The sequence below is a fragment of the Canis aureus genome, chromosome X (assembly GCF_053574225.1).
Source record: "Canis aureus isolate CA01 chromosome X, VMU_Caureus_v.1.0, whole genome shotgun sequence".
Lineage (NCBI taxonomy): Eukaryota > Metazoa > Chordata > Mammalia > Carnivora > Canidae > Canis > Canis aureus.
In genome coordinates, this window is record NC_135649.1 from 48,313,098 (window position 1) to 48,385,186 (window position 72,089).

The following is a 72,089-nucleotide window of genomic DNA, read 5'->3' on the forward strand; positions in this document are numbered from 1 at the left end:
CCACTGAGTCACCCAGGCATCCCTATAAATATATTTCTTTTTTTTTTTAATTTTTTTTTAATTTTTATTTATTTATGATAGTCACAGAGAGAGAGAGAGAGGCAGAGACACAGGCAGAGGGAGAAGCAGGCTCCATGCACCGGGAGCCCGACGTGGGATTCGATCCCGGGTCTCCAGGATCGTGCCCCGGGCCAAAGGCAGGCGCCAAACCGCTGCGCCACCCAGGGATCCCTATAAATATATTTCTTAATGCTAGTAGTGGTAAATAAAAACTTTGAAAAACTCTGTGCTGTAGATAAGGATCTTTTCAAAGTACACTTGCTGCAGGTCAAGTTCAATTACTTTGCTAATAGCCTTTCGCTTTCTCTTTGGTTGATGCCAGTATGAGGACTATCCAATCAGAATTGAGCTGGCATTGTCTCATTTAAACTAATCCTTATGTTTTTAACCCAGTCAGGCTTTGGGTTACCCCAATGCCTCTTTTGAATATTGATTGTCTCAGTATTCCAGATCCCATCCTCTTTTTTTCTAAGGCAGTCTTAGGACTGGTTTATTGTGCCATAGAACTTCATAAAACACAAGATTAGGCCAGATCCAAAAGAACAGTAAGAGAAAAAGATGTAGCAGGGAGACCTGTGGTAACTTTGTCTACAAGTTTCAAAGAGTGATATCACAACACAGAAAACTTTTCCAAGACTATGTGCTTAGAGAACTACTTTGAGCACATTGGGTTTGTGACCATTAATAGCTGCTGAACAAATCTCTTCTTGGAAGGCCTGGACATCTGTGAAGCTGCTGTTTCCAGAGAACTCGCTCAAATCACCATTTCAGAGAGCACCTGGGCCTACATCAAGCTCCTAGTAAACTTAGAGGTAGGATAAGGATCTGTTTGCAATAGACATGGATGGAACTGGAGGGGTATTATGCTGGAGTGAAATAAGACAATCAGAGAAAGACAATTATCACTTGTTTTCACTCATATGCGGAATATAAGAAATAGTGCAAAGGATCATTGGATAAAGGAAGGAAAACATTCAGTTTTCCTTCAGTCTCTGAAGTCATCAGAGAGGGAGAAAAACCATGAGAGACTCTTAACTATAGGAAACAAACTGAGGGTAAAAGAAGGGGAGGTGAGTGGGAGGATGGGGTAATTTGGTGCTGGGAATTAAGGAGTGCACAGGATGTGCTGAGCCCTGGGTGTTTTATGCAACTGATAAATCATCAAATGCTACATCTGAAACTAATGATGTACTTACTATATGTTGGCTAATTGAATTTAAATAAATAAAAAGGACCTGTTTGCAGAAACAGAGGTATGTTCAGAGCCACAAAAAGTGAGATGGGCACTGAGGGGGGCATTTGACGGATGGACACTGGGTGTTATGCTATATGTTGGCAAATCGAACTCCAATAAAAAATATATACAAAGAAGTGAGATATAGTTAATTAATGTGCTCATTTTGAAACCCCCTCACTTGTACTTTTTGGGATTGCCTTGCTTGTGAATAACTCACTTGTTCCCTAGCTTGTCATTTTTTTTAGTTTTCATTTAAATTCAAGTTAACATACAGTGTAATGTTAGTTTCAGGTGTAGAATTCAGCGATTCAACACTACATACAACAACCAGTGTTCATCAGTACAAGTGCTCTTCTTAATATCAATCATCTATTTAACCCATTTCCCTGCCACATCCCCTCCAGCAACCCTCAATTTGTTCTCTATAGTTAAGAGTCTGGTTCCTGATTTGCCTCTCTTTTTCCCCCTACTTTCATCTGTTTTTGTTTTTGAAATTCTAGATATGAGTGAAATCATATGGTATTTGTCTTTCTCTGACTTATTTCACTTTACACAATACTCTCTAGCTCCATCTACATCATTGCAAATAGCAAGATTTTGTTCTTTTTTTATGGCTACGTAATGTTTATATATATCCTCACCAACATCTCTTGTTTCTTGTGTTGTAAATTTTAACCATTCTGACTGATCTGAGGTGATATCTCATTGTAGCTTTGATTTGTATTTTTTAATAATAAATTTATTTTTTATTGGTGTTCAATTTGCCAACATACAGAATAACACCCAGTGCTCATCCCGTCAAGTGCCCCCCTCAGTGCCTGCCACCCATTCACACCAACCCCCGCCCTCCTCCCCTTCCACCACCCCTAGTTCGTTTCCCAGAGTTAGGAGTCTTCATGTTCTGTCTCCCTTTCTGATATTTCCTACCCATTTCTTCTCCCTTCCCTTATATTCCCTTTCACTATTATTTATATTCCCCAAATGAATGAGACGATATAATGTTTGTCCTTCTCCGATTGACTTATTTCACTCAGCATAATACCCTCCAGTTCCATCCACGTCGAAGCAAATGGTGGGTGTTTGTCATTTCTAATAGCTGAGTAATATTCCATTGTATACATAAACCACATCTTCTTTATCCATTCATCTTTCGATGGACACCAAGGCTCCTTCCACAGTTTGGCTATTGTGGACATTGCTGCTATAAAAATCGGGGTGCAGGTGTCCCAGCGTTTCATTGCATCTGTATCTTTGGGGTTTTTTCTTGATGATCAGTGATGTTGAGCTTCTTTTCGTGTGTCAGCCATCTGGATGTCTTCTTTGGAAAAATGTCTATTCATGTCTTCTGCCCATTTTTTAACTGAATTATTCATTTTTGGGGTGTTGAGTTGAATAAGTTCTTTATATATTTTGCATACTAACCCTTTATCAGATATGTCATTTGCAAATATCTTCTCCCATTACATATGTTGCCTTAAATGCTTTGTAGATTATTTCCTTCACGGTGCAGAAGCTTGTCGTTTTTAACAGAAAACATTTCATTCCTTGAATAGTGCAAAACTTTTTGTATCAACAAGTGTTCAATTTGCTTAGTTTTTTCTTGTTTTTGTTGTTGTTTGTATATGCTTAGACTGTATGTATGCTTTACCACACTTTTTTCTAAATTATGAATCAACCAGAATTTGCCTCAATTGTGTAGAATTGAGAATTATTTTGTATGTATGCAGGCCTTTTTTTCTTTGTAGTAATGAAGATAATTTGCATTAAGTTCTAAAACTCACTTAACTTTGTTCTGATTGATTATTGAAATTTTCTCTATTGTACCAAAAATTCCTTTATTCTTACTTACTGTTACTTTTACTACACACAGATAGACACACATACTCTTAATGCTCCATGGAAAATTTTACATGAATTAGATTGAATTCATGTAAATTTATTGAATTAAATTCATGTAAATTTTACATGAATTAGATTAAAAATTCGGGTGAAATTTGATTTTTTTTTTCAATTCTGAGTTTTTCTCTCTCAAGAAACAGGCCCATTTGTTCGAACTTTAAAAAAAAAGATTTTATTTATTTGACAGAGAGAGAACACAAGTAAGCAGAGCAGCAGGCAGAGGGAGAGGAGAAGCAGGCTCTCTACTGAGCAGAGAGCCAGATGAGGGGCTTGATCCCAGGACTGTGGGATCATGAACTGAGCCAAAGGCAGACACTTAACCAACTAAGCCACCCAGGTGCCCTGTTCAAATCTGTTATATCCCTATTTAGCCTTTAATGATTACATGAATACAAACTTTGCTCCACAATTTTCACCTGAATTGTGTGTAAAGTTTAAATTGTTGAATTCTGTGAAGTAGTGGTTTATTGGCTGCAACTGTTATTTCTGCTTTTCTTTTTCCAGGGTTTTCTAGGCATGCAGCTAATACAGTTTAAGACTGTCATTTTGTGTTATTATTTCTGTGGTTCCCTTTCTTGCCTAGAAACATTGTCTAATATTCCAGGGTAATCACAATAGTATTGGGTAAAAGGGCTTGCTTTGTTCCTACTGTCAGGGACACTATGTGTAATCATTAATGCTGGTACTTCTCTTTTTTTTAGAACTGTCTGATTAATTGAGTTAGAGAATTTTTTAAAACTTTCAGTTGTCTAAAGGTATCTAATTAGCATAAAGTATTGAATACTAAATATATTTTTCACTTATGCTGAGATGAACACATTTTTCTTTTGATTAATGTTGAGTTTTCTTGGGGTGTCTGGGAGGTTCAGTGTGTTAAGTGGCTGACTCGATTTTGGCTCAGGTCATGATCTCAGAGTCCTGGGATTGAGATCCACATCAGGTTCTGTGCTCAGCATGGAGTCTGCTTGAGATTCCCTCTCTTCCTCTCCCTATACCCCTCCCCCTGCTCTCTCTCTCTCTTTGTCTAAAACAAACAAACAAACAAACAAATAAATAAATCAATAAATCTTTAAAAAATAAAAACATAATGAATGTTGAGTTTTCTTTAAATTCTGGGAAAGAATCACACTAAAGCCATTGCTAAGTACTTCAGCCATCAACAGAATCTACAAAGCATGTTAAAAATGAAAAGAAGTTTCCAAAATAAGTGCTGCAGTTAATAAGGATTTTTTTCTCTTTTGTTATTTATTGCCTGTGAATTGCCTAACAAACCAAAAACCAATTGTGTATACAGAATGCTTGTCATTTCTATTTCCTGTGCTTGTATCTTGACATTTGTAAGCATAAGTTTGACTTCTTAATGAACCAGATTTAATTTCAATTATGCCTATCTTCTAGAAGCTTACCTAGATGTACTTAATACTTGTTTGGGGACTAAAGTCAAACACAGATTTTTTTCCTCCAAGCTTTACATCATCGACTTCTGAAGGAGCATTACCTGTGAAACTGCAGCATTGTTATAAAATCTCCTGAGGATTACTGTATAGATACAAATTAAGAATGGCCAAAAGAATGGATGACCTTCATAGACAATCCTGTAAGTATCCCCAACTTACCCATGTAGGTGTGTCATTTGTGACATTCTTTAAAAAAATAAGTTCAATGTCATGGGGGTGCTTGGGTGGTTCAGTTGATTGAGCATCCAGCTCCTGGTTTTGGCTCAGGTCATGATCACATGGGTCGTGGGATCAAACCCCTCATTGGGCTCCATTGCTCAGCGGGGAGTCTGCTCAAGGATTCTCTCCCTCTACCCCTCCCCCACTCTAACATAAATAAATAAACCTTTAAAAAATTAAAATAAGCTCAGTGTCTTCAAGACTGAGTCTGAAATTTTCAGAGGAGGACGAGGCTATCACACTACTGAAATATAAGAAAGCCTGAGAAGGGATCCCTGGGTGGCGCAGGGGTTTGGCGCCTGCCTTTGGCCCAGGGCGCGGTCCTGGATATCCGGGATCGAATCCCACGTCGGGCTCCCGGTGCATGGAGCCTGCTTCTCCCTCTGCCTGTGTCTCTGCCTCTCTCTCTCTCTCACTGTGTGCCTATCATAAATAAATAAAAGTTTAAAAAAAAAAAAAGAAAGCCTGAGAATACAAAGAGCTTATGACTTCAGAACATTGAGCATGGGAGCATTAAGCAGCTTTGGCTTCATCTACAGCCATCTTCTGTGGACTACAAAAATAAGTTCTTCCCATAGTCCAGCCAGCTTTACTCAGGACAAAATTTGGGGACTTGAGTCCTTAAAATTCAATAGTAATCACGTGTCCTTTATATGTCACAGATGAAAGATTTGTTGAGGACAAGATAGTATATGTGCAGTCTTGAGTCTCTGCCCCCTTTCTCTATGATAGCCTTATGTTACATAATAAATGAACACCAAAGTATGAGAATCACATTTCTGGCTAGATCTCATTGATGCTGCCCTAAAATTGGACAGATATCTGGCCCTACCCCCTGACAGAGTTGTAGCCACTGCTTTCCTATATGGGTTTTAACATTCCACACCTGGCCATGCTACTTCCCCTTTCATACAAACACCCTCATTACCCTTCTGAACTCATCACTTCCTCAGACTTCAACATTCTGCCCTTAGTCATCTCTACTCACTCCCACTACCCACATGGCCAACTACACTGCTCATTCTCATTAATTTATAATTAATTTTTTTATTTTGATGGGGCATCTGAGTAGCTCAATTGGTTAAGTGTCTGCCTTCTGCTTAGGTTATGATCCCAGGGTCCTGGGATGGAGCCCCACATTGGGCTCCCTGCTCAGCGGGGAGCCTGCTTCTCCCTCTGCCTTCCTCTGCTCCTCTCACTGCCCCCACTCATGTACTCTCTCTCTTGCTCTGCTCTCTCACTCAAATAGATTAATAAAATCTTTAAAATACAAATAAAAATTTTTATTTTGAAATACCGTGTTCATAAGAAGTTACAAAAATAGTACAGAGAAGTTGTGCATATACCCTTCCGCCAGTTTCTCCCAATGATAACATCTAACTAAATTAGTACAATATCAAAACTGGGAAACTAACATCCGTAAAATCAACAGAATTTTTTTAGATTATCACCACCTTTACGTGCAATAATTTGTATTTGTGTAACCACCATTGCAATCAAGATACAGAACTATTCTTTGACAGCAAAGATCTCCCATGCTACATCTTTATACTCACACTCATTGCCCTATGCCCTTGGCTACCATTAGCTTGTTCTCTAACTCAATAACTTTTTCATTTCCAGAGTATTATACAAATTCAATCGTACAGTATGGAACTTTTTAAAAAATTTAGATAAAGGGACTCCTGGGTGACTCAGCAGTTGAGCTCTGCCTTTGGCTCAGGGCTTGATCCCAGTCCTGGGATCGAGTCCCACATTGGGCTCCCTGCCAGGAGCCTGATTCTCTCTCTATGTCTCTGCCTCTCTCTCGGTGTGTCTCTCATGAATACATAAATAAAATCTTTTTAAAAATTGAGGTAAAGTTTACATAACATAAAATTAACCACTTTAAGTAGCATTTAGTACATTCACAGTGTTGTACAATCACCACCTATATCTAGTTCCAAAATTATTTTCAATGTCAAAAGGAAACCACATAACCATTGAGCAGGCACTCCATATGGTAAGTACAGGGATTTCAGGGTTAATCAAGGAAGAGACAGAACCATGAGAGGCAATAAGACACAAGCTTTATTTGGGTGAGACTTGGATAGCATTTCATTAAAGAAAAGTCCCTCCCAGTAAGACACCTTTCAGAGACAGTTGCATGAGTCCACCACCCAGGAGGGGAATAGGGAAAAAACTCTCATGAGAAAGGAGGAAATCAGAGAGGAGGCTTACAAGTCTAGTTAATATCATTCTGCAACAAGATGGGAAGTTTGTGGGTCAGAAAACTCTGAAAACCTGCAGCAATTTGAAGTCTTTTTATTCCTACAGGGTTTATGTTACCTGTGGTTATGTGTTGGGTGCAGTTTTATGGAATATGTAAAGTTAATAGATCTAAATGACTGAAAATATGTTTTTGAATATATTTAAAATAATAAAAGGTATGCGAAATTGAATTTGGAACCAGTGGGGTTTGTAATAATGGTCCTAACCTGCTGTGAAGAAGTAAACAAGATGGGAGCCATTTTAGCCTAATATACAGAGGCCGTTTCCAGACCATTTATATAACACTCCTCATTCCCCTCCCACCAACCAAGGACAACCACCAGTCTCCTTCCTCTTTATATGGATTTATCTATTCTGGATGTTTTACATTAATGGAATCATACAATCTATTACCTTTGTGACTGGCTTCTTTCACTTAGTTTAATGTTTTTGAGATTTGTTCACGTTGTAGCATGCATCAGTATTGCACTCCTTTTTATGTTCAAATAATATTCCATTTTAAGGATATATTACATTTTGTGTATCCATTCATCAGTTGATGGACATTTGGGTTGCTTGCATTTTAAGGCTATTATAAATACTGCTGCTATGAGCATTCACATGCAAATATTTGTTTCAATAACTGTTTTCAATTTTGGGGGGTAATATACCTAGTTTTAGAATTTTGGGGTCAAATGGTAGTTATATCTTTAACTATTTGAGAAACCACCAAACTATTTGCTTCAGGGACTGCATCATTTTATATGCCAACCAGCAATTTGCAAGGATTCTAATTTCTCCACAATCTTGCCAATGTGTGTTATTTTCTGTATTTTTAAATTTTTAAAATTGTTTTAAAATTTTAAAGATTTATTTATTTATTATTTGAGAAGGGGGGAGGTAGAGAGAGAGGGAGAGAGAATCCCCAGCAGACTCCCTGCTAAGCACAAAGCCTGTCATGGGGCTCAATCCCAGGATCCCGGGATAACAACCCACGCTGAAATCAAGAGATGTATGCTTAACCAACTAAGACACCCAGGCACCGCGGATTTTTTTTTTACTACATTCTACTAGGTGAGAGGTGGTATCTCATTGTAGTTTTGATTTGCATATTCATAATGAATAAGATGTTGAGCAATTTTCATGTGCCTGTTGGCCAAATATGTATCTTCTTTGGACTACTGTCTATTCAGTTCCTTGCCCATTTTTTAATTGAGTTGTTTGTCATTTGTTATTGAGTTTTAACAGTTCTTTATATATTCTGACCCTTATCAGATATACAATTTTAAAATGTTTTCTTCCATTCTATATGATGTGTTTTCACTTTCTTGATAGTGAAGTTTGATGCATAAAATATTTTAATTTTGATGAAGTCCAGCTTTTTCTTATTGGTTTTGTGCCTTTGCTATTATTTCTAATTTGGTGTTCTATTTCTAATTATTTCAGATATGTACAAATGGCCAACAGGCACATGAAATGATGCTCAACATCTTTAGTCATTATGAATATGCAAATCCATTGCCAAATTCAGGGTCACAGGAGAGTTTACCACTATGTTTTTTTCCTAAATATTTGTAATTTTAGCTCTTAAATTTAGATCTTTGATCCATTTTGAGTTAATTTTTTATAAGGGATGAAGAGTCCAGCTTCACTGTTTTGCATGCAAATATCTAGCTATCCCAGCACAATTTGTCAAAGACGGTATTTTTCCCCATTGGATTGTCTTATTATCCTTGTAGAAAATCAAATGGCCATAGACGTAGGGATTAATTTCTAGATTCTAAGTTCTATTCCATTGTTTTCATACATCTATCCTTATGTCATTGCCATGCTCTTTTTTTAACCATACTCTTTTTATTATTGCAGATTTGTAGTAAGTTTTAAAACCAGGAAGTGTGTCTCCTAATTTTGTCTCTTTTTCAGATTATTTTGGTCATTCAAGTCCTTTTACAGTTCCTTATGACCGTTAGTATCACTTTTTCCATTTCTGCAAAAAATATAGTTGTGGTTTTTTTTTAATTTTTATTTTTTTTTATGATAGTCACAGAGAGAGAGAGAGAGGCAGAGACACAGGCAGAGGGAGAAGCAGGCTCCATGCACCGGGAGCCTGATGTGGGATTCGATCCCGGGTCTCCAGGATCGCGCCCTGGGCCAAAGGCAGGCGCTAAACCGCTGCGCCACCCAGGGATCCCTAGTTGTGGTTTTAATAAAAGTTACATTGAGTCATTTTGGTAGTATTGCCATTTTAACAATAATAAGTCTTTCAATCTATGAATACTGAATGTCTTCCCACTTGTTTAGGACTTCTTTAATTCATTTCAGCAATGTTTTGTAATTTTCAATGTACAAATATTGCAAATTCTTGGTTAAATTTATTCCTTTGTATTTTATTCTTTTCGATGCCATTGTAAATGGAATTATTCTCTTAATTTCCATTGCAGATTGCTCACTGCTAGTGTATAGAAATATAGTCAGGGATGCCTGGATGGCTCAGTGGTTAAGCTCTGCTTTCAGCTCAGGGTATGATCCTAGAGTTCAGGGATTGAGTCCCACATCAGGCTCCCTGAGGAGCACCTGCTTCTCCCTCTGCCTATGTCTCTGCCTCTCTCTCTGTGTCTCTCGTGAATAAATAAAGTATTTTTAAAAAGAAATATAGTCAAATGTGTGTGTTGATCCTGCATCCCGAAACTTTTCCAAATTCATTTATTATCCTAGCAGTTGTTTTGTATTTTGTAGTACCATTAGGATATTCTATATATAGGATTGTATCATCTGCAAATAAAGATAATTTTAGTTTTCTTTTCCAATTTTAATATCTTCTATTTTCTTATTGCCCTAAATGCTCTGGCTAGAACTTTTAATACAATTTTCGATAGCAGTGGTGAAACTCAGCATCCTCGTCTTGTTCCTGATCTTACAAGGAAAGCTTTTCATCTTCACCATTGAGGATAATGTAACTTTAGGTTTTCTATAAATGCCCTTTATCTTATTGAGAATATCCCTTCTACTCCTAGTTTTCCAAGTATGTAAGTAATGAAAGTGTCTTGGATTTGATCAAAATGTGTTTTCTGTATTAATTGAGATAATCAAGGGATGTTTTCCCCTTTATTCTATTAATGTGGTGTGTTATACTGATTTTCATATATTGACCCACCCCTGTAATTCTTCATGACAAATTTAATTTGATCATGATATGCAATTTTCTTAATATGCTGTTGGATTTGGTTTGCTAATATTGCTCAGGGCTTTTTCTAGTACTTTGTTCAGGATCTATTCATTAGGAATATTGGTCTATAATTTTCTTTCTTCAGATAACTTTATCTGGATATCATAGCAGGATAATACTGGCCTTATAGAATGAATTATAAGGTACTGTTAACTCTTCTATTTTTTGGAAGTGTTTGAAAAAGGGTTGGTGTTAATTCTTTAAATGTTTGGTATAATTCACCAGTGAAGCAATCCGGTCCTGGGATTTCCTTTTTGCGAAGTTTTTGATTATTGATTCTATTTACTTATTAAAAGTCAGTTCATATTTTCCATTTCTTCTTGAGTTAGTGTTCATAGTTTGTCTTTCTAGAAATCTGTCCATTTCATTAGTTGGTATACACTTCTTTATAGTATTCTATTATAATCCTTTTTATTTCTGTAAGATCTTGTAGTAACATCCTCAGTTTTCTTTTTTTTAATTTATTTTTATTGGTGTTCAATTTACCAACATACAGAATAACCCCCAGTGCCCGTCACCCATTCACTCCCACCCCCCGCCCTCCTCCCCTTCTACCACCCCTAGTTCGTTTCCCAGAGTTAGCAGTCTTTACGTTCTGTCTCCCTTTCTGATATTTCCCACACATTTCTTCTCCCTTCCCTTATATTCCCTTTCACTATTATTTATATTGCCCAAATGAATGAGAACATATAATGTTTGTCCTTCACCGACTGACTTACTTCACTCAGCATAATACCCTCCAGTTCCATCCACGTTGAAGCAAATGGTGGGTATTTGTCATTTCTAATAGCTGAGTAATATTCCATTGTATACATAAACCACATCTTCTTTATCCACTCATACTCTGGTTTCTCTTCAGATCGTATAAATCTTTCGCCCTTTACTTTTTTATTTCTTCTTTGATTTCTTTGTTGACCCATTCATTTTTAGTAGCATGTTATTTAACCTTCATGTATTTGTGGACTTTCCTGATTTTTTTCTTGTGGTTTATTTCTAGTTTCATAGCATTGTAGTCACAAAAGATGAATGGTATGACTTCATTCTTTTTTATTTTGTTGAGGTTTCTTTTGTAGCCTAATATATGAACTATCCTGGAAAATGTTCCATGTGCAGTTGAAAAGAATGTGTATTCTGCTGTTTCAGAATGGAATGTTCTGAATATATCAGTTAAATCCATCTCATACAGTATGCTATATAAAGCTACTGTTTTTTTGTTGATTTTCTGTTTGGATGATCTTTCCATTAACATAAGTGGGGTGTTAATGTCCCCTACTATTACTGAATTACTATTGACTAATTCCTTTATCTTTGTTTTTAATGGTTTTATGTATCAGGTGCTCCCATGTTTGGTGCATAAATATTTACAGTTGTTATATATTATTGTTGGATTTTACCTTTTATTATCGTATAGTGTCTTTTTACAGTCTTCATTTTATAATGTCTATTTTGGCTAATATAAGTATTGCTACTCTGGCTTTATTTTGACGTACATTTGCATGATAAATATTTCTCCATCCCCTCACTTTCAATCTCAGGTGTCTTTAGGTCTGAAATGCACCTCTTGTAGGCTGCATATAGGAGGGTCTTGTTTTTTTAAGATTTATTTATTTATTTGAGAGATAGTGAGTGGGGGATGGGCAGAGGGAGAGAATCTTCAATCAGACTCCTCGCTGAGTGCAGAGCTCAATGCAGGGCTTGATATCATGACCCATGAGATCATTACCTGAGCTGAAACCAAGAGTCAAATGCTTAACCAACTGAGCCACCCAAGCACCCCTTGGTCTTGCTTTTTAACCCACTCTGTCCCCCTATGTCTTTTGATTGGAGCAGTTAGTCTATTTACATCCAAAATAATTATTGATAGATATGTATTTCTTGTCACTTTGTTACTTGTTTTGTGTTTATTTTTATAGTTGTTCTATGATCCTTCTCTTTCACGGTTTGATGATTTTCTTAATGATATACTTGTGTTCTTTTTTCTTTATTCTTTGCATAACAATGTTTTTTGATTTGTGATTACCATTAAGTTTCTATATAGCATGTTCTGCATATAGTAGTCTATATTAAGTTGATGATTGCTTAATTCAAATCCATTATTTACTCCTGCCCCCTCTTACATTTTATTTGTATAGTTCCATATTTTAGAATCTTTTATTTTATGAATTTTTAACTTATTTTTCAGGAATACTCATTTTTATTGCTTTTGTGTTTCCTACTGTTCATACTCTCACTTATGGTCTTTCCTTTCCTTTCAAAAGCATCCCCTTTAATATTCCTCTGCTTCTTCTACCTTGCTATTTATTCCATCCAGTGTATTTTTTAATTTAATTTATTGTGCTCTTCATCTCTAATTGTTTCTTTTTAATCTTTTTGTTATGGATCTCACTATCATCTTCCACTTTTTTCTCAAGTCCAGTGAGTATCTTCATATTATTTTAAATTCTCTACCAGGTATGTTACATATTATGTCCAGTTTGCTTACGTCTTTGGCTGTGGTTTTGTCCTATTCTTTCATTTGTGACATAGTCTCCTGTTTCCTCAGTTTGCCTAACTCTCTGTGTCTGTTTTTCTGTGTTCAAAAAGTCAGGTATGTCTCTCACTTTTGAAAGAGTGGGTAAGACCTGCACTTTTAACTAGGTGGCTCTGGTCCTTCTCCACAGGAAATACATAGCCATCAGGAAGAACTGGGCCAGCGGAGGCCACTCCACAAAGCAAGCTCAGGTGGGCAGGTCGGCAGGTGGGTGCATGATGCTACAAGCTGTGTGCACTGATCCTCCCCCAGTAGAGAATGCACAGCTGCTGTGGAGACCAGGATGGTACAATGGAGCTATTTTACAGAAAATATTTCCTGAAGAAAAGATTTTGGTGAATGTATTGAAAGGAATTAAAAAACCTGGATCTGGGGGCACCTGGGTGGCTCAGTCAGTTAAGTGTCCAATTCTTGGTTTCAGCTAGGGTCATGATCTCAGGGTTGCGAGGTCAAGCGCCATGTCAGGCTCTGTGCTCAACAGGGAGTCTTCTTGCAATTTTCTCTCTCCCTTTCCCTCTGACCCTCCCTTGCTCATTCTCTCTCTCAAGTTAATAAAATCTTAAAAAAAAAATCTAAAAAAAAAAAAAAAAAAAAAAATCTTGGGATGCCTGGGTGGCTCAGTGGTTGAGTGTCTGCCTTTGGCTCAGGGCGTGATTCCGGAGTCTGGGATCAAGTCCTCCATTGGGCTTCTTGCAGGGAGCCTGCTTCACCCTCTGCCTATGTGTCTACCTCTGTGTGTGTGTGTCTCTCATGGATAAATAAATAAAATTTTAAAAACAAAAAACCTCTAGATCTGGTTTACTCAGTACACACACACACACACACACACACATCCATATACACACCCATACACACATACATCCCAGATATCAAATTAAATTCTCAGACCCTTCTTATAGCATAAAATCTTATGTTCTATAATCATGCTAAGTTTTTTTTAATGCCTATGTGAAGTAACATTCTGTAGCAATAAAAAATGGCCACAGTGCCATTTATTCTTACATTCTTTACATCCAGAAGATAATTATTAGAATTATTAGCTGGGTGGTAAAATTAGTTCTAAAACTTAAAAATCTTCTAATGCACACTATGACTTGTGCAATCACATGTATTTAACTTCATTGTCACTTGAATGCAGAGAACAGTCTCTAGCTGAAAGAACAACTCTAGATGAAACCTAAGCTGATGTTTCTTAAAGCAAGACCTGCATGGTGATGTAAAGAGAATGGACAGCACAAAATTTAAAAAATCAGAGGTCAGGAGAGCACACGAAACAAGATTAAATGAGGTGTTGAAACCATTGCATGACTCCAAACTCCATTGGTTGATTAAACAACAAATATCTAAATGGATTCTCCCCTTAACCACTCATAGACAACAAACTTACATTATGGAATACACTTCCCTATAGTTCTTAAGTAGTGAGAACTTTCCAGAACTTTCTAGTATTTATGTAGCATATAAATCATTAAGAGTGATTTTGGCAGAGGTCTGGATTTTAAATCACATCTAGGATGTTCCTTTCAGGGCCTCTCAAAACTAACAAGAAACTTGTGTGTGGGGATCCCTGGGTGGCGCAGTGGTTTGGCGCCTGCCTTTGGCCCAGGGCGCGATCCTGGAGACCCGGGATCGAATCCCACGTCGGGCTCCCGGTGCATGGAGCCTGCTTCTCCCTCTGCCTGTGTCTCTGCCTCTCTCTCTCTATCTGTATGTGACTATCATAAATAAAAAAAAAAATTTATAAAAAAAAAAAAAAAGAAACGTGTGTGTGTGTGTGTGTGTGTGTGTGTGTGATGGAGGTGGGGAGAAAAGAACAAGAGAATTTATATGAAGGTATATACTAGGACAAATATATTAGTCATACACAGATATGCTTTCTATAAAAGTTTTATATAATCTCCTTTTCATATATATATGTTTGGTAACTTTTAATGTCAATAATAATATACTTCCATAACTTCAATTCCCAATCAGATACATCCTATGCTATCATAGTTTTATCTATAATTATTACTGCTTAAATAATGGAGAAACATAAGAATTATTTAATATTTTCATCAAAACCTTGATTTGCCATATGCTCTCTACTCTTATTACTTTTTATATATTCTCCAGATATACTTTGTGTGTTTGTATATAATTCAAATGCTATATGTTCACATGAAAATATTTTTATTTATTTTTTAAAGATCATTTATTTATTTATTTATTCATGATACACACGGGGGGGGGCGGGGGTGCAGAGACACAGGCAGAGGGAGAAGCAGGCTCCATGCAGGGAGCCCGATGTGGGACTCAATCCTGGGAGGATCACACCCTGGGCCAAAGGCAGGCGCCAAACCGCTGAGCCACCCAGGGATCCCTAAATATTTTTATTTAAAACGAAGCAACATTAGGGGCCCCTGGGTTGCTCAGTTAGTTAAGCATCTGACTCTCGGTTTTGGCTTAAGTCATGATCTCAAAGTCATAACGTGGAGCCCTGCATCAGGCTTGGAACTCAGAGGAGAGTCTCCTCTTTCTCTCTCTCTCTCCTTGCCTCTCTGCCCTTCCCCCAACTGGTATGTGCGCTCTCTCACTCTTTCAAATAAATAAATAAATAAATAAATAAATCTTTTAAAAAGATTAATAAAATTAAGTAACATTATATGTACTGTGTTATGTATTTTTTATTTGTATATCTCAACCTGTCTATTTGCCCTTAATTTCAGTGTTGTTGAACAACTTTGGATGCTTGATTGCCATTGTTTTTTGCCTTTGATTTATTTGTTAATAAAATTGAACATCGCGGGGCGCCTGGGTGGCTCAATGGTTTAGCGCCTGCCTTCGGCCCAGGGTGTGATCCTGGAGACCCGGGGTTGAGTCCCACCTTGGGCTCCCTGCATGGAGCCTGCTTCTCTCTCTGCCTGTGTCTCTGCCTCTCTCTCTGTCTGTGTCTCTCACGAATAAATAAATAAAATCTTTTTAAAAATTGAACATCACTGTTCTATTTAAGCAGGTCAATTTTTATGTCAGTTATATTACTTATATGCCATTAAATTATGTTTTAATTATTTCTTTCATTTTCTGATGGTTTTAAGTGTATCATGTGGGAACCCTGGGTGGCGCAGCGGTTTAGCACCTGCCTTTGGCCCAGGGCGCGATCCTGGAGACCCGGGATTGAATCCCACATCGGGCTCCCGGTGCATGGAGCCTGCTTCTCCCTCTGCCTGTGTCTCTGCCTCTCTCTCTGTGTGTGTGTAACTATCATAAATAAATAAAAATTTAAAAAAATTAAGTGTATCATGTTTGGTGATACTAAATTTTTAATTTCCCCATAATATTTCACACAAAGCATATCATGTTTCACTGTAAAAATAGTGAAAGGAGCACTGCTATACTTTTTTTTCTTTTACTGATTTCTCAAATATGCAAAGATATATTACCTTATTTCTTTTTGGTATCTCTGACCTCCACCTTAGACCTTTTCCACATACCCCTACCTGCATTTTCTTTCTATGATTTGGGGAGTTGGTAGTTAAAGCTTAGTTGAGGCAATACAGTGTCCTCCCCGTAGTCCAGTGATGTACACAGACCATTTCAATCACTAAGCTAAAAGCCATGAAATAGTTAATTACATCAACAAGATTCAGTTTACATTCTTTAAATGGGATTAATGAGCCTAATATAACATCACTGTCGTGAGAAGACAAAAATTATGCAAAACATCTAGCCCATGGCAGGCTTTAGTCTGTTGTTATCCTACTTTCCCTCTCCTTTGAAAGAAATTATTTTGGCATTCACTTAGTAGCATTACTGTCCTAGAGAGCAATGTTAAGTATAAAAGGAAGACAGGAAAGTATGTGCTCATTGTCATAATGTATGACTGAGATTTGATGGCATTTTTTTAGAACATCACCAAATGGAGCTAGGGAATGCAGAGAAAATTAACTACTTTCTTTTATTTCATGCATTATCCTCTCCCCTTTTTACTGTTTGATTGAACAGCAGGCACATAATTTTTCATGGAGCTTAAGAAGGCAGAATTAATTTCATAATTTAATAAATATTTGTTGGCGCACTGTTGTGGGGAATGCAAACTGGTGCAGACACTGGGGAAAACAGTATGGAGGTTCCCCCAGAAAATAAAAATATAACTATCTTATGATACAGCAATTGCACTACTGTGTATTTGCCCAAAGTACACAAGAACACTAATTTAAAGGGATACATGCACCCCTATGTTTATAGCAGCATTATTTACAATAGCCAAATATGGAAGGATCCAAAGTGTCCGTTGATAGATGAATGGATAAAGCATATGATATATATGTGTGTGTGTACATATATATGAATACTATTTGGCCATAAAAAATAATTAAAGCGGGATCCCTGGGTGGCGCAGTGGTTTGGCGCCTGCCTTTGGCCCAGGGCACGATCCTGGAGACCCGGGATCGAATCCCACGTCGGGCTCCCGGTGCATGGAGCCTGCTTCTCCCTCTGCCTGTGTCTCTGCCTCTCTCTCTCTCTCTCTCTCTCTCTCTCTCTCACATAAATAAATAAAAATTAAAAAAAAATAATGAAAGCTTGCCACTTGCAGTGACATGGATGGAGCTAGAGAGTATCATCCTAAGCAAAATAAGTCAGTCAGAAAAAGACAGATACCATACGATTTCACTCATATGTGGAATTTAAGACACAAAACAAGCAAAGGGAAAAAATGAGAGAGAGAGAGAGAGAGAGAGAGAGAGATGCAAATGAAGAAAAAGACTCTTAACTATAGAGAAGAAATTGATGGTAGGGGGATGGGTAAATAGGTGATGGGGATTAAGGAGTACACTTCTTGGGATGAGCACAGAGTGATGTATGGAATTGTTGAATCACTATATTGTACACCTAAAACTAATATAACACCATATGATAACTAACTAGAATAATAATAAAAACTTAATAAATATTTATTGAATGCTATAGTCCAAAGATAGGAAATTATAACTATCACACAGAGGCCAGGGGACTGCAGAAAACCACTGTTAATCTTGTATGTCCTCCAGAGCCTTTGGGTGCAAGATTTGTGGAAGAATGCTAAAGCCACCACAAAAAATCATGTTTTATATCTTTTGGAATCCGTATAAAGAATGCCTTTCTCCCCATTCCATTTTAAAATGTCATACAAATGTATATTATTGGTAGGACCTGAACTATATTCAGAATCCTATTGGCCAAGAAATCTGAGAAATGTAATTCATAGGCTTCAAATTTCTGCAACACAGGCGAGTGCATAGAATGGGGTAGAAAGGCTTTCAAGTGCTAGCTGACAATATCTGAAAAAGTCCTCTGAGTTTTATTCCTCTAACACTTCTGATGACTTTTTTAACATACCAGATTTCCTTTATTAAATGTTTTCTGCCAACCTGCTAACTCTGGGAAACGAACTAGGGGTGGTAGAAGGGGAGGAGGGCGGGGGGTGGGAGTGAATGGGTGACGGGCACTGGGTGTTATTCTGTATGTTAGTAAATTGAACACCAATAAAAAATAAATTAAAAAAAAAAAAAAATAAATGTTTTCTGTTTAAAATACCAGTTTCTCTTTCTCTTTTGCTGACTAAATCCTAAATGATGCACACTTCCTCAAAGATTCTGATTGAATACTTCTTATACAAGTGGATAGTGGTTCATAGTTTGAGAAGCAATGTTTCTGAGGGATTTCCTCCCACCTCACACAATATCGGAAGGGATAAAATTGCATTCCCTCACTATGCTTACCTTGTCCCATTGGTATTTTTTTAAGATTATTTATTTATTTATTCATGAGAGACACAGAGAGCGAGTGAGAGGCAGAGACACAGGCAGAGACACAGGCAGAGGAAGAAGCAGGCTCCATGCAGGGAGCCCAACGTGGGACTCAATCCCGGGACTCCAGGATCGTGCCCTGAGCCAAAGGCAGGCGCTAAACCGCTGAGCCACCCAGGGATCCCTCCCATTGGTATTTCAGTGGAATATTTCTTGTGTGTGATCTATCCAGTAATTCCTTTGGTGAGTAAATATTGCAATAACTTCCAGAAGAACAGGATAGAAAATTACGGAAACCATCCAACACCTCAGGTAATCTTGGGGAAATTGCTGAAACACAAAACAACAAAGACATGTTCCTGAGAGCCGAATGTCTCAAGTCTCCAGAAACAACCAGTTGTTTCTAGTTAGGAATGCATAGCCCAAACTGCCAAATTTTCAAATGTTTTTAAGACACTTTTTCTTGGGATGAAATGATCCTTTCAAATATTGACAAGGAAGTAAATAAACAATTTTAGAGTTAAACAAAAGATATCTGTGAGCCAGACCTAGGGACTTAGGGACCTAGCCCTAGAAACCACTGGTTTATGACCTTGGTCCCAGAATTTTACTGTGCTAGAGCACAAGAATTCAAAAACAAAACAAAGTGTCTTTTGTTATCAAGATGATCCCAGGCTATGGAGAAGGAAGGCAAACAATACAAATATGCATGAGATGTAGGGGCAGCACAGTGGAGGGTGGAATTAAGGCTAAGTAGGACAGAACAGGTTACTGGAGGAAGAGATGTATTATCTGGGTTTCAAAGGTTGTATGAGGGCTCATTAGACAGGTGCCTAATGTGGGGAAAAGGGCATTTCAGGAAGAGGGAACAACATATACTAACATTGCATAATGAAATGACAGTCTTCATAGTAATCTGTAATTAATTTAATATAGCTAAACCATAAAATAAGTGGTGAGGTGGGGGCACTAAAAGGGATTGAGATCAGAGGAAAGGAGACCAGTAGGACAGAGGCCATAGTTCTGACAAGAGATGACGCCTTGAAACAGGGCAATGGATGGGAGACTGAAAAGGAGAGCATGCCCAAGAGCAAATTTTGCACAGTTCCACCAGGACACATATCCATCATCAGGGAAACGGATGTGATATTGTACAGCATTAAAAGTGAATGAAGTAGTGCACCTGGGTGGCTCAGCTGATTAAGCATCTGCCTTCAGCTCAGGTCATAATCCCAAGGTCCTGGGATCAAGCCCCACTCGGCAGGGAGTCTGCTCCTCCCACCGCCCTCTCCCTCCTCATGGTCTGTATCAAACAGATAAATAAAATCTTTTTTTTTTAGTGAATGAACTACAGCTACATAGAGGAATATTAGAAACAAAATGTTTAGCAAAAGAAAAATGTCCCAAAATGCTACTTAGAATAAGATACAAAATGTTGTGAAATTTGAAAACAAAAGTAAAAAACACTGTTTAGGCATACATGTATAAGAATATGTGTAAAAAGAGAATGGAAATAATAAATATAAATCAAGATATTGGTTCCTTTGGGACGCAGGAAGGCAGTTGGGGAAAATATTGAGAAGTCTTAAAATATCAGTAATATCCTAGTTCTTTGGTTGGGTACCAGATTCACAGGTTTTTACCATAATTTAAATGGGTAGATGGATAGATAAGTAGTCGTTTACGGCCCCACGATGCAAATGACCAAGTATTCACCAAGTATTCGCTTATTTATCTCCTCTGTACTGAGGGCTACAAGAAAGAGATATTTTGGAAGTGGGAATCAACTGGTTTTCTAACATTTTCTTTACCCTTAAATTGGTTTCAGATCAGCTCCTCCAAGGGAAGAGGCCTCACAGTGTGAGTCCCACGTGCTGTTACATCCCGCGCTTTTTGCCCTTTGCCCTTGGCCATCATCGCTTCCCCTCCAAAGGGAAGCGGGTGACGTCAAGCAGTGGAGGAAGGGGGAGGGGCAGCCCGTGGGTCTAGAGCGTTCCTATTGGTGGGGAGAAGGAGCGAGAACGAGGCTCGAGCTGAAGCGTGGAAGAGAGGGGCGAAGGGGGCGGGGCTAAGCTGGAGGCGGGGCTAAAAGAGCTTAACGGGAGCGAGGCGCAAGTGCAATTGTCCGCGCCTCGCTGCGATGGCGGCGGCGCCGAGCACAGTCACACCGCTGGCGGCGGAGTCTTCCCCTCAGGAAGCTACCGTCTCTGCCGCCTCCTCCTCCTCCTACACCGCCTGCGCGGCGGCGGCGGTGGCGGCGGCAGTGATTGTGCCTGCCTCCTCCGCCACCTCCACCCCTGCCTTCCCGCCTGCCGGTGGCTGTGGCGACGGCGGCGGCGGCTTTGGCGGCTCCACTATGGCGGCGGCGGGGAGGGGGGGCAGTAGTTTTAAAGTAGACACCCGCCCTCGCCTCAGAGAAGGTGAGTTCCCGTCCCGGGGTGTGGGGGCGGCCCCATCTCCTTCGCTGCCTCTCTTCAGCCCGTCCGAGATCGGACTGGGCGCGGTTCGCCACCGCCCCACCCCCCACCTGCTGTGGCGCAGTAAAGGCCAAGATCGCCCCGCCCCGCCCTGCCGTAGTAGCCCCGAGTGTGCAAGATGGACTGAAGCAGAGAGGGGCTTCCCTACTTCTTCCCCCACTCTCAAGGTTGGCGGTGGTCCCCAGGAAAAGGAGCTGCAGGTATTCACACGGCAGGAATTTGAAGGGAAGAAAAATACCACATAGTTTCTCTCCCAGCCAGGGTGCCTTAGTATGGTCTACGAAGCTGAGGTGTGATTTGATAAAAAGAGAGGACTTAAGGTAGAAATGGTGTGAAACTGGAGGGTCAGGAAAAGGGAAGGGGGACTGATGCAGAACGGGGGCAGAGATAGAAGAGAAAGGCCGAAGAAATAAGTAAAAGGGAGGAAATCCCCTTTGGTGAAATTCAGCATCCTGCAGTGGAAACTTGCTGTGGGATATTTAAAGAGAGAGGAGGTTAGGAAATTGGGGAGGTTAGAGTGTATACTTGAGCTTTAAAGTAGGAGCTGTTAGATTGTAGGATCATAGGGTCTGGCGGAGGGGGGTTGTACTAAGAAAATAAAGGAAGAGAGTGTGGTAGAAGCACAGATTTCAGAAATCACTTTGGAGAGTTTTCTTTGGCTATTTGAGGGTGTGACCTTATAAAGCAAAGTTTAGGGGCCCATCAGTGAGATGGTTTTGATTTTAGTAAGTGCTGTTGTACCTACCAACACATACTACTCCTAACATAAAAAAGATTTCTTAACTATTTCAGTAATAAGTGGTATCTAGTTCACACGAAATACTATATACTGGTAAACAGCCTACTAATAGCAAACTGTAAAATTTGCCATTGAAATGTGTTTTAAAGCAGTGTTTGGAAATGCTTCTTATTCTTAGATTGTTGAGGCCGAGTCCACTATAGAAGATTTAAGTAAAGCATTTTGCCATCGTAAATTTCATAATTTCCAGTATTTGTGTGTTACCTCATGTTGCTAACTTGCCTCCCAACTGAAAGACGTGAACACCAAAATGGAGTAGAACAATTTAAGTTCCTTTTTCTTAGGAGGACATCCCATTAAAATTACCCCATAAAAATGTTTTTCTCTTCACATTCTTAAATGGTACATTCCTGTGTGCTATTTCATAGCCTTTCACACCTTTCACTTTGGAGGAATGGCAAAGCAGTAAAAAAAAATCCTTTACAGTATTTGTCATAGACACATTACATAAATGCCACTTACTAAGTATGGAAGTTAGAAATACACGGTGATATGGTGATATCTTTTTTTTTTATTAACTCTCTTACTAAAGGCAGCCTTTGTTTTTTTTGTTTTTTGTTTTTTTTTTTAAAGGCAGCCTTTGAAAGACTATAGTGTCTTCAGTCATCCTGGATTTGTACAGTTGTTTGAGGGTGAAAATATGAAATCTGGATTTTTTTTTGTTTTTATACCAAACTATGTATGACTATAAAGAAGGAGAGAACAGTTTTTAAAAGTGGTCAAGATCACGATTCAATCTGGCTGTCATGGACTTTTCACAGTAAGGTTTAGGACCAGTATCTCATGGAACAAATAAATGGCTTTTTGCCTGTCTCTGGGACTGTCTTGGTTATAGTATCTTTGAATTTACATAGGTATTAATGGCTTTAAGAGATATAAATTCATAATGTAGCAGCAATACCCTGTATACATTATTTTTAGCTGGCAAAATGAAGAGGGCTGCAGCATAAGAGTCTGGTGCAGTGAACCTAGGTTCTGTTGTTTATCTACTAGATTTTGTAACCCTGAACAGATGATAGACTTCCTAGATTTGGGTTTTGACACTTCTGAAATAGAAGTATTGGACCAGCCAGACTCCAAGGTTGATTTCAGATCTGAAAGTATGAACCATGATTTTGTAGTTCTGCATTGATACTCTCCAGGCATTTCCATGGCTGTGCATTAGAGCAGTAATTCATAAGCCATGAGAAACTTTGACCATAGTTTTCACTTGACATTCAGTGAGTAATGAAATCTGTGTTGTTAGTGTTGAGATCATTTACTAGGATATGAAAAAACAAATATAATTGCTACCTAAAAATTATTTCCTACCATGTCATTTTAGGTAAATAACCTTCATTAACTGTTCACTCCAAACCAAAACTTTCTTACCTTTCCACTTAACAAAAGATAAATATATGATGTAGTACACTGTCCAAAACATTATTAGGTCTCAAATTTTTTTAGATATTTATAAATACTATAAATGGTTGGCAGTTATATGATAGTGGATAAAGAAGAGTGAAAAATGTCACTTGATGGTGTGCCAGTATCTTTTGCCTGTTTATTTTTTAAGCCCAAGTTAGGAAATTGATCTAAACGGTGACAAAGAATTGTCAAGATTCCAGTTACTACAAGTCCACTCCAGATAGGACCATTAAAAGTGGTTTGATAAAGCATTTGCTGATCTATTTTCAACTATAGCCAGCATCTTTCTTGGGGTTGGTAGTGAGCAAATGTCAGTGGAGATTAGAAATAGCCAAGCTGGGGATATTAGAAGCTTTTGAGGTTACAAATGGGAAATTGGGTAATAAACTTCAAAACAAAACAACAAACAAAAAAAAATGCCAAGTAAATGGACATATGACAAAACACATACCTACCCAGAATTCATGGTAAGAGGAGTCATGAGATTTTGTAGGATGCTTCATATTTCATCCAGTAACATGTTTCAAAAGTGTTTAATGGCTCAAAAATGAATTTTCACTCAGTATTGATGTTCCAATGTAATCATAGTAAAAATCAAAACAAAAACACATCCCACCTGTTTATTTACCTCTTCCTTTTAAGAAAGTTAAATTATTAAGTGGATTCTGTTTTAGATTGGAGGACATGCTGTTTTTTTTTATTTAGTTAATAATCCACTTGCATAGCAATTACCTAGAAATTACCTTTGTCTTTATAATATTATATATAGAATCATCTAATTTGCATAACCTTAAACTTCTTATCAAGATAACCAAAGAACATTTAATTGGAGTGAACAGAGAAAGTTCTTGTACTAGAACTGAAGAGATGTTATACTATTCCTTTCCTCAGAGATCCTGTGTGGTTTATTTATTTAGAGAGCGTGCATGCAACTTTCAGGGAGTGGAGGAAAGAGAAGAGAGAGAATCTTAAGGAGACTCCACACCCAGAGCAGAGCTCAACACAGAGTTCGATCTCATGACCCTAAGATCATAACCTGAGCCAAAATCAAGACTCGGATACTTAACTGACTGAGCCACCCAGGCACCCCAGATCCTGTATGGTTTTGAATTTCCTTAGTGAGAGTGAACCAAATTGTAGGCATAGATTCATTGTTTTTTTTTTTCTGACTCAAGCCATAAATGTTTTTTTTTTATCAAAAAATCTATGTCATCCTAAATTGTCTGGTATTTCTAGTAGTATTAGAAGAAAGTTTCAAACAGGATAATTTGGATTTCACACTCAATTTCATTTTTGGATACAAAAGTTAATGGTATTTTATTTTAGCATAATCAACTATTTGGAATAGGTACAATCCAACAAAGGTCTCTAAAAAATGAGTTTCTGGAAAGTGAATTCTCTTTGTTTTTTATATTATTGAAGGCAGATACTCGAACAAGCTGAATCAAATATTTTTATATAAACATGGGATTTTAATCCACAAAATGTGCATTATTTGTATTCATATTTTATTTCACTTATTTAAGAACATCCAACTATTACTAATGCCTCTCCTAAGACTTCTGAACCTTTTCATAGTCCAAATCCACCTGAATCTGAAATCATATATTTTAATTTCCCTAATCTTTTGTTTCCTATGACTGCTCTGTGCTTTAGCTTCCTTATTTTGAAATGAGAATGTTAGACTAAATCAGTTATAAACTAGAAGCAATTTTGCCCCAAAAAGGACATGTGTCAATGTCTGGAGATACTTTTGGTTGTCACAATTGGGGAATGCTGCCAACTTCTAGTTGGTAGAGGCTGGGGATGCTGCTAAATGTTTTACGATGCATAGAATAGTCCCTCACAACAATGAACTATCTGGCCCAAAGTGACAATAGTGCTAAAGATTCAGAAACATTAGATGATCTCTAAAATTACTGTGATCTGAAATGAAATTTTTAACTATAATATTAAGTAAAATCTCAGCTACTGAATTAGTAAACAAGCATAGTTTATCAAGTAATTATGTGTGTAAAACATTTTTTAAAAGAATTTTTGTTTTATTTAATAGTCACCATATCCCGAGAAAGACATATTTCTGTACTTTTTAGATGAAAAAACTGGCTCAAAGTCGTTAAATAATTTGCTCAAGGGTATATAGTTAGAAGTAGAGAGAGGATTTGAATCTGTTTGATCAGCTCAAAAGCTTTTTTTTTTCCCTACAGCCCAGTGCTGTGGGTCATAGTTTTTCCCCCATTCCAAATTATTATGAAAGCTTTGCTTTCACAAGTCATGTAAACACTCCTATAGGAAGGAAATAGACTAAACACTTTCATTAATAGAAAATTAGTTGATTCTCTCACCAAAGCCTAAAGCCACACGGAAATATAATCAAATTGTACGAGTACCAAATACATGAAATCTCTTATCAGTTCCCATTTACAATTTTAACAAAACCACTCTTTCATTTAAAATAACTCTTATGGGATCCCTGGGTGGCGCAGCGGTTTGGCGCCTGCCTTTGGCCCAGGGCGCGATCCTGGAGACCCGGGATCGAGTCCCACGTCGGGCTCTGGGTGCATGGAGCCTGCTTCTCCCTCTGCCTGTGTCTCTGCCTCTCTCTCTCTCTCTCTCTCTGTGTGACTATCATAAATAAATAAAAATTTTAAAAAATCTAAAATCTTTAAAAAAAATAAAAAATAAAATAACTCTTATAAAATTAATTAACCCTTATAATTGTTATATATATTATGTATAACATAAGGGAGGATCACTTACAATAGCAAAACAAAGTTTTATTACTTGTTCATGTGTTTTTCCTCTGAGTGATGGGTTGACTGCAGGAGAACTGCCCCTCTTGCTGTGGTTGAGGTAGAAGACGGTGCTTTTGTCTTTTATTTTAACGTTTTCAGTATTTTATTTTATTTCTTATTGTGGCCAAATATACATAATATAAAACTGCCATTTTAAGCATTTTTAAGTGTGCAACTCAATGACATTAAGTACATCCACATTGTTAGGCAGCCTTCACCACTATCCATCTCTAGAAATTTTTCATTGTCCCAAACTGGAACTCTGTACCTGTAGGTCATAGTTTTGTCATATGACTATATTTCTCCAATCTAAAGAACTATCTGATGTGTCTGATTTCTGGAAAATAACATGTTTAAACGTTATGCTTAATTTGTTAACTGTCGGCAACCTGAGGAAGTATACTGTTGATTGTGACCACAGAGGACAGCGTTGCAAAGCAGTTTTACTTTCTTAATACTCTGAATGTAAGTGGAACCATGCATTAAGCATTAGTTGTGTTTCATCTGTTCCATATCCTATCAGTTTAAGCCATAACACCTTAGGTGTCTTTCCATTTTTAACCTAGTTTTTTTTTTTTTTAATTTTTTTTATTTATTTATGATAGTCACAGAGAAAGAGAGAGAGAGGCGGAGACATAGGCAGAGGGAGAAGCAGGCTCCATGCACCAGGAGCCCGATATGGGATTCGATCCCGGGTCTCCAGGATCGCGCCCTGGGCCAAAGGCAGGCGCTAAACCGCTGCGCCACCCAGGGATCCCTTAACCTAGTTTTTGATAGTACTTTCTTGTTTTCCATTGCTGTTTTTTATGTTAAAACACACAAAAAAATGTTACCAGCATGAAAAACTTCTGTATGTTTCAAGGATAGTATATTCCAGTCTATATTTGAAAGCATACCATTGTATCACTAAGATCTCACTATCAAACTACACTAAAATGGGCTTTGATTCAGAGTATAAAATCTTGCCCTCCTATCCATATATCTTTTACAAGTTTATGATGGCATATAAAATTCAGATATGCCAGAGGATGAAGAACAGTTGAGAAGTACTATGCTAGGAATATAAAAGCAACATGTCTAAGATTCACTGGGAGATATTTACCTTCCCATGTCAGAGAACTTTATTTGCTGCAGATGAGGGATGAAATCATACTTCATAGCATTTATTATTTTGTCATTTGATATTCTAATGTGTAATCTACTTTTATTTTTAACTCTAGTTCTCCTAACATCTAACTAAATTAGATTGGAAGATTCAGGACCATCTGCTATGAATTTGGGGTATTCATTGTCAGAAAAGAAAACTGAGCCACTTATACCTAAATTATAACCAAAATAATACCTAATTTGCTGGAAAAATTTATTGACACTTGCTATAATGGTTAAAGCATTATATTTATCAATAGAAATGCTGTGTATTGTTTTGCAAAGAAATACCTTGGAGAGAACCAATTTTACGAATTAGACATAGATAATAAAATGCAAATAATAGAGGAGTAGGGGAAGAAATTTGGGGACCTTTTGAATTTTTAGGCCCTAAAGTCTGTGCTGTATAGCTGCTTAAAACTTCAAATCTACTTTTGTGTTTTCTGATAGACTTATTATTTGGAAGAAGCTAAGTTATTTGGATCCTTCTCTAAGTACGCCATGAAAACTTTGCTTCTCTATGTATTTCTGTCTAAAATACAACCTTTTCTTATTGATAACTATCAACCCATATATGGTAAAGTACAAAAAGAAACTTTAGAAATGGAAATCTGGAAGGTTGTGGTATGTTCTTAGTCATACAGCTAGTTAATAGCAGGATAAAGGCTAATGCAGTCTCTCATTCTAGTGCTTTTTACTTTTACTGCTTTTGGATTTAAGAATCAGTGTAAGCCCATATTCAACAACCAACCAATAAAAATACTTGTTTATTTATTATTTCAAATTCTAACCAGTTTATAAAGAGAAAAGAGGTGAAGAGAGTATAAAGGGAAAAAGAGGAAGAAAGAAATTGCCAAGTTTCTTCAACCATTCATTCCTACCAGAACCAGTGCCAGAGCCCCAGTTCTTTGTGAAAACACTTATTTTAGTTCCTGACATATAGTAAGTCCACAGTAAACATTAGTTCCTATTCCAGCCATCTTTCTCACAGCCAACATTATTTGCTCACATGACCTGTAATTTAATATTTATTCCCTGAAGTTGGCCTGCCCTCTAGATCTTCTGCCTGAGAGAGGCTGAAAAATATCTGCACTATCACCAATTTCCTCTGCCACATTCAGAATTGGCTATAGGCCATTTACTTCTGGGAGTCCAAAAATCATGTCTCAAATAGTGAGGATGGGGGTAGATTGGGGTCTAAAGGAACATTTTTTAGCATCTCTTGTGAATCAGACATATTTCTTATGTATGCCAAAACTAGAGAAGTTTTTCATTCAAGACTTTGGCCTTTTTAAGAACTAGCTCTCAGAAATCTTGGGCAGACTTAGACACTTACTATGTAACTTTGAACAAATTGTTTGACTTCTTCAAGCCTCAGGTATTGCCTTTAGAAAGGAGAGATCATTGTCAAATTTGACATTCATGTCAAATTTAAGGGAAATGCAGTTTAAAGATAATTTGGCAGTGTGGAGTGCCCTCTGAAAAACAGTACTCCATCATGTATAATGTTCTCAGTGAAAAGCTAGCTTCCACAAGCCTCCTGTCTACAGATTCAGGATCTAAAAAGATCTTGAAAGTCCAGAATTATTGGTAGAATCTAACAAAGGAAAACTTAAATGAGACAAATATAGTGTATATTGGGTATTTGGAGGATCCATAAAAATTTCTATCTATATAACTATGTCCTGGAGTGCATTCTTTAACTAGCTCCAGGTGAAAACGAAGCTTGTCTTTTAGTCAGAAATTAGCCTAGCATTAGTCAGTGTATGATGTGCCCACCAAAAAAAAAGTTATCTTGGGCTATATTAATAGAAGAGAAACACTCAAAACAAAGAGGTGAATATACTTAACAATAAATACTGAACTGTACACTTAAAAATGGTTAAGGTGGTAAATTTTATATTATGCATTTTACTACAGTAAGAAAAATGAGATGATCTCATTTTACTAGTCTGTTGTTAATTGTGACCCCATTAGGGTGATTGTGCTTATTTTATATTTTATGAATGGCAGGGATTTAGGTAAATTAGTGAGAGGACTAGAATTCATGCTGCATGACAAAATTGGGATCAACTCACAAAAAAGCTAAGGTGTGTGTGTGGGGGGAGGAATACAGATGTAACGGTTCTCTTAAAATATTTGAGGATTTCCATTTTAGAAGAGGGATTATATTTACCATGACTTTGAGGAATAGAACTAGGACCAGTGGAAGCTCTAAGACAGTGTGGTGTCATAGTCTGGTCCCTGAGCAATGATGCATCAGTATCACCAGGGAACTTGTAAAACCCTGTATGTTCTTGGTCCCCCACTCAAGAACTACTGAATAAGAAGTTCTGGGAATGAGACCTAATAATCAGTTAATCTTTTAACAAGGTTTCCAGGTGATTCTGATGCACACTAAAGTTTGAGAGCCCTTACTCCAGGAAAACAGATTTCAGTTCAACAAAAACACATGAAAATTTGCCTAGCAGTGATTTCTCAACCTTCACTGAATCACCTGGGAAACTTTAAAGAACAAAACAAACAAGAGACTATGATGGGGAGCCACTCCCAGAGATTCTGGTCTGGTGTGGAGTCAGGATATTGGCATGTTTTAAAAATAACCTAGTGACTTCAATGTGCAGCCAGGGTTAAGAACTACCTTTGTGAAAGGTTGAACTAGGATCATTAGGTAGGCTGTTTAAGAGATCTCTTGGGGATCCTATTTAACAACACAGACTCTCGGGCTTCAACTCTGGAGATTTATATAGTTTTGAGATAGTGCCAAGGAATACTTTTTTCCTTCCTTTTTTTTTCAAAAATCTTTTCAGGTTAAACAAAAGCACAGTTAGCTTGATAATAAGTATGGTAGATGACAAAACCCGTATATCAGTCAGCTTAAGTCTCCAAATAGATATTGGACAGCCATTATGTGTAAGGATCTGAGCCTGTAGGGCAGTGATTCCCAACATGGTTGATTATCAGAATGACTTGTGGTTGGATTGGACCACCCACAGAGATTTTTAATTCAGCATGTATGATTTTGAAAAACTGTGCATGTGAATTTTTTAAAATATTTTATTTTTTATTTATTCATGAGAGACACAGAGAGAGGCAGAGACATAAGCAGAGGGAGAATCAGGCTTCATGCAGGGAGCCCAAGGTGGGACTCGATCCTGGAACTCCAGGATTATATCCTGGGCCCAAAGGCAGATGCTCAACCGCTGAGCCACCCAGGCGTCGCCTGTGCATGTGAATTCTATGTGATACCCTGCTTGTGAATAATTTTTACATGAAGATTTGTTCTGGAATTTTTAAAGTAGATTTAATCATATTTGAATTGATTAGGAAAGCATGCTATTTAAAGAAAATTAGGGTAAATCCTCCTAAGTACATTTTAATGTGCATCATCACTCCAGTATCTTCTTTTTTAGTTACAGATTTTTGTATATTTTAATTTTTGATTCACTGAAGTCAGAACATCACATTCATTATATTACATATAAAGAATTTTCCATTGACAAGTAATTGTAGGTGAATTTATTTGATTTAAGGTGGAATTGACGTGAAGTAGTGATTTGCTGGGGAGAAGAATGGCTGAGATTTTGAGCCTGAAATATTGTACCATTTAATAAAGAAAAACAGACCAAGAACTTGTTTGAGGAAGTAAGTCAAAGGCAATAAGTAGGCAATACCATTCTAAAGAAAAACTTAGAGGGGCACCAGTAACTTCATGGTCTTCATGGAAATGATGTGGTGATACCAGTAATGAAAGGCTAGGTTAAAATACTCAGCCTTGGTATTTCCCAACTTGAGGTCAATTTCAAACTTTGAGTATTTAGACCTGGGGAAATTTGGAATTAAAGATTGATCTAGGAGAGAAAGGAAAGTTATATTTTAGGAATTACTGAATCTCTAAATTAGTAGTTTCCTTTTGTCTTCTCAAAGCAAACTTTCCTTTGGTAATAAATTATATTGCCAACAAATTATAATATTTAGAAAAGGTTTTAAAGGGAAATTCATAATCTTACCAGGATGCTCAAATTGAATGTAATAGTTAATTCTGAAACAAGGGACGTCCTGAAATACATTTTAACCTCTTTACCTTGCTGACTTTAGAGCTAAAAATAAATAATATATTCTAAAACAACCTAAAAATGTAATTCAGTGGGGATACCATCCATATATTATAGTGATAAATTTTTAACCATTTGTCAAGGTATTTTTGACATGCTTCTAATTAAAATTATTTATTTTTATTAAACTATAATTAACACAGATATTAGTTGCAAGTTTACTATATAATGATTCAACAATTCTGTACTTTTTTCAGTGCTCATCAAGGTAAATGTACTCTTAATGCTTTTATCTGTTTTACCACTTCATCCACCCATCTCCCCTCTGGAAACCACCCGTTTTCAATCTGTATTTAAGAGTCTGCTTTTTTAATTTGTCTCTTTTTTACTTTGTTAATTTGTTTTGTTTCTTAAATTCCATGTATGTGTGAAATTATATGGTGTTTGTCTTTCTCTGACTGATTTATTACGTTAGCATTCTACTCTCTAGATCCATCCATGTTGTAACAAATGGCAAAATTTCGTTTTTTATAGCTAATATTCCATTGTATAGCTTACATCACATATTCTTTATCTGTTCATCTATTGATGGACACTTGGGTTGCTTCTATATCTTGGGTGTTTTAAATAATGCTGCAGTAAACATAGGGGTGGGTATATCTTTTCAAATTAGTGTTTTTATTTTCTTTGGATAAATACCCAGTAGTGGAACTACTAGATCATATGATAATCCTATTTTTAATTTTTGAGGAAGCTCCATACTGTTTTCCACAGTGGCTGCACCAATGTTACGTTCCTAACAGTGCATAAGGGTTCTTTTTTCTTCACATCTTCGCCAATATTTGTTAATTTTTGTGTTTTTTAGTTTAGCCGTTCTCACAGGTATTAAGTGATACCTCATAATGGTTTTAATTTGAGTTGCCCTGATGATTAGTGATTTTAATTATGGTTATTCTTATCGGGACAAGCAATTTTTTAAGAAAGCCTTTTTAGTGTATACAGTGATACTGAAAATTAAGCTTAGTTGAAGATACCTGACATAACTTTTAAAAATAAATATCTTAAGATGTGCCTGGGTGGCTCAGTCAGTTAAATGGCTGGCTCTTGATTTGGGCTCAGGTCTCAGGGTCTGGGATTGAACTCTGCTCTGTGCTCATTGGGGAGTCTGCTTAAGGATTCTCTCCCCCCCTCCCTATGTTCTTCCCCCAGCTTGCACGCTCTCTCTCTAAAATAAATCTTAAAAAAAATACATATCTTTGAAAATTTTTAAATAGCAAGTCTTATATGTGTTTTGCAAAACTTAAAATAGATAACTGTAAGGAATAAAATGTTAAATTTTCTTCCTTTTTTCCTTTTTAAATTTTCTCCTTTTTCCTTTTCTAGCCCCGTTTCCCAGAGTTAACCACTTTTAAATTTAATTTATATCTTTCCATATTTTTTTCTATGTGGTATATAATTAATTTTTGTTAGTATTGGGAACTGGATGTGTTAATAATTTTTCTTCTACAACTTTTATAGATTTAATGTATTATTGGCATTTCTCCATAAATACGTGGTATCAAGTTATTCATTTAAATAGCCAAATAGCAAGCAAAATTTTGATATTTTGTGGTTTATACCCTGTAGATAAACTAATAAACTTTGGCAGAATACATTGCAGCTGTTAAGAACCTTAGATAGAAGCATGGACCTCAAGTGTAAAGGCAGAAAGTTTCAGTATGTGTTACTAATACAGTGAGAAACGCTATAGCATAATTTCTATATATTATTACATGAACACTATAGCTTTGAGGAGCTTGTGTGAGACATGTTTTGCCAAATGGACGTGCTAGGTTTTTTTATAATAGTGGAGAATGTTTGCCCACCATAAGCAAAGATACTTGTGGTTCCAAATGATTTTTAGATAACATTGGAGTCATAGCTCTAGATAAGTGACAGTCTTAAAACAATGCTTTTCTTAGGATTATCTGCTGTAAAACAAAATTCCAAGGCTGAGTTTTTAATTTAATCCTGTCTTTCATTATTGGTACCCTAGATCATTCCATGAAGCTCATGAAGTTACTGATAACCCCATAACTTTTCCTTTGGAATGATATTGCCTAGACTTATCATACTAAATAAGTAAATCTTGCTATATCAGACATTAGAAACATACCTAATATACCCATATTAAATTGCATCCTCAATAAGCAAAAAGCTATAAGCTTTTTTTATAAGCTATAAGCAAAAAGCCTCACAGGCACTCAGATTTACGGTGACATATGAAATAATGGATAGTTGAAGAATGAAAATGATACTTCTAAATATTCATTAATGTGATATACAGTCTCACCTCCCTTTATTTTATTCATAGATACGACTTGGAATGAACAGGAAAAGACTGAACTTTATACAGATAACTTTTGTAATATATGTGGAGTGGTGCTACAGTTTGAATCACAAAGGATTTCACATTACGAGGTAGGTTAAAAATAATGGAAATAGAGTCTAAAGGAAGTTTTTATTTTATTTTTTTATGGTTTAATATATACCTGTTATTTTTACTTATATATTTATCCTCCAAACTCATTTAAAGGAGTTTCTTAAATGTAGCAGATCAACTTCATATTTTATCATTTCTGATTCTTATGAAAATCCTGTGAAGTAGGGAGAATTTTTTCCCTTTGATGGATGAGGAGACTGGCTCAGAGAGGGACAGTAACTAACTAGCTTAAGTTTGGGGAATTTGGGTTTAAAATTGAACTTTTTGGCTTCTTTTCTTTTCTTCACACCATTCTGCCTCCCTTTGTATTCATCAAGCTACTATATCCTTCATCCTCATTGTAAATATAAGGGAGGCATTATAAAACTGGAGTAGGAAACGATTAATATGAATAAAGGGATATTATAGGACTCCAGAGTCTTCCTTTTATAGTAAATGAAGGCTATAAAAATAAAATGAACCGGTCTTGCACTTGACTTAGCTAACATCTTTTTTTAAAGACTTTTATTTATTTATTTATTCATGAGAGACACAGAGAGAAAGGCAGAGACATAGGCAGAGGGAGGAGCAGGTTCCATGCAGGGAGCCTGATGCGGGACTAGATCCTGGGACTCCAGGATTACACCCTGGGCCTACCCACTGCTGAGCCACCCAGGGATCCCCAGCCAACATCTTTTTAAGTACAGAACCATATAATTCTAAATCTAGGAGTGGGAATGTGTAATGTTCTTACTCCTTTGGTTTATTGATTAAAAAACTGAGAGCCAGAGGCTACTGAGACTCTTTTGGTTATTGATTTTAAAAACTGAGACAAAAATGTTTGCTACTACCCTAAAAATTTTGGCACTTCATAAAGTGAAATTGGTATTTAAAACATTGCCAACCCTTTGTACTTAGTACTTTGAAAAGTCATACATTTTTCAGAAAGGTTGAATATTTGAAAAAATTTTACAGAATTCTGAACCTTCAAAAAGCTATTATGCTCTGGGTAGATTTGGGGAGAGCAAAGCTAGATTTGCTAAGAGCCACATTTGCCACTCAATATTATGAAATATGTACTTTTAAACTGAAGTGTTTGAATTCCAAAATACATTTTTGAAAAGCCATATGGTTTTAATAAGAATAGAAAATGGGCTGTACATGTCTCTTAAAATTCAATTTCTTTTGATTTTTTTCTTGATTCTATAGGTTGCCATCTTTTGGGGGTTTGTTCAAGTTGTTATTTAATTCCAATTAGTTAACATATAGTGTAATGTTGGTTTTAGGTATTACACATATTACACATATAGTGTAATATTAGTTTTAGGTATAGAATTTAGTGATTCAACATTTATGTAAAACTCCTGGTGCTCAGCACAAGTGCACTCCTCAATCCCCATCACCTATTTAACCTATCCCTCATCCACCTCCCCTCTGGTAACCATCTGTAGTTGAGTCTATTTCTTGGTTTGCCTCTATCTCTGTTTTTCCCCTTTGTTCATTTGTTTTGTTTCTTAAATTCTACATGTGAGTGAAATTATATGGTACTTGTTTTTCTCTGATGGACTTATTTCACTTAGTATTATATTCTCCTGTTCCATCCGTGTTGTTGCAGATGGCAAGATTTCATCCTTTTCTATGGCTGAATAATAGTCCACTGTGTGTGTGTGTGTGTGTGTGTGTGTATACATGTCTCTTAAACTTCAATTTCATATCAATTTTATTCTAGATTCAATAGATTACCATTTTTCATTTTTTCAAGTTCAATTTCATTCCAGTTAACATACAGTATAATATTAGTATGTGTACACACACACACACACACACACACACACACTATATCTTTATCCATTCATCAGTTGATGAACATTTGGGCTCATACCATAATTTGGCTATTGTTGATAGTGTAGCATATTTTAAAATTTGAATTTCTCTGCCATCTGTAAGCTTGGTGCTTAAGCTTATTAAGTCATCAAATCAAAATTATACATAACTTTCCAGATATTTGAAAGCATTTCCATACAAACACTTTACTTGAGAAGGTGATTTTTTCCTCTTTAGTATACAACTTGGTTAATACTATCAGACCAGCTCACTATATATTATTTATTGCACATATCAAATAGAACAGTACTGTAGAAGTTTTGAATGCTTTTTAAGTTTTTATTTAAATTCCAGTTAGTTAACATACAGCTTAATATTAGTTTCAGGTGTACAGTAGAGTGATTCAACATGTCCATACAACCCCCTTCTCATCTGGACAAGTGTACTCCTTAATCCCCATCATCTATTTAACCCATCTCTCCACTCACCTCCCCTCTAGTAAACATCAATTTCTTCTCTATAGTTAAGAATCTGTTTCTTGGTTTGCTTCTCCCTCTCTTTTTTTCCCCTTTGCTTATTTGTTTTGTTTCTTAAATTCCATATAGGAGTAAAATCATATGTTGTTTGTCTTTTTCTGACTGACATATTTTCCTTAGTATTGTACTCTCCTGCTCCATCCGTGTCATTGCAAATGGCAAGATTTCATTTTTTCTGGTGGCTGAGCAATATATATATATATATATATATATATATATATATATACACACACACACGCACACCACTTCTTCTTTATCCATTCATCAGTCAATGGACACTTGGGCTGTTTCCATAATTTGGCTATAACAGATAATGCTACTATAAACATAGGTGTGTGTGCATCCTTTGAATTATATATTTTTCTTTTTTTTTAATTTTTTTAAATTTATTTATGATAATCACAGAGAGAGAGGTGAGAGAGAGAGAGAGGCAGAGACATAGGCAGAGGGAGAAGCAGGCTCCATGCACCGGGAGCCCAACGTGGGATTCGATCCCGGGTGTCCAGGATCGCGCCCTGGGCCAAAGGCAGGCGCTAAACCACTGCGCCACCCAGGGATCCCTGAATTATATATTTTTCTATTCTTTAGGTAAATACCTAGTAGTACAATTCCTGGATCTTAGGGTAGTTCTATTTTTAACTTTCTGAAAAACCTCCATACTGTTTTCTAGAGTGCTACACCAGTTTGCATTCCCACCAACAGTGTAAGAGTGTTCCCCTTTCTCCACATCCTTGCCAACACCTGTTGTTTCTTGTCTTGTTGATTTTAGCCAAAGGCAGACGCTCAACCACGGAGCAACCCAGGTGTCCCCATAAAAATTTTAAATGACAGTAGTATATAATACTGTTTATAAGTACATGCATATGCAATGAAAGAATAAAAGCATGAAAGGAAACAATATAGATCAACTTTAAGATAATGGTTATTTATAGGGAAAGAGTGAGGAGTAAGGGATTGTGGGTATGAGGAGATAGGACTTTATACTTATAAAATTTTACATCTTTTTAAAAGGAGATCTGAAAGAACGATAGCAAAATGTTAACATCTGTTAAAACCGGGTGATGGGTATGGGCTCCAGCTATATTATTGCCTGTACTTTTCTATAAGATGGATCTATTTCATAATTTAAAATTCTGTAGATAGTGGTTGTGTCACAGCATATGCTCAGGAATGTTAGTTTCCCTTCTACCTACACCATTTTTGTTATTCTTACATAGTTCATTACACATTTTTTAGAGATTTTTCTAATATGCTTAACCTAGAAGGGTTAAAATCTTCACATAAAAGAATTTGAGAGATAGGAAGTACAGGACTGATATGACAGTTCCATGACCCCATCAGGGACCTAGGCATTTTCTGTCTTTCTGTTTTGCTGAGCTAGCTTTTGTCCTCAAGGTCCCCTATAGTCCCATGACTATTGGAACTCTGACCTTTCCAGCTTGATTCCAGAAACAGAAGGGAAGAAGTTTAGAAGGGTTTATCCCTCAGTCTGTCAAGGAGATTTCCCAGAAGTTCCACCCAGCAGTTCAGATTATATCTTACTGGCCAGAATCTAGTCACATGGTTACATTTCACTGAAAGGGAGGCTGAAACATGCAGTCTTTTAGCTGGGTATGTTGTCCAAGATGTGTAACTAAGAACAAATTTGATACTGGAAAGCAACCAGGAATCTCTGCCTAAAACAGGAATATAAAAGTTACCTCTAAATTATAGCATTATTTCATTTTACTGAGATTTAGAAATTTGAAGAAGCATGTGAAGCTCTTTCATTAACTTGGTACACACCACATTTTTACAGCTCACGAGTGCTATCCTCAAATTCAAAGAGGTGTAACTCAGGATGCCTCTGTTATTAAATAAACAAAGTCATATTATATCTTTTTTCAGAGTGAAAAACATGCTCAAAATGTTAGGTTTTATTTTCAAATGCATGGGGAACAAAATGAAGTGCCTGGTAAGAAAATGAAGATGGATGTTAGGAATTTTCAGGTGAGTGACCTATATTGATGTCGTAATTCTAAACTTTGAATTATCAAATCATTCTAACAAGATTGTGCTTATTTCAGGTGCATAGGAGTGAAGTAGTGGACAGAAACAAATTTTGTGATCTCTGCAACATGATATTTAGCTCCCCAGTTGTTGCTCAGTCTCACTATGTGGGAAAAGTCCATGCTAAAAAACTGAAGCAGTTAATGGAGGAGCATGATCAGGTATCTCCATCAGGATTTCAGCCAGAGATGGGTAAGATTACATTCACCTCTTTAGCTTCAATACAGGGTCTCTCGTTCTTTTTTTTTTTTTTCCAACTTTGCTATCCAAGTTTTTTTTTTTTTTTTAATTGGAGAGACTTTCACTCTGGAGTAATAATTTGATTATTCTTCTTCCTAGTTAATCTCTTCTGTGTCTTTGTTATTTAGTATGGAGATTATTAATTGCTCACTGAATTTTAAGAAATGTTATCACCTTTCCTTTTCGGTTTATTAAATACAAATGAAAGCAAGTAATTTCCTATGCTGTTAAAGAGAAACAACAAAAAGCAGCCTGAGCTCTCCATTTCTAATCAAATCATAAAATCTTATCTCCTTCATATACTTCCCCTTGCCATCTATCTCACTTTTTTCTTTAATACTTTGTAAAACATTATCTCATATGTGTGTTCAGACTAGTATTTTCACCATAATATATTTATGGTGTCGCATTTTCTGACTATAACTATAAGCAAAAAATAAATAAGTTATGGAATCTCCCTCTACCCTAATCATTCATTCTTTTTATGAATATAAAGAAAAAATACCACCAACATCCTCAATCAGTAATGATCACTTATTTTATGCTAGATCCCAAAGATACAGAGAACTCTAAAACATTGCCTCTTTCCTCTTTCTAGTAATGTTGAGTCACCAGCACATGAGAAATTTAACCCAAAGATCTCACTTCTGGTCTAAGGTAGCAGAGTGTACCCTGGAAAACCAAACTTGTATTTTGAGAATTTTGTGTGCTAGAACAAAAAATGATTAATCCACTGGAATAAATAATTTACCACATTCCCACTAGGTTAAACACTTTAGTAATAAGGCATGCCTAGCATGGAAAATTTACCAACATTAATTTCTAACTCATATTGTAGGCCTTATCCAGCATTAAAACATACTATATTCTTGATAAATTAAACCAGAATTATTTTTAAACTTATTCTAGTCTAATTTTGTATATTTATTTTTCTTATGTCATCTAAAGGGGGTTAGAATCAGTATGCCCTATAATAGAAAGCATCTTGTCAAGTCTTATTTTCAGTCCCCAAAATTCATCAATTTGAGCTCAGATAGGATACTAAATCTAATAGCTCTGAAATAACTATATAATTGTGGAAACACATAATTTTGTAGCCTTAAACAACTGCATAAATTTTATTTTGTTACAAACACCACAGATCTAGACTTATTGGGCTACTCAAGAAAGACACCAACTTAGAAGTTGATACCATCTGTTTTTCCCTCACTAATTTCAAGAACCATCTTAAGCTTTCATGCTTTCATCTATTTTTCTAATGAATATAATTAGCCAATGCCTGATGCTAATATTCCTTCTTGTACTTTTGTTGGAGAAACTTGGTGACAGACTTGTCTTCGAATTTCTATTCTCACAGAAGGAAATTCTTTTTAACCTGAGTACCTTTATCCAACAGCCCTGTGTGGAAAATGTCCAAAGATAGCAGGTTTTTAAATAATTCTGAATTTCCTTAATACTTTATAATGAATGCAGCTCTAATAGCTGAATATATGTTGATCACTTCTCATTACAACTATTTCAGCAGATGTGCCTCTTACTACTTCTGCAGAATCAACTTTTCTGAAGCCCCTTGCGATCAAGCCTCCTCCAGGTGGGATTAAAGACAAGACTATGCCTTCCTCTTCCAGCAGTGCTTTGGATTTGAATAATCCAAACAAGTATTGCAAGCTCTGTCCTGCTTCCTTTAATAGTCCATTAATGGCCCAGCAACATTATGTTGGGAAAAAACACAAAAGAAATGAAGCTAGGAAGAAGTTTGTAGACAAGATAAGAGAGAAACCTCTTCCAGCAAATTCAGATGCAAATGGTAAACAGTAAAAATATCCCAAAACTCTTTCATAGGAAGTTTATATTTTATAAAGCATACTGGCTTATGTATATATCATTTTGCTCTTATTGAGTAGGAAGTTGATAGTACTGATAGGATCATAGAATTTTAGATGAGTAAAGACTTCAGAGTCCATCTAGTTCTGTCTGTTAGTTTTCTAGAAAATGAGACTCAGAAAGATTTAGATGACCTTTATTAATTATAGAATCATGTATAGGTATTCCCATGGCTCCATGTTATATCATAGGTACATAAAGAAGTATTTTTAATTAGTGTCACATGATTATATTTTCAGTCACTAAGTATGGCTAAAGTGTCTCTGGGGTGTTAGGCTAGTCATTATTGGGAATACAAAGAGGATATACCATTTTCCCTGAAGGAGCAAGTGTATAAACTAGTTGGGTTAATAACACTTCATTGAAAGAGGCTACAGACATGAATTTCCGTGTACATATTTTTGGTAACTAGGGGAGTGAAGCATTATGGTTCAGAAAACCTTCATAGAGGAAGTATATGATTTAGATTGGTAGAAGTGGGAAAGAGAGAATTAACAAAGGAGATAGAGTGGCAAGAATTCAGGCACAGTAAAGATTCTGATCCTGACTGGAATAATCCACTTGCTCTTCTAACCATTTTTTTTTCATTTTTCCCCCACAGGCACCTTCTCACTACTAGCGTATTTTATTCCTTTTTCATATTCTCTCTTCCACCCACTTCTTTTCCTCCCCTCACTGTTATTTTTCAATTCTTTTCTTACTAGACCTTTCTGCTTCATGTGAAAATGCTCATTACTCCCACCTTGAAGCCCTATTCTTCGTCATATGTAACTCCTTATGCTCTAGTTCTTCTGTTTTTGTTTTTTGTTTTTTTTCTGTTTTCTTTGGAGGCTCTTTTTTTTTAATATAATTCATTACCTAAATGTAGGTGTTCTTGTGGCTCCATTCTTGACCTTACTCTACAAACAGATCTTATCTGTTCCCCTGATTTCATCTCTTATCTGTATGCTTAATGACCTTTCTGTCAAGCTTTGGACTCCTATATCCAACTGGCAACTACTGCTTTACCTGGTTACCTCATATCCATCTCACTCTACTCAGTCATTCTGAGTAGAAACCTATAGTTAAATGTGAATCCCACAATACTACCTTCTTCACTTTTTATAATGAAACAGCAAGCCATGACTATTTTGCCTGTTCCCTTATCTCCAGTCCTACTCTTCCCATACTAGGTCAGGCCCTCAACATCTTTCCTAGAGCTTTGCTACTCAAAGTGTGGCTTGTGGTCAGCATCATCAGCATCACTTGGGAGCTTGTTAGAAAAAAAAAAAAAAGAATCTCAGGTCTCACTGCAGACATACTGAATCAGAAATGGCATTTTGACAAGATCCCTACGTGATTTGTATTCACAGTAACTTTTGAGAAGCACTGTTCTAGAATATTGCCACAGCCTCCTAACTACTCTCCCTGCCATCGGTTTTGTCTCTGCAGATCTACCCTCAATTTAACCACAAGAGTGTTTCACCTAGAGTGCACATCTTTCCATGTCATTCCCTATTTAAAAATCCTCAACTGTTTCTCATTTTTCTGAGGATAAAAATCTAAGCTTCATAGTTCTTTACCATCTTGTCCCTGCCTATCTTTTCCAGGCTTATCCCCTGCTACTTCTTGTCATGATCTGTATAGGTCAGAACCTGCAAACTGCTTATGGTTTCCAGTAACCGTTACCCTATTTCTTGTCTCTGTGCCCTTGTTCATGCTGTCATTTTGCCTGGAACATCTCCATGTTCCTCTTCTTTAGCTAATTCCTAATCATTCTTTAACATGCTACTTCTCAGGAAGCCTTTTCACTTCCTTCAAGACTTAACTTCTGTGCTTCCTTAGCCTGCATGTCTAATTTTCTCTCCATGTGTTTATATCTCCCACTAGAATGTAAGGCCTTTGAGGGAAGGTATTTTATGTAACTCATCTGTATTTCCAGTGCTAGAGAGAGAAACTGGCACAGAGTAGGCCTACCTCAGTAGAGATTAGTTTAATATAGAATCAGTGAACTATTAATCATGATATATTGAGTACTAACCCTGTATTTGTACTATTTTAAATTTCCTAATTAATGTGATTCAACATATCCCCAGAAGTTAGATAGAGGTCTGTGTTTTTATCTAGGATTTTAAAGAATGTTGATTTAAGCAAGTACAGATATAAAAGTGGTAGAGCTTCTGAACATAGATGTTTGGAGAAATGACAAGACTTTTACTTGTTAAGATATTCATCCTATTGCTGAAGTGAGGATATCTGAAATAAGTACCTTCTAGTTTAATGGCTGGCATTAGGTAAAATTGGAACTGAGTCAGCTATAAGAAGTGTATATAATCTGATCACATCTAAAGGGAGGGTCATATTATCATTCTGAAGTTTCAAGGTTATTAGAATAAGAGGAGGATTTGGGTGAAATTTTCTTCTGGCCAGGGAGGGAGTGCTGTCCATTAGCATAATAGAGAGAGAACAAACTTTCAGCCCTGCTTTGACTGTTCCATTTTAAGAACAGTAAACAAACAAACAAACAAAAAAAAAAGAACAGTAAACAGTGAAGGATTAAAAAATAGGTAGAGAATTTAAATTAGCTAATGAGAATTTCAAAGAACAGAACAGCAGAAGCCCATATTATAAGCGAGCAAGTGGTAAAACAGATACAATTCAATATATGACACCTTAACTATTTCATTCATTACTCATTTTCTACCTTCTTTCTGTCTCTGCCTTTTTCCCTATCTGTTTTGTTTATATATGTTCCTACTATACCTAATCTCTTTCTTCATCATTCTCACTGCTTTCTTCATGTCCCTCATCCAGCCCAGATCTTATTAGCACAGGAATGGCTACCATAACGATATGGAACTAAAGTATGTATGTATTTTTTATTTATTGTATTTGTTTTATTTATCTTACTAATTTCTAGCCTCATTATTGCACTTAAATATCTCACCTTTACCTGTAACTCAACATATCTAAAATTGAATTAATCTTCTGTAAAACCAACTTGAATTTCCCAAGATTCCTGTCTTTGACAATAATACCACTATTTATTAGTCACCTACATTTGAATCTTTTAGGGCATCTTTGACTACTTAATTTTCCTATATCCTGTCCATCAATAAATCTTATCAAGTCTTATTAGAACTTTTTTTTTTCCTTTCTAGACCCTTCTATTATATTTCCACTACCATCATTTCACACTTCAGTGCTGTAACAACCCTTTGGAAGGTTTTGCATATACGTCATTGTTATTCTCTCACTCCTTAGTAGCAAGATTTCAACTCTGGATCAGTTCCACAATCCACCTTTTCTACTTTTACATTCAGGATACTGAGTGATGTTATGGAAAATTATGTAAAGCTAGAGATTGGGTACCTCAACAGAGTCTTGGAATCTAATTTCTGGGGATTTGTAATCCCACTTAATCCTTTACCTTTTCCTTCGCTTTCCTCTCAGAATGATTTCAAAACCTACACCACTCTCCAAGACTCTCTTCCATTCTTCTACACTTCCCCTTCTCACACCCTTCAGGTAAACTTATCTCCCATATTCAATAAGTCACCAAGTTTTGCCAGGTTGTTTTTTTTTTTTTTTTTTTGCCAGTTTTAATAGTATATTTCACCAATCTTCCTGCTCTTCTCTATCCCTTTGTGTTCTAGCCCATGCCCTCCTTATCTCTTGCCTGGTCTAGTTATTTACATGCATGTAGTCTCCTTACTTTGAAATTTGTTCCTGTCAAATTTATCCTCTATATTGCAGCTAGAGGAGAGATTTCTCTAAAACATAGCTGACCATGTTACTTACTACTAAAAGCATTTCAAGGTTTCCCACTACACAGGATAAAAGTCTAGGCTCCTTAGCATAACATATATATCTCTCTGATCTAACACCCTTTTGCCTCTCCCATCTTGTCCTGTTATATTTTATTCTACAACAATTCCAAGTTTTAAGTTCTTATAAACAGTAATACGCTTCTATCATGCTAGTCCCTCTACGTTCAATAGTCTTCTCAACTGTTTTCATCAAGTTAACTATTTTTCATCCTTCCAAGTTTAACTAAGGCATCATCTCTTCCATTAGCCTTCTTCAGATCCCCATACTGTGCTAAGTGCCTCTGCTTTCTTTGAGCTCCTAATACCCCTTAAGCATACCTCTTTTACCAAGTGAGACTGAAATTCTTTGTTTATATATCTGTTTCTCACTTAGATTTGTGAGCAACCTGCCCATTTTATTCATCTTGTACCCCTAGAATCTAGCATGATGCTTGGTGCCACATAGGTGCTTAGTGTTTATTGAACAGATTATTTGAAGCCAGTACATCATGCTTATTTCTGTCTCTGCCATATCTGATACTGTTTTCATCCCCTGGAATGCCTTTATCTGCCTTCCTTATAATTCAAATCTTTTCTTGTCTTCCAAGACCCATCATAACTTCCTTACTGCTTTGGCTACTGGTATTCTTCCCCTCTTCTGATTTCTCATAGACTTCACTGTTCATTGCCAATTGCATTAATTATAGACCCTTAAGTGAATTAGCCTTCTTGAGACAATGGATTATATTTTATTCTGCAATATCCATCTCAGGACTTTATATGGTAATAAGTACATAGTTTTTCTCAATATTTGCTAATTGTTTATTGAGAGGCAGTGTCATGTAGAAGGATAAATATATATTGATAGATATGTTTGAAGTCACTTAACCAGTTGTATCTCAGATTCCTCAGGTGTAAAGTGAAAATAAGGCTACTTCACAGGATTGTCAAAGGATGAAGTTGAAGCGGTATATGCAGTACCCATCACAGAATAGGTCCTTAACAAATGTTACTTTTTTTGAAATGTTTGTTCGCCTGTCATAACTTTAAAACAGGTAAATTAGACTTTTTCTGTTTTTTTTTTCAAAAAGTAAATCTCACACTAAGTTGTATATTTGCTTATATGTAGCTCTCGATTGTTTTCTATTTAAACTATTAGACCAGTGGTTCTCACCTTGACTACATGTTAGCATCATGCAGGAAGCTTTTAGAAATCTCAACTCTCAGGCCATCCCTCAAATCAATTAAATTAGAATCCCTAGGACCTACACATTAGTGTTTTGTTTCCTATTTTTTAACTCTCTAGTTGATTAGAATATAAAGCTAGGATTGAGAACCACAATGTTAGATTATAAAGACATGCATTTCCCTAATCTGTGCTTTGAAAACAAAGATCTTAGTCTGGGGAGTTATAAGATAGAGCTGTGATTAGGAGAAAAATGGGCATCACAAGTGTTAGGTTATGGAAGATTCTGAAAGGTACAAGATGCAAAGAAGCTTGAGTTTCTGGAGTAAGTCAAAAACAAGGAATCTTAGCAGAGCTGAGGACAACAAAGTTAGAGAAGACCGAGGAACAGACTAAGACGGGAGAATAGAAAGTGTAAGAAACATAGTGGATAAAAGAAATTTAGAGTGTACTTATCTTGGTGAGCACTAAGTAATGTATAAAATTACTGAATCATTCTGCTGGTATACCTGAAACTAGTATAACATTATATATTAATTATATTTCAATTAAAAAAGGAAAAGAGGGTGATGGGCACTGAGGGGGCACTTGACGGGATGAGCACTGTGTGTTATGCTATATGTTGGCATATTGAACTCCAATAAAAATATATAGAAAAAATAAATAAGGAAAAGAAAAACATAGTTGAGGCATGTTACAGAAGGATTAGACCAGGAATTCTGATCTTGGAGCCAATAAATAGGCTTCATATCTTCACAGAAAGTGTTTATACCATTTATATATATTATTTTCTGAGATGTCTATATCTAGAAAAAGATAGAAAATATCAGTGTATGAAAAAGACGAGGGCTAAAGTAATAGTAATCAGACCACAGTTCCAGAACTGCCTCTCGAATTTTTATATGTGACCTGCAGTTTCTCTAGGCCCCTCTATTACCTATATTATAATCTTTTTTTAAGATTTTGTTTATTTATTCATGAGAGACACAGAGAGAGAGGCAGAGGCAGGCAGAGGGAGAAGCAGGCTCCATGCAGGGAGCCCAATGCGGGACTTGATCCTGGGACTCCGGGATCATGCCCTGAGCCAAAGGCAGACGCTCAACCCCTGCCCAGGCTTCCCAATATTATTTATAATCTTCTGATCCAATTTGTGAAGAAACAAAGGAGGAACTGAGGAGAAAATTATGTATACTATATACTGTATAAGTACTAAACAAATATGCAAAACTTCAAATATAATCTGAGTTTATAATCATAATGAAGATCATTAGCTCAATATTAGGCAGTGGTGCTCAACAATGGCTGTTTAGAAAAATCATCTAAAAACACTTTCAGAAAGTAAGAAAGCCTGGTTCCACTCCTGGAGATTCTGATTTAAATGCCCCGATGTGGAACTGTAACATGAATATTTTTAAAGTTTTCCACATGGTTCTAATGTGTAGCTAGCATTGAGAACCACGAAGCTAGAAGAAACCAGGATTCCTGCTTATCTTACATAACTTGAGTGCTCTCAAAATGTCTTGTGTTGGCCAAGTGAATCTAAGCCTTAATTTTCACACTTGTTAAATGAGGACATTAATAGTTTTATAAAAGGTTTGTCATGAGCATGCATAGTCCTAGATTTAGTCCTTTGCTTTGCAGGAAGTCCAGAATCTTCGGGGTAGATCAGCCTCAAATCAGGGACTTGCTCAGATCATAAACAAACTTGGCAAACACTGATAAATAATCAAGGAACTAGAAAGGTATTCCATTAGTGTATTTCCCGCACATTCTCTAATAATAATTACCTGGGGTATTGTTAAAATACAAATTCCCTCTCCCACAGATATTGTATCATGTCCTCCAGGGAAGGGGCTTGGGGATCTATATTTATATAATACTCTAATTCTTATCAGAGAAGTCTGGGAAACATTTTAATTTAAGTTAATACATTGTCATTCTAGTATTGATTTATGGTAGGAGGAGTATATTTTTTCAGTTCCCAGGGTTTTTAAAATTTGAATCTATCATCCAGGGTATCCCTTTTATGGTATCAAAGAATATAGGAAACAAATTATAATCAAAAAATAACTTGGTGAACACGAAATCAGAGCACTGGGAGAGAGGATAATTATAAGGAATCATTCATTCAGTCTTTGGTGTAACCTGCTGAGTTCTCCTGGTTCACTAGAGTATATGTCGGTAATAAGCAGAATCCTTGTGTTTTTCCAAGTTAGCATCTTTCTTTCCCCTTGATAATATTCTCCTGTTTCTGTGAATAATCTTTGGACAAGGCTAGTATACTTGATAATGATTAGTTTAGCATCCTTTGAATGATTAAGTTGCTGTTTGATTTAAAACATGACCTCACTTGACCCTAAAATTACTGCAGCCACCAATTTATTTCCTCTTCTTTAGAGTAGGATTATTTTATATTTAGTTTATGAAATTTATTATTTGCTACTTCTGACCAAAGAGAAAGTGGAAGGATGATGAAGTTAAGAAAATAAAGATTAATTTATCCCCTTTCAATTCTACCTAAGAAGCAGAATAGAGAGGTAGATAGTATACCTATTCTATAGTTCTTAACTCTTTGGAAGTGGTAACTAGTAGTTTTGCTTTAGAATTTTGCTTTCAGCTTTTATCCTGAGAGTGGGGCTCACTGAACCTCTCTCCTTTCTAAAATCTGTCTGTGGAAATTACTTTTGGTAAACTAATGCACTACAGTGATTTCAGGTAAGAGAGTAAAAATTTGTTTTTGTTTAACCTTTTGGGACATTTCAGGTTTTTCTTGGGTTGAAAGAGAATTAGGAGCAAGCAAAAAAGTTGGTTAAGGGATTAAGAGGCAAAGGTTGGTTGGGCGTACTAAATTTGAAGTGCTTGCTGCATTTCCATGTATTAACAATAGGCAAGGAGATAGCAGTTGCCTAGGAAAGAGGCCAAGGTTAGAGAAACAGTATGGTGAAATGTAAAGAATTCTGGGCTTTAAATCAAGAAGCATGGGCTTTGAGAGGTTATCTCTATTACTGATTGGCTCTTTCACTTTGACCAAGTTATTTGACATCTCTGGGTCTCATCTTTAAATTGGGAAAGTTCAGTAGATGATTTCTAGTAAATTCCTGTCCAGCTTTGGATTTTAAGTGTATCCATATTGACCTTCTTAACTTGGACTCTCTGTTTTTTCAGCATTTAGTATGAGAACCTACATTTGCCATATTTGTAATATCACCTTTACATCTTTAGAAATGTTCCGGTCCCATATGCAAGGAAGTGAACACCAAATTAAGTAAGTATCTTTTACCAAAGTGCTCCTGCAACACCAAAGAGCAGGGCTTCTGTCAAGTAACCTTGCATATATTTTACAAACTTTCTAGGCTTTCATTTCCCTATGAGTTGATACTGCTACAGTTGATGGTATTTGTCACATAGTACATGCTACTGGAATCCCCTAGGGAAGTTCTTTAGCAATGATAGTATGCTGGCAGAGCTAGATAATTGGCACCCCTCCTGACCAGACAGCATTGTCCTTCTCTGGGGAGATGCTAAAGGATCATTCTCTTGAGCCATACAAACTCAAATAATTCCTGAAAGGTTACTTAGTTCCAGGAAATAGAGTGATCTGGTCATCATCCTCCCAGTGAAGTACAGTGGCTAAGAACAAAGGTCTTGCTGTTAGATCTAGATTGGAATATCAGATTTCTCTTTCTAACAAGCGTATAACTTTGGACAGCTCTAATATGAAGTGGTTAAAATGAAATATTAAAAATATGTGTACGGTGCCTAGCCTGGCACATAATAGGAGCTCAATAAATAATTCTTCCATTTTATTCTGTTGTTTTATGGAGGAGAGGATTAAGTGGACAATTAGTGACTGATAAGTCAGGTAGCAGGATAGAGGGGCATCTAGCTATTGTATTTTTGGTTTGTTGCTTTAAAAATCAAAGCATAGTGTTTTCTGTTAATATTATATTTATTCTGTTATATGTTACTCAAAGTAGAAATACAAAATACTTAGGAGGTAAATTGTCCAATTAACCAAATTAACCTTCATTTAGACTCGTCTTTTAAATCTTAGGGTTCCAGAAATCAATAGCCATTATATATTGAGATCTCTATGTGGAACTAATTTAAACTTTTAAAATAATGGGACATTCCGATCAGACCATCTTCAGGGCACTAAATATAATTGGTCCTTTCCCACTATCCCCACATGCCTTACATTTTAAGTACTAAGACTGTAGCAGCTATGTCTGCACCTTTGTACCCATCTTCCCTTTTATCTCAGCCCTGAAAATCTTTGCGTGTATAAAAAATTGTGAGATACATGGGAGATATCTGACAATCCCTCATACTTCGTTTTGGCATAAAAAGTGATGATTTATAGCTTTTGTATTGCAGTAGGCTTTTAAAATTGGTTTGGGCTTTTGTTGTTTGTGTTTCTCTAAACTCATCTTTTTGAAAGCAAAGAAAATATTCAGAATAAAATAACCTATTAAGTAACTTCTGCTGTCTTCTTTGCAGAGAATCCATTGTTATCAATCTAGTGAAGAATTCAAAGAAGACACAAGACTCTTACCAAGATGAATATGCAGATTATATCAAAGTGCAGAAAGCCAGAGGACCAGAGTCCAAGACTTGTTTCAGAAAGATGGAAGAGGGTTCTTTGGAAACCCGTGGGTACAGGGAAGTACTTGATTCCAGATCCAGACATAGAATGTTTAAACAAAGACTCCCATGTGAGACTTTCCGAACATACCCAGGATCATACAATATTTCACAAACAGCAGAAAACCAGTTACCTCATTGCTTACCAGCTCATTCAAAGAAGACCTATGACTCTTTCCAAGATGAATTGGAAGATTATATCAAAGTGCAGAAAGCCAGAGGACTAGATCCAAAGATTTGTTTCAGAAAGGTAAGAGAGAATTCTATGGAAACCCGTGGGTACAGAGAAAGTGATTCTGGACACAGACAAAGAATGTTTGAGCATAGATTTTCACTTGAGACTTCCCAGACCTACCAACAACCATATAATATTTCACCAGTGGAAAGCCAGCTACATCACTGGTTACCAGCTCATTCAAAGAGGACTTATGATTCTTTCCAAGATGAACTTGAAGATTACATCAAAGTGCAGAAAGCCAGAGGACTAGAGCCAAAGACTTGTTTTAGAAAGATTAGTGATAGCTCTATGGAAACCCATAAGTACAAAGAAATGGTTGATTCCAGACCCAAACATAGAATGCTTGAGCAAAAACTCCCATTTGAGACTTCCCAGACCTATACAGGATCATACAGTATTTCACAAGCAGTGGAAAACCAGTTACCTCATTGCTTACCAGCTCATGACAGCAAACAGAGACTAGACTCTATGACCTCTTGTCAACCCATCAGAGACTATTTCCCAGAAAAACCAGTACCCCTGAGCCTTAGTCAACAAGAAAATAACTCTGGCCCATACGGTGTAGAATCTGAAGTTTACAAACACCTTTCCTCAGAAAACAGTACCAGTGACCATCAAGCAAGTCATAAACGGAGACATCAAAAGAGAAGAAGGCACCTGGAGAAAGGTGAAGAAAAGCCAGAGAAAGAGCAGTCCAAGCATAAAAGGAAAAAGAGTTATGGAGATACTGATCTAGAGAAGGATGAGAGCATCCGACAAAGGAAAAGAGAGGGAGATAAAGTCAGTGTCAGCTCAGGAAAGCTTAAGCATCGAAAAAAGAAAAAAAGCCATGGTGTGCCCACTGAGAAAGAAGAACGTAAACACAAGAAAGAGAAAAAGAAATCTGTTGAAGAAAAGACCGAAGAGGAAATGCTTTGGGATGAATCTATTCTTGGATTTTGAACTTTTAGTTTTGTTTACCTAAGGATGAATTGAAGAAATAAGTTAATATGGATTTAGACAAACAGGAACATCTAGTGAAGAAAAGAAACAGTGCATACAGTATCAGTTCAGAAAAGCTTAGTTTTTGTGTGTATAAATTGAAATTGAATTGAAAGAAGAAACAAACAAGCTTAAACCTACCCTCTGAGAAAGAGCATAAGAAAAACATAAGAACATAAGATAAAAGGAAATCTATTGAAGAAAATATGAGAGTCAGTGTTTTGGGATAAGTCTGTTCTAGGAATTTGAACATTTCATTTTGTTTACCTGAGGATGAATTGAGGAAATCAATTTAGAAAATGGATTTAGACAAAAAACAAGAACATCCAATGAAGAAGAGAAGAGGTGAATATGGGCATTGTCAATTTAGGAAAGTTTAGTTTTGAGGGTATAAAAATTGAAATTGAATTGAAAGAAGAAACAAGTGTAAACCTAGCCTCTGAGAAAGAAGAACATAAGAATAGAAAAGAAAATGAAACCTATTGAAGAAAGATAATGCTTTGGGATGAGTCTACTCTTGGATTTTGAATTTTTTAGTTTTGTTACCTTAAGGTTGAATTGAAGAAATAAGTTGAAGAGTTTGGTTTCATGAAATTGTTGTTATTTGAATTTTCCTAAGTGAAGAGTTAACTTTAACCTCTAACAAAAGCCAAGTGAAGTAAAAGTATTCAATATGCCTTTTCCTCAAGCTACTTTTCCTCATTTTCTTAAAAAAAAGCAAAGCAAAATTACGTTTCTTACATATAATGTAATTTTACTTAATGAGGTTGTCTTTACTTCTATTCATCAAATTGCTGTGGTGGTGAATTATTCACCCATGGGAGATAATTTATTTTAAATGAGAGAATTACCAGGCATTACAGAATCCATTCCTTGTTTGGGTTTTTGTTGGTGTTGTTGGTATTTTGTTGTTGTTGTGTTTATTTGTTTCTTGGTTTTCTCCAAGAAAAATGTATGAAGAAATTTAGACTGATTTTTTTGTTTATTAAATCTAATTTGCAGTGTATTTTTGTATTTTCTAGTTCGGAAAGTGAAAATGAAATAGTCTATGATAAGTTTAGACGATATATAGTTTTAAAAAGCTTTCAAAAAGTACTGGTACAAAATCAGTCTATATTCTGGAAATGTTTATATTATATTAAAGTGTTTTAATTTCTACATATTGTTTTGTGTAAACAGTCATTTCCCAGCCAAAGATGATTTTATTTTAGGAGTGAGAGGGGAAATAATTAAATAGTTTGCATTGCACTTCTTGGGAGATCACAATGTCAAGTTGTAATAATTTCATTTATTCTACATTGGCTTAGTAGAAGCTGATATTCAGACTTGAGTTCAGTTTTAAGTTAAAAAATTTGACCAACTAAATAACTTGAAACTGAAGAAGGAAGAATTTTCTAAGTGGGAGAGGGCTATGAGGGTACTTTACCTTTAAATTGTTTCATCTTGATTATTTTTTTTATGCTGGTGCTCCATTTTTATGATTAGCATCTCCTGCAAGTATTTGAACATCACCATGGCATAGTAGAAAGAGTAATCCTCAGAATCCGAATCCCAGGATTCTGGTTTCAATTGTACCATCAAGTTGCCATGTGACCTTGTGGGAATATTATCAGAATCCAACATATGTAGTCATAGGAGAAATAGGCTATAGTATTCCCTTGATGTGTTAATCTTATCAAAAAGTAAATAAATTTAGATGGCAATGTATCTGCACATAGGCAAGACATTTAATAGTGTTTTTTCCTTGAGATTTTACTAAAATGGTAAATATGAGCTGAAGCATAATATGATTGATTGGGTCTATACCAGGTTTAATGAACAGTCTGAAAGGGTGTTAGTTCCCAAATTAACTTATCTTCCACAACACTTGATACAAAATTTTTTGGTGCTACAATACGACTTTTCTTTTTAACACAGCTGGTATGCTGGTGAAAGAGGGAAAAGAAGAACTGGAGTGGAGCAAATAGACTGAATTAGCCACAGAATGGCAAAATCCCTTTTCTGAACTTGGCAAAAAAAATGCAGCTTTTTTTTCACAGAACGTGTGAGACAATATTGAATTGAAAGCATTTTTAATTGATAAATTATTTTGCAAAAGTCCATTTTGTGTTGAAAGGTGGAAGGCAGGAATTCAAAACTACATATCAGAATATTCACTAAGACACCAAATTGCTATGATCTTTTCCAGGTAACTTAAATAGATTAATAATGTATTAAAATTAGCACACAATTTCATCAACATTGTCTAAATCAGACAAAATTTTAACATTAAAATCATCTAAATTAGGTGGAGTGGCAAGTTGGGGGAGGGATAAGGGAATAGTGTCGACTACATTCTTGGAGAAGTTACCAGTGACTTGCTCTAGAAAGTGGTTTTGAAAAATATTAGGACAAAAACTGTTTTGAAAAAAATAAACTTAAGTTAACTCTATCATAAAATTAATTTTCTATTAACTAGAAAGTATTTTCTTGTTGAAGCTGGGGACAAGGACTTGGAATTGGCTCATTTGCTCTGCTCCCAACTTCTGCCTCTGAGCACTAGGAGGTTACAGTATAAGGCAAGATATTTAAATATATACACAAGATCCAAAAGTATCTCTATTTTTGGAGTTGGGGCTGAATTTGGTAAGATGACATTTACTATTATAAATATTAAATCCTGCATTTGGCTGTAGGAGACAATACAAAAATAATTTTGAGAAGACATAGTTTAGGATACTGCATGTGAAAACAACATTGAGATTTTTATTACATGCTTAATTTGAAAGACTTACTATGCTCATCTAGACATAAGATCAAATATGATCTAAAACAAATAGTATTCAGACAAGTAAATGAATAGCACCTAGCATCATAAGTATGTCCTCAATAGAAGATGGGCAAATATTCGCTGAATTTGGAAAATCATTTTCAGTAATTGCAACTATAGGGGAAAAAATGGAATTGACTGTCTTGTTATATGCATGCCTTAAACAAATAGTAACATCTGACTGTAAGCATTGTGCCAGGAAGGAAACAAAAAAAAAATGAAGAGCATAGATTCTATTCTACAAACAGCTCACAGTCTAACAGAGTAAATGGACCAATAAATAGGAAATTGCAATATAAATTTGATAAAGGCTACAATAGAAGTGCTGAAGGATGCTGTGGTTAGAAGGGTTAACAAGCTTAATGGAGTGGGAAGTGGGCATTCAAGAAAGGCTTCCCAAACAAAGTGACATCTAAGCAGACCTTTCCTTTCAGTTCAAAGACATTTCTTTGATATATCCACTTGGCTATCTAATAGATACTTCAAACTTAATATAGCTACATAGAGTGCCTGCTTCTGCCATTACCAACCACTCACCTCCCAGTTTCCCCCATTTCTGCAAAACCGTCCAATTGCTCAAGCCAAGAACTGTTTTTGAGAACCTCTTCACTTTTACTGTCCATAAGCAATTCTCCTTGATCATATCACTAAAATATCTCTCTTAATGTTCACTTCTCTTCATCCTCATTGCCACCACTCTAGTCAGATCATTTCTTGATCCAACTGGAAAAACAGGTTTGAGAGCAACTGAAACATTCAAGGAAGCCATCAGAGGTTCTGAATTATAAGTGAGTGGAAAAAAAAATACACAGAATCAGCAAGAGATCAGAGTTCTGTGGTGACCTAGGCCCTTGAGGATTTCAGAACTATCCAGCATAGTGTTCCCTCCAGAACAAACAACATACAAAGAGAAAGCTGCTAGTTTCAGAAATCAAATTGAATACGACAGAGACACTATGGGGAAGGGGAAGGGGAAGTTCAGATTGTAGTGGATAGCAGAAGAATCCAGAGAAAGCAGATCCCAGGAGGTATTATGACAGCAAAATAAACTTAGAAAGGTAAGAGTAGCACTTTGGAAGGCCAGTTCTAGTAGATTGTGAACACAACAGAAAAATGCAGACACAAAGTAAATGAAAACTAACCTAACCCAGTATTTTTAAATGAGCTGAAAGAAAAGGTTTAAGAGATTTGATACACAGCATAAACTCAGAGAACCCAGAAATAACAGGTGTAAAACAAAAGCTGGCAGAGATAACTAAATAAATATAAAAAACAATTAGTGAAGATTAACCTGCACGGAATATAAGAGAGAAGAGACACTATGTTAAAGATAGGGAAATAATAGAAAAAAGGAAAATAAAGACAAATTTTTAAAAATTATATAGATTGATAGAACAAATAAAAGCCAGTGGGAAATAAGTTTGTTGTAATGGATACTGTGTTGGTGCTGCCCAGAACCACTCCTGACCCCTGCCCAAATATTTCAGGACAAAGGCACTCAATTTCCCAACTTTTGGGGAACTGGCCTTGTCTGAAGGGAACTGTGTCTTGTAAGATCATGCCTTCTGGGTGCAATCTGCGATCCATTAGTGGGATAATGTAGGCATATACAAAGGCCAAGGTCTCCTGTTTCAATTTTGGGAATCTCTAAAAGGCCATCTTAGTTTGAGTTCCCATGGGGTCAGCTGAGACCTTTATCGTAACTATACCACAATTCAAGTTCTCTGCTAATCCAGCTTCCCTTATTACCTCACAGTATTCTTTTGAACATCCCCCTATAAACTACCTACAAACAAATTTCCATCTCATCATTACTTTCCCCCAGAACCTTACCTAAGACAGGTAGTATCAGGAATAGTCCTAGGAAACAGACTACAAAAATGGGATTTGGGGAGCAGGGAGTGAGGATCCTATCATTCACTGGTAATTTGGAAAATACTGGTAGTAGGTAGTCCATGGTGTGCTATTGGAGTACAATTGTTTAAATTTTCACCAATGATACTAGTGAAAATGAATGTACGTGAAAATATATCTCAAGCAGTTGAGAGGGTTGGGGAAAATAGCAATTAGAATCTGATGACTCTGAGTACCGTTCACATACTGGAGAGGGAAAATGAATGGTTTAGAGAATTAATTACCAATTTAAAGCAGAATATGAAAATCAGAAGGCATCTTTGGTAGCATATAAAAGAACTTCTGAAAAAAAAATAAAAAATAAAAAATAAAAGAACTTCTGGCTCTATCTTGAAATCTCATCTCTCATGAGCCCTCTATCTTGAAAGGGTGAACCAATTCTAGGATTGCCAGAAAACATACAGAATGCCCAGTAAAATTTGATTTTCAGAAAAAGAGCTATTTTTAATATAAATATGTCCAATGCAATATTTGGGACACAATTACACTAAAACAAAATTTAATTGTTTATCTGAACTTCAAATTTAACTGGATTTCTTGTATTTATTTTTTTGTTACATCTGGCAACCCAACACATCTCTCCCAATCAGTGGTTAACATTCCCATCTTACTTGAAGATATTTAGCCCTTTGCCTTACCAAACACGTCCCCTCTCCCAGCATCTATGCACATGACTCCTGCTGGCCAATAACTATAAAAAAAAATCACAACTTAACCTGGCTTAAGAAACATTGGTCTGATCAAGGTAAAAATGGTCTATGTGCACTCTAGAGGAAGGAAAGTACTAGGAGGAGGCCTGGTGGGAGCTCAGAGGCCAGAAAATTTGTGGCCAGAATATAAGAGGGTTAGGTGTTTCCAGGAAAAGCCCCATAATACAGGGAGGTTAGAGATAAAAACAGCCCACTTGGGGGTATATAAGAGAGAATATGCACAGGAAGAGTAGGGCAGACCTGAAATCCTTTGACACAGAGTGTTATCTTTTCCTGTAAGTAGCAGATGTCATTGAGGATTTCTAAGCAGAAAATGAGAGGGAGTTGGACTGGGTGGTCTTAAATGAGTCCAATGTGTTAATTTAAAAAGTATGTCAGTGTGAAATTGGTAGGTTGGACAGGGGAGGAGACAGACACAGAATCTTTATGGTAAGCCAAATGTAATATCGGACTTGGGTGAGGTGAGAAAAAACTGGGAGTAAGAGACAGAGAAAGACTTGAAGTTCTCTTATAAAAACTCTGAAAGACTAGGGCTGGGTCCTAAATGTCTGAGAGAAAAGCAAAACTTTGTTTCAGACAGGCTGATTTCACAACAACTGATACCAAGAAAGTCAATCTAACATCATGATGCCATGAAAGTAAAAAGCCTTCAGATTGAAAGTAGCCTAATAATATAATTACAGGCTCAAGTTTCTTGAGATGTTTTAATCAAGTCCAAGGAGAATTAAAAACTTTAAGTATGTAACAATTGACCCATGGGACTTGTCAGTGTAACTTCATTGTGCACCTCAGTTTAAGATAAGCACTCAGAAAACAAATGTTTGGGAGTAGCAAGAATAACTTTTCAAACCATATTCTGGAAAGTTAGAAAAGGATTTTCCATAGATCTGCTATTCTAAAAACAAAATAAAACTATTAGTATAACCTTGCTAAACATTTATTTGTTTCTGTTTCCTTCCTTTTTTAATATAATTTTTAGGTATATTATAGCAAGACTAAAGAGGAATAATTCATGAAATCTTTAATTGGCTCAGTGAGGGTAGAAAAGTATGACAGGGAAATCTGTGTAATACTTTTCAAAAGATTAGTTGTACATCTATGTTACTGCACCTGCTACATATACAGATGAAGGAGAATTGTTAGAAAGAGAAGGTATATCTGGTACTCCACAAAGAGACAGAAAACAGGAAGTATGCAGTACTCTTCCCCTTCATTTAAGAAACGCTCTAAGCAAGAGGTTTATTTGGTTCCTCAAATTTTCAACCAGCATAAAATGGGTGCATCTATAAAATCTATAAAGGGACATCTATAGGGAGAAGTAAGAGCCATGGCTTATCAAACCCTCATTTATCCTGAAATACTGCATGAAGTAACCAAGAAAGTAATGATTAATTTGGCTTGGATGTACTCCACGTTATATTTTTCTTTTCCATAGCTGATAGCACCTTTAAGAGGTTAGGTGGAGCAGGGCTCATTCCTATTCTAGAAAAGAAGAAAATTCTATCCTTATAGATTTCTTCAATGCACACTTAGTGAAGTCAGGAGGTGTTTCCTCACATTTTCACTGAATTCACAACAGTGTAATATCTGTTGTTCAATAACTCCAGCAACCTATTAAATGCCCAGGTAGCTTAGAGTGAAGCAGGAGGAGAAAAAATATATACATTATGGTGAGATGACATGGAGTATTGCGGGCTTTGGATTCAAATTCAGAAGACCTGGGTTTGAAAGACCACTCTCACACTGGCTCGCTTTAAGGTAACTGGGAGCAGGTCATCTAACCTCTTGCAACCTTACTTTCCTCATCTATAAAATGGAGATTTAAAGAAACTCATCTCAAAGCTATTTGAGGATGAAATGGAAATAGGATAATGTGACAATGCAGTTTTGACAGATATTGAACTCTCAATACATATTGATTAATTTAGAATATAAAATAGAAAGTAATAGTTGGGAGAACATGACTAAGTGCTACATTACAAGATGGTGACTCCAAGAAAAAGTCCTTTCCAGTGGTCATAGCTGTCCAAAGGTAAGCTGGCTTATCTCAAGAGGTAATGAATACTGGAAATGTTCAAAGGCTAATTATTAGATAAGATTGGGTGGGGAGCTATGTGGGGTTTAATACTAAACTTACTCTCATTATTACTCATAACTTCACTCTTACTTTTTTCTACCTTTCTTTCTTTTATCTATAATTTCATCACCTAAAGAAATTCTGTCAAGCCTCTATCTTTGTAAGCTGCCTTGATATTTTTTTAATAAAGCCTGATATAAACAAACAAGTAAACTAATTTCACAAAAATTTTAAGTGGAATTGAATCTAGGAATTAATATTTTTGTGGCTTCATTTTTGTTCTAGGAGACATTTTGTAAGGACATTGTGCCTTTATGGAAAGTGAGAAGTAAGTATAAATCACAAATTCCTTGCATTAACAGTTTTTAGCCTATTGCTTTGTGGGTGGGCATTTTGCCCTTAGCTATGACTTTATAATAGTGGATATATAAATCAATAATTATACTGCAACCCATTCGTTAAGTTCAAGTTTTGAAAATGTTTTCACATGCCACCTTCATTATCCCAAGTTCACAGATGAGCAAAGTAAGGTTTTGAGTGATGTGTCTCAAATCACACAACTCCCTACCTGTCGGTTGTTAATATCTGTAAATCCACTGTAATGAGTATAATCGTATCTTTTGAGGAAGAATGCACCAGTCTGCAAGAGTGGAATACCATCACCTACCAGAGATCTTCCCTCACCAAAAACACCTGCCAACACCCAAAGTGTCTGGAAAGAGGAGAGAAATAGTCTTTCTTTCTAAAGTGTTCTTCTTCTGGAAGGAATGAGAATTTCAATTCCATCAAAAAGATTTAAATCCTATGGCCTAAAGACTGTCCTTTGTGAGAATGCAAATAACTACTCAAGAGGTAATTTTTTTTATTGGAGTTTAATTTGCCAACATATAGTATAACACCCAGTGCTCATCCCATCAAGTGCCCCACAAGTGCCCGTCACCCAGTCACCTCATCCCCCTTTCCTTTTTTTTTTTTCTCATCCCCCTTTCCACCTCCCCTTCTACTACCCCTTGTTCATTTCCCAGAGTTAGGAGTCTCTCATGTTTTGGCACCCTGTCTGATTTTTCCCACTCATTTTCTCTCCTTTCCCCTATAATCCCTTTCATTATTTTTTATATTCCCCGTATGAGTGAAACCATATAATTATTGTCCTTCTCTGATTGACTTACTTCATTCAGCATAATACCCCCCAGTTCCATCCACCTTGAAGAAATGGTTCGTCATTTCTAATGGCTGAATAATATTCCATTGTATTCATATACCACATCTTCTTTATCCACTCATCTTTTTGTGGACACAGAGGCTCCTTCCACAGTTTGACTATTGTGGACATTGCTGCTATAAACATTGGGGTGCAGGTGTCTCGGTTTTTACACTGTGTCTGTGTCTTTGGGGTAAATCTCCAAGAGTGCAATTGCTGGTAATTTATTCAGCCATTACCACCCACTAATTTCCCCCGTGGAAAAGTGGTAAGAGAGAAAATAAAAAGCTCAAGGAAAATTTTAATATGAGAGAGAACTGGAACTAGATTTGAGTACCAATACTGGGCTAGGTACTTTCACATTTGTTATCTCTTTTAATTCTTAAATTAATTCTGAAAACCAAGTGGAAAAAGGAAGGAAAATGAATCTCAGAGAAGTCCATTGGCCAAGATCATAGATTTAAGGGCATAGCTGGGAATTGAATCCCCATTTTTCTGACCTCTGAAGCTGATCTGAGCCAGGAAGTTCACTATCCCTGGAGAAGTGCTGACCCAGAATGCCCTCTGGGTATGAAGACCTTAAGTAGGGCCCTGGGTGATCTTATCCATTAAGCACAGTAGGCACAATGCCTAGATATCATGTTACTTTTAGGAGTCCACAAAAATGGTTTAATGTAGGGAGATGATGCCACTCAAAATAGCAGAGTAGCAAATTCCAGGGCCTGGCCCGCTACAAAAGCAACTAAGCTGGCAAAAACTGTCAGACTCCACTTTCACAGAATTCTCGAATCTAGTCAAAATCTTAGAACTGGAGAAAAGCTTAATGAAGAAAGAAGCTGCAATGTTTTAGTAAGAGAGAGTGGTGGCATTTTAAACACCTCTCTTAACATTCCCATTCTCCAAATCAGCAGCAGCCATGAAGACTTCTGGTGCAGGTTACTAAGTGTCAGAGGGAACAGTACAGGCTTTATTCTCAAAGAATGGTGGTTGTGTGTTTCAGCTAGACTGGCAGCTCCTTGAAAGACCATCTCAAGGGCTTTCCATTGTTTCTGTTGACTTGGAGAGTTCCCAGAGCTGGAGTGACTTCCCAGCATTTGCTGACAGCATTTGTGATGGTTCATTTTATGTACAAGCTTGGCTGAGCCATGGTGCCCAGATATTTGGTTAAACATTATTCTGGATGTTTCTATGAAGAATTTTTTGGATGAAACAAACATTTAAATAAGTGATTTTTTTGTATATTTTTTTATTGGAGTTCGATTTGCCAACATATAGTATAACACCCAGTGCTCATCCCGTCAAGTGCCCCACTAGTGCCCATCACCCAATCACCCCATCCCCCCACCCACCTCCCCTTCCACCACTCCTTGTTCATTTCCCAGAGTTAGGAGTCTCTCATGTTTTGTCACCCTTTCTAATTTTTCCCACTCATTTTCCCTCCTTTCCCCTTTAATCCCTTTCATTATTTTTTATATTCCCTGAATGAATGAAACCATATAATGTTTGTCCTTCTCCGATTGACTTACTTCACTCAGCATAATACCCTCCAGTTCCATCCACGTCAAAGCGAATGGTGTGTATTCATCGTTTCTAATGGCTGAGCAATATTCCATTGTATATATATATACCACATCTTCTTTATCCATTCATCTGTCGATAGACACTGAGGCTCCTTCCACAGTTTGCCTAATGTGAACATTGCTGCTATAAACATTGGGTGAATTTTTGAGTAAAGCAAAAACCGTCTACAGCCATACCACCCTGAATGTGCCTGATCTCATCTAAGTAAAGCAAAACCCCCTCTATATTGGTGGGTCTCATCCAACCAGTTCATGGCTTTAATAGAATAAAGACTAATCTCCCAGAGCAAGAAGGAATTCTGCCAGTATACTGACGTTGGATTCAAACTGGATCTTCAACCTGAAAGCCTGTCCTGCAGATTTTTACATACCAAGCTTCCACTATCATGTGACCTAATTCTTTAAAACAAACAAATAAGTAAACATCCTACTGGTTCTATTTCTCTGGAGAATCCCATAACAAATGTTGGCACTGAGAAGTGAGGTACTACCTTAACAAATGTCTAAAAATATAGAAGTGGCTTTGGAATTGAGAATGGGTAGAAGCTGGAAGAGTTCTGAGATGCATGCTAGAAAATGTCTAGATTGCCATGAAGAGACTGTTGATAAAAATGTGGACATTAAAGGCGATTCTGGTGAGATTTCAAAAAGAAAAGAGGATTATTTTATAGGAAACTGGTGAAAAGGTGATCCTTGTTAAAAAGTGGCAAAGAACTTGGCCAAATTATGTCCTAGTATTTTGTGGAAACTAGAAATGTAAGTTGATGAATTTGCATATTTAACATAGGAGACTTTGAGCAAAATGGTAAAGGCATTGCCTGGTTTCTCTTTACTGCTTATAATAAAATATAAGAAGAGAGAGGTGAACTGGAGCAAGAATCATCAACCAAAAAACACCAGAACTTCACAATTGCAAAAAAAAAAAAAAGAGAAAGCATGTTCTGGAGAGAACAACAAAGGTTTGATTGTCACTCCAGAAAAGAGATTATGGGCATGACTCATAGTCTAACCAGCAATCTCAGCAAAAGCCAGAAATAGAGATGGGGTTATACCAGTAGAAACACTGCCAGCTTTGACTGAAGAAGACAAAGATGGTACAAAATGAAGAAAAGCTATTGGACTTCTGGGATTCTAGAGGACAGAACAATAGACGTATCAAGCTGTGAACATATGCTATCTTTCAAGAAAAAATAAGAATGACCCCAAAATGGGGCTGTGTCTTCCTCAGTTTCAGAGGGCAGGGCCACCTCTTTGGTTTCAATGGGCAAGGCCTAGAATCCTTGGAGTGGAGCTACCACCCAGAGACAAGGGGGTGTAGCTACCACCTTAGTGGGCTCATAAAGTGGAAATTCCACCCCTCTGGACCTAGAGGACAGAGCATTGAGCCAAAGAGAATTATTCTTGGGCCTCAAAAACAAATGGAGTTTTCCTGCTAGGTTTTAGACTTGTTTTTTGGTCTGTAATCCCTTTTTTTTTCCAAGCTTGTCCCTTTTGGAATGATAATCTGTATCCTATGTCTATCCTACCATTGTATTTTGGAAGCAGGTTAACTTATCTGATTTCACAGGTTCACAACAAGACAGGGATTTTGCCTCAAGATGAATCATCTCTTTGACTCTCACTCATTCTTTATATATTTAGGTGAGATTGAGGATTTATAATTAATGCTGGAATAGGTTAATATTTGGGCTGTTGTAATAAGGGTGAATGGGGGCACCTGGGTGGCTCAGTAGTTGAGCATCTGCCTTTGGCTCAGGTCATGATCCTGGGGTCCTGAGATCAAGTCCTGCATCAGGTTTCCCTCAGAGAGCCTGCTTCTCCCTCTGCCTATGTCTCTGCCTCTCTCTGTGTGTCTCTCATGAATAAATAAATAAAATTTTTTTAAAAAAGAAATAGGAGGGACACCTGGGTAGCTCAGCAGTTGAGCATCTGTCTTTAGCCTAGGGCATGATCCTGGAGACTCGGGATCGAGTCCTGCATTGGGCTCCCTGCATGAAGCCTGCTTCCCCCTCTGCCTATGTCTCTGCCTCTCTCTGTGTGTGTCTGTCACGAATAAATAAATAAAATCTTTTTTAAAAATAAAAATAAAAAAATAAATAGGAGTGAATGTATTTTGCATATGAGAAGGACATGAATTTTGGGTATCCAGAGTGTGGACTGTTAGAGACTGAATTGTGTGCCCTCAAAATTCATGTTTAAATCTTAACACCCAGTACCTCAGATTGTGACTATATTTAGAAATGGGGTCTTTAAGGAGATGATTAAGTCAAAATGTGACTTTCAAGATGGGCCCTAAACCGATTTGGCTTATGAAGAGAAAATTTGGACACACACAAGAAATACCAGGTATAAAGTGCACACAGAGTAAAGACCATGTGAAGTCAGAGCAAAAAGTTGGCCATCTGCAAGTCAGGAAACGAAGAAGCAGAAGACACCTTGATATTGGACTTCTAGGTTCTAGAAGTGTGAAAAAATAAATTCCTGTTATGTAAGCTACCCAGTTTGTGGTATTTTGAAGCAACCCTAGTAAACTAATACAGCATTCAAAAGTGAAAGTATTGACTGCATCAGCCAGGAGCAAAGGGCAATATCCAGGACAAGCAGGAGACAGACTGATAAGCCTGAGATAAAAAGAGATTGGGAAAAATAATTTGGGGAAAATAAGGGCATTTAAAAGCTCCTGTATATATCAAGGAATCCAGTAGTTCTCCTAATGTCACTGGCATCAGTGCTGTATTTTTTTTTCTTTCAGTTGAAAGAGGGCCAGTTAATATAACCTAAAATACTACTTCAGGCTTTAGCTTCCCACAACCTATTGAAAGTTCAAGAGATTTATTTAGTATCTATATTAAATAAAAGACTCACCTAAAGACATTTTCACATATCATGCTTTATGGTTGCCTGTTAATTTTTTAGGGAATATACAGTGATGCCTTAATAATTACCTGATAAATTAATCAATTACAAGGAAAAAGTAGTCTTATTGCCTTTTCCTCAACCCTTCTGTTAGACCATTGTCACTATCACAAATACACTGCTCCCTCCTCACTGTTGAAGATCTATTTGCGTAAATATTTCACATACACACTTGTATTGAAAACTGAGGCTGATGCACATGACTCCTGGGTTCCTAGAAAGGGACTGGAAAACCATGTTCCCATCCATATATATTTGGGAGTTGCAATTCCTTTGAAATACAAATTAGCAGCACAACAAGATCTCAAATTGGCATATATTTGTTGGAAAATTTCTTGTGAAATTACCTAGAGTGGCAAGAAGGTTATCAGAGGAAGATTTTTTTAAGATTTATTTTTTTTATTCATAAGAGACGGAGAGAGAGAGAGAGAGAGAGAGAGAGAGAGAGAGGCAGAGACACAGGCAGAGGGAGAAGCAGGCTCCATGCAGGGAGCCTGATGTGGGACTTGATCCCGGGTCTCCAGGATCACACCCTGTGCTGAAGGCAGCGCTAAACCGCTGAGCCACCCGGGCTGCCCAGGAAGATTTTTTTTATCATAAGTCATACATAAGGTTACATCTATCATACAACAAATACCATGCCTGGCACATAATCCATGGCTAAAGATTCTGCGATTCCTTAGAAGTGGGAACATGTCACCACAATCTTATAGAAATTTAATTCACTTAACAACTATTTTTAAAGCACCTTTTTAAAAAGATTTTATTTATTCATGAGAGACACACACACACACACACAGAGAGAGAGAGAGGCAGAGACACAGGCAGAGTGAGAAGCAGGCTCCGTGCAGGGAGCTAGATGTGGGACCCGATCTCGGGTCTCCAGGATGACATTCTGGGCTGAAGGTGGCGCCAAACCGCTGAGCCACCTGGGCTGCCCTTTTAAGCACCTTCTAAGTGCAGGTACTATTATAGGCATTGAGGATATATTAGTTAACAAAAAAAGACAGAAACCTCTGTTTTTATAAATGAGAGAGACAGAAAATAAATTAAGTACAATATTAGTAGGATGGAGAGTGAAAAATGCTAAGTAGAAAAATAAGGGAGGAGGATAGTGAAAGTGGGAGTCAGGGAATGAATACATGATAGGAAAGTAATGAATAGGGAATTTGAGTACGGAAGCTAGGAAAGGCCTCAATGATAAAATGATTTTGAAGCAAATATCCTAAGGATGTCACAGAGAGAGTCTAGGGGTATTTTGAAAATAGTATTCCAGATAGAGAGAATAGCAAATGCAAAGGTCCAGAGGACACAGCATAATTGGCATATTCACAAAACCACACAGAGGCCATCTTGGCTGGAATAAAATCAGGGAGAGGAAGCATAGTAAGAATGAAGGTCAAGAAGGAAACTGAGAAGCTCCCCAAACCTTGTTTGGGACTTTTACATGGGGTTTTATTACATGAGCATGATTGTTTTTAAATCATTGGCCATTAGTGACTAAACTCAATTTCCAGCCCCTCCCTCCTACCTTGAGGTTGGGTGTGGGTCAGAATATTCTAACCCTCTAAATCCCATGTTTTTCTGATGACCAGCTCCATCCTGAAACATTCAGAGGCCCCAACCCAAGTCATCTCATTAGCATGAACTCAGATGTGTTCCAAAGGTGCTCACTCAGGAAATTTTTTTAAGCTTTTATTTATTCATGAGAGATGCAGAGAGAGAGAGGCAGAGACACAGGCAGAGCGAGAGGCAGGCTCCATGCAGGGAGCCCGATGTGGGACTCAATCCCAGGTCTCCAGGATCATGCCCTGGGCTGAAGGCAGGCGCTAAACCACTGAGCCACCCAGGCCGCCCTCACTCAGGAAATTCTGGGGATTTTAGGAGCTCTGTGCCAGGAACTGGGGACAAGGACCAGTTAAATATATTTTTATTATACTACAATCTGTATATCACTTTGAGGAGAATTGATTCCTACTCCATTTATTTAGATCTTTCATTTCACCTATCAGTGCTTTGTAGTTTTCAGGATATGTGTTCTGTATGTGCTTCGTTCGATTTTTACCTAAGTATTTCATCATTTGGGAGTGATTGTAAATATTGTATTTTTAATTTTGATGTTTATATATTCATGACTTAGTATATAGAAGTAAAATAACTTTTGTGTATTTATCTTGTAAAAAAAAAAAAGAAGGAACTGAGGATGAGATCATGTTGAACAGTGTTAAAGGTGCTGGCCTGAAATCATATCCCAGAATATCAACCATTCTCTTTCCAGTTTCCTCAATTTCCTCACCTCATCCTCTTTGTCCTAATAAGTGATGAGAATTCCCATGCAAATATATATTTTTTGTAATAGAAAAACTTGGAAGGAACGATTTCTTCCAGATAAATTTCCGGAAATGGTATGCTTAATGGGTCTATAAATTTAAAATGGTTAAACGTAATAATATCCTTCATATTTTAGGGTATGATAATTTTCTCAATATAAAAAAATCTTCCAATCTGGTAAGCTCATGATTTAAAGCCAAATGAATATGTTACAGAGACAAGAACAGTGGTTTGAGTTTAGAAGGACCTTAACTCCAATATAATTTTTTAGATTATAACTGAACTTGGTGGTGTCCTGGAGGGAATAAAGAGTTGGCAGTCAGGAAGGGATTTGTTACCAACTTTGTCCTTCTTTTCAGTTGCCGTATGACCCTAGACAATATGCTTTTTATTTCTCAGTTTCCTCATCTAGAGAATGGAGATGATAATTATCTTCCTCATAGAAATAAGTGAGATAACCTATATAGGGCACATGGTCAGACTTTCCTGGGTTCCCTATAGAGCAGCAACTAGGAAACCCCCCTGTAAGAAGCCATGTGACAGTGAACATTTAAATAGCAAAATGATAGGCGCGAATTATTGGATCCAAGTCCCCAAAAGTGTGTAAATTTTGATTATTGGTATAAACTTAGGATATAATTTTAATAATTCTATATAAAAAAGGAAAATGTAAAGAAACAAAAGTCACTATAAGTACCTCTAATTAGGGATCCCTGGGTGGCGCAGTAGTTTAGCGCCTGCCTTTGGCCTAGGGCGTGATCCTGGAGACCCGGGATCGAATCCCATGTCAGGCTCCCGGTGCATGGAGCCTGCTTCTCCCTCTGCCTGTGTCTCTGCCTCTCTCTCTCTCTGTGGGTGACTATCATAAATAAATAAAAATTTTAAAAAGTACCTCTAATTAGAGGTAATTATTGTTTTAATTTTTATTAAGATTGTAAGCTTGACAATAGATAGATATAACTTATTGCCTACTAACTATTTTTTATTGGAGTTCAATTTGCCAACATATAGCATAACACCCAGTGCTCATCCCATCAAGTGCTTCCCTCAGTGCCCATCGCCCCCACCCCCCACCCACCTCCCTTTCCACCACCCCTTGTTCATTTCCCAGAGTTAGGAGTCTCTCATGTTCTGTCTTCCTCTCTGATATTTCCCACTCATTTTTCCCCCTTTCCCCTTTATTCCCTTTCACTATTTTTTATATTCCCCAAATGAATGGTATTATGCTGAGTGAAATAAGTCAATCAGAGAAGAACAAACATTATATGGTCTCATTCATTTGCCTACTAACTGTTGCATCCTGCATGAGTGTTTAAAAAAACTACATGATCAACTCAATAGAAGCAGAAAAAGCACTATACAAAATCCAACACCCATTCAGGATAAAATCAAACTAGAAATAGCAAGGAACTTCCTCAACCTGATAAAGGGCCACTTCTATCAGAAAATTCTAAAACTAATATCCTACTTAGTGGTGAAAGACTGAAAGTTTTCCCCTATCAGGAACAAGACAAGAATATTTGCTCTTACCAGTTTTATTCAGAATAGTATGGGAGATACTAGCCACTGCAAAAAGATATGAAAAAGAAATGGAAGGCATATAGATTGCAAAGGAATAAATAAAACCATCTTTATTTGCAGGTAACATGACCTTGTATGCAGAAATTCCCAAGAAATCTATAAAATAAGTACTACTACTAATACACAAATTTTGAAAGATCAATAATGTCTATATACTAAAAATGAACAATCAGAAAATGAAATTAAGAAATCAATTCCTAAAGTAGTATGAAATAGAATAAAATACTTAGAAATAAAATTTAACAAAATAAGTGCAAAGCTTATTCACTGAAAATTATAAAAGATAGCTGAGAGAAATTAAAGATATAAATTAATAGACAAATATGTCATATTTAACAACTGGAGGACTTCACTGTTCTCTCTCCCTCCTTTTGGTATTCCAGTTAAATGTGTTAGAATTATTCACTGTATTATCTTTCATTCTTGCCCTCTCTCTTTCAGTATGTTCCATCATTTTTTCTCCCCATGCTTCATTCTGGATATTTTCTTCAGACTATCTTTCATTTTTTCATGTGGAGAACTCACTATGGCCCTTAAAATATAACACCACATATTCAATTGTCCACCTAGAGCACAGGATGGAGGTGAGGGTTACAGACATTAATTAACTTATTCCAGGTCACCCAGCCTGAAAACATCACAGCAGGGATAATTCCTCACAATGGACCCTCTGTCCAAGTCCTTCCTGATGTTTTTGCTCTCTCTTGGGCTGTGAATTCTCCCAACTTCTCATCTTCCAGGAGATACAGCGCAGCCTTCCAATTTTCTGTGCTATATTTCTTTTTTGATTATAATAATCAGTGATATTTCTTCATTAGCCATGATAATATCCCAGGATTTTGTTTCTGGCATTTTGTGTTTTCTACTTTGTGTCTTATTTTGTATTGTCTTTTTTCACTTATTCATTTTTCTGTGTTTTTTTCCAATTTCAGAGCATGATATCAAATTAGTTTCTTTCAAAGAACAAGATGCTGGGGTGTTTTCCAAGGGAGGTATGACAAATGGTCTGAACAAAGTAGTTCTAGGATTCATTCTTCATCCCTCTAGAAGTGAATGATGCCAAAGAGGGCCCCTGGATAAGATAGTAAGTGACTGCAGTGTACAGGGATGGGTGTGTTGGAAGGATTAAGGGAGTGAATAATGGGAATTTGCAGGTAATTTGTTTTGCTTGTTTATTTCACTAGTTATTACATGTAACAGCTCCCTCTAGGCACATATAAGCTAGCTAGTTGTTTTGAACAGTTGTACATTACTTTTATGAATTTCAGGAACCTGTTCCTTTTTTTGACAGACATTTAGGTACCAGAATTTTTTCCCATGACACACTGCCACAGAGCTTATTCTGCTGCATATGATGCAGTAAATGTGGAGCATGTTTCTGTCGCAGAGATCAGGAAATGGCACTGTGCAGTCAGAGTATCTCTACTTTGATCCTAATGGATGTTGTCATTTCTTCCTCCACCCCAGATGCCTTCATGACAATCACTTGTACTACACCAGAGCCTTATGGGGTTTTGCTGTGCCCAAAATAAGGTTTGGGAATTTCAGTCAAGTGAGAAGGATGAGACTCAGGATCAGCTATGCTGATCTCCTGATTCCCTCCCATCACTCCCTCCACGTTGTCATCAAGATCCCAGAAAAAGGCCTTAATAAAGCTATTTGTGATCCTGAAACCCAAAACTCTGGAAGAAGACATTGGGCTTATCATCTTCCTGATCCTAAACTTTCTCCTCTGGCCTGCGATTAAGGTGAGAAGTCCAGCTCACCCAAGAAGCCAAAGGTTAACTGGTAAGGGTGACACTTAATCACCCAAATGACTGGTTTTTCTCTGTTTTTGTCCCAACCAGCATTCCTGATTATGTTGATAGTAAAAAATAGCATTGCATGTTATGTCAAATCCCTGCAAAATCCATTCAAGGCAGGTACTACATTCACTGGTCCATTGAAGAGGAAAGGGAAAATCAGAGGGTCAACAACTCTTGGGGAACAGTGAGGTAGAGACTCAAATCTTGTAAACGCCCCTCCTCAAAGCCCAGGCTGTGTATGCTCCCCAGGACCATTTGGCTTCTGAGATGGGCAATGTTCTATTACTCTGATAAACCTGGGGGTGATGTTCTGTGCCCCTAGTATATTAGTCAAATGTTTTTATACAAAGAACAGTATAAATTCTTAGCTATACAAATCTATTCAAATTTTAAAACAACCTCTTGGGGGAAAGACAGTATTAAACTGCACATGAAAAGATGATGAGATGGGAAGAAAGAATTGCCCACATACATGCCTGATATAGGAATAATATCCTTGATATATAAAAAATCAGTAGAGAGAAGGGAAACTGATATCAACCTAGAATTCTTATTAAAAGCAGTAGTAATTGGATGCCTGGGTGGCTAAGTGGCTGAGCATCTTCCTCTGGCTCAGGTCATGATCCCAGTGTCCTGGGATCAAGTCCCACATTGGGCTCCTTGCAAGGAGCCTGCTTCTCCCTCTGCCTATGTCTCTGTCTCTGTCTCTCTGTGTATCCTGAATAAATAAATAAAATCTTTTAAAAAATAAAAACAGTAGTAATTACCAGCAAGAAAATCTGTACAAGGTATAAGATAAAAAGTGTTATTATATTATTATTATGTTATTACATAATATAATAGTATATATTATATTATATAATATATTATAATAATATATTATTATTATGTTATATATATTATATAATATATATTATGTTATATATATTATTATTATGTTATATATTATGTTATATTATATAATAATAATATATTATTATATGTTATATGTTATTATTATATGTTATTAATATATAATATATAATTATATATTATTATATGTTATATTATATTATATGTTATATGTTATATTATTATATTATATGTTATATATTATTATTATATATTATTATATTATTATATGTTATTATATGTTATAACATATAATTAAATATATTGTAATTAGACATATATTATAATTAAATAATATATATTCCATGCCTAATCTTACTACCTAGGCAATAACTTTGTCCTGAATTTAAAAATAACTAGGAAAAATTATTGTAGTAATGTTATCAGTGAGGGTATTATGTTCAAATTGTTTTATAAACAAGTCTGTTTTAGAAAACATTACTCTGTTTCACTGAAATTCAGTTGATTTCTGAGAAACACTAGGTGAAAGAAGGAATCTGCACCCAGATGAACACCTAAGAACACACAAAAGGGTATACACATACCCCAAACATCTACCAGCTCCCTCAATTCACAGTGCTTGCTATGAGCCATACCCATCCACATCAGGTGTTAGAATTTTCTGTCTGATTCAGGTAACCTCTCTTCCACCACTTCAGGGAAACTCACAAATTCTAACCCTTTAGACACCCACTTTTACAAGAGAACTTCACATCTTTTTCAAGTAAACTGCCATAAATATTGTAGTATTTACATACATAGTCATTTAAGTCTGAAACAGCACTACCATTTTTATTAGGTTCCTGTTTTATTTTTAATGTATCTGTATTGAAAAAAATCTCCCAACAAAGCCCAGGTCCAGATGCCTTCAACTGTTGAATTCTATCAAACATTTAAAGAATTAGTACCAATATTCCTCAAACTCTTCCAAAAGGTAGAAGAGGAGGGAACATGTCTTAACTCATCGTAGTAGCATTACCCAAATACCATGTCAATATGTTGACACTAAAAGAAAGCTGCAGACCAGTATCTCTTATAAATATAGATGCAAACTTAAAAATTAATGAATACTACATCTGAAACTAATGATGTACTATATGTTGGCTAATTGAATTTAA

At 36.6% G+C, this 72,089-nt stretch overlaps 1 protein-coding gene across 13 annotated transcripts; it reads left to right on the forward strand.

The window, feature by feature from the left end:
- The first annotated feature begins 4,685 nt into the window (after positions 1 to 4,685).
- ZMAT1 (zinc finger matrin-type 1) lies at positions 4,686 to 52,314 on the forward strand. Of its 13 annotated transcripts, none has more exons than XM_077889626.1 (7): positions 4,686 to 4,793; positions 33,679 to 33,785; positions 38,034 to 38,135; positions 38,213 to 38,387; positions 39,958 to 40,026; positions 48,459 to 48,558; positions 49,794 to 52,314. In XM_077889626.1, exons 1-7 carry the CDS (start codon positions 4,757 to 4,759, stop codon positions 51,115 to 51,117), a joined length of 1,914 nt encoding a protein of 637 aa, XP_077745752.1. In that variant the 5' UTR covers positions 4,686 to 4,756; the 3' UTR covers positions 51,118 to 52,314. The 13 variants fall into 13 exon arrangements, with proteins under 13 accessions (XP_077745752.1, XP_077745748.1, XP_077745749.1 ...); XM_077889622.1 differs by lacking the exon at positions 4,686 to 4,793 and adding an exon at positions 20,746 to 21,066; XM_077889623.1 differs by lacking the exon at positions 4,686 to 4,793 and adding an exon at positions 20,746 to 21,066 and having other exon boundaries at positions 39,961 to 40,026.
- Positions 52,315 to 72,089: the final 19,775 nt, after the last annotated feature.

Bases quoted from the DNA above. Each gene is read 5' to 3' on its own strand.
- ZMAT1 (XM_077889622.1), top strand. From the start codon at position 20,787: ATGGCGGCGGCGCCGAGCACAGTCACACCGCTGGCGGCGGAGTCTTCC. The intron at 21,067-33,678 runs GTGAGTTCCCGT...TTTTATTCATAG, and splicing joins CCGCCCTCGCCTCAGAGAAG to ATACGACTTGGAATGAACAG. The intron at 48,559-49,793 runs GTAAGTATCTTT...TCTTCTTTGCAG, and splicing joins GGAAGTGAACACCAAATTAA to AGAATCCATTGTTATCAATC.